We start from the raw sequence: 63,552 nt of genomic DNA, 5'->3' as shown, positions 1-63,552 counted from the left end.
ACCGCAGAGAATAATAATGCCAGAACCAGGCAAAAGCACTGTCAGATTTACTTAAACGCAACGAAACGAAAGCCAATTATCTACGCTGATTTTGAATACTGGAATGTTTGTGTAGAAAGTTCTTCTTTCAAAGACACAAATGCTTCCACTATCGATCAAACAGTACAAGTCGTTGAGCACATCCGATGCCGGTTCGGTTACGTAGCAGTTAGGTTTGATGGACAAAGAGAGCAACGAATCCTGTGTTGTGTCTAGCGGGGAAGCACTCTAAACACAGTTGAGGTGTTTCTTAAATCGATCGAAGTTACAGGAAATGGATTTGACAGCAGCTCTATTCACCAGCAGATATATTTATGACAGATGATAACATTCGTGAGTTCTTCCACTCATTGCTGGATCTACCAGGAAGCTTCTACTTCCATGAGTGCCAAGGTTCATTAGAGTTAATGAATTCATCCTTGGACAAGTTAGTGAGCAATCTAACAGCAGCAAACTTTGCAATCACTCGTCGATACTGTCCTAGGGGCGCTATCGTCTCAAACATGAATTTGTTAACGGGAAAATGTGTGTATCCATGCGAGTACGTGAGCGACTGAGACAAATATGCTGAAACTCACTATCTCGCGAAGGTACTCAGAAAGAAATTAAGCGCACGCAGACACGCTTTTGGTTAGCATTCGAATGTAAAAATCTTGACGATATCACGATATGTATCTGCGCAGTGATGTGTTGTTGCTCGCTGACGTGTTTAAGTAATTTCATGACACTACCATGCACGTGTGCAAGCTTAATCCTGCGCATTACTTCTCTTCACCTGGTATGGATTGCACGCTCTTTTCAAGTACCCCAAATTCATTCTCAAAGTTTACAATGAAAAGTTCATGTGTGCGCGTTAGAAGTAGAACAGCAGCATCAGCAGTAGTATCAGCAGCAGCAACAACAAATTACAAACAATTTAAATCTCTTGCAATAAGGAAAGCCTATTGAAATAACCAATTTTAACTAATTATGATATATTAGCATTCTTCACGTCGTGCATACTGTAATAAATTTATTACAAGCTAAATTAAATTTTCTTTATTAACAGAATTCATGAAAATAACTGCAAAATGTATCAGTTTCGCTCACAATAAATAGCTCTGAGTTAATTTATGAAATAATAATAATAATAATAATAATAATAATAATGACGATGATGATCGGGTGTCAGGCAGTTGTTCTGTAATATTGTTTTATCTGTGGACACCCCACACATATATATCGTGTTTTTTTCTATTGTGTATTGATTTTCTTACACATTAAATACTCCCTATACAAGTAGCAGATTTCTATAAAACAAGTTTGATCTTTTCGTTTGCAAATTTTGAGGTAAAGGACAACTGGAAAGATAAAAAGAAAAAAGAAAAAAAACCCAGAATTTTTGTCTCCTGAGGATAATTCCAGAGAAATTTTGCTTACTGCAGTGATACGTTCTAAGATGCGTTCAGTGTTGCGATCTGATATAAGTTCTGCTTCATTTAGAAAGACTCTCCGATGCTATTTTGTTTTTGTTTTATTTTCCTTTTTGTTTACTTTTGAATTCTTAACTTTTGTTAAAGGTTTTCTTTGAAACTTGTTCCACCCTTTGCTTACTTGTTTTAAGCGGATGAAACTTATACTCTACGAAAATTGTCTAAGACGATCTAGGTTAGAACGCCGAGTTTGTTAAGTGTATGCTGTCAATCAGGAAGAACATTATACCACGATCAGCTGATTTTCAACAGATATACCGGTCGGTAGCTTCGACTTTATACATGTGTACAATACAGTTGGCATTCCTTTGGCTGACATACTTTTCATTATTACCTGGCTAATTTGGGTTGTATAGGTAAGTATTACATATATCATATCAAGAAGACAAAATAACAATTCTTCATAGTTCAAGATGACCTATGTTCGGATGATGCTGTTCAAATAGGCCATTATTTGCTTAACTATAATACTAAAGTTTCGGAGGATAAAATTATGCCAACTTTCCTGCTTGTATGGCAACCAGTAACGTCACTGTGCCCTCCCCCAAACATAACCCGTCTTCTAAAGCAAGTTGTCATGATCAGTAAAACTAACATATTAATCGACTGACCGATTTTCCAAGGCCAAAACTAAAGCCTTCCAATGTGCAAGTGTCACTTTAACATCAGGGCACGTATATCAGTCATATATATATATATATATATATATATATATATATATATATATATATATATATATATATATATATATATATATATATATATATGTCTGCATGTTATACGTATTTACGTATTTATGCATGTTGATATGTATTACTGTATGTATGTGCGTACGAGTGCATGTATGCATTAAAATTTCCAATCTTTTAAATCTTTATAATTTTATACTTAAATATTTTTAGGTGTCACAGTCGTCAGTGCTTACAGTATGATATTATCAGTTTTCTTGGGTACCGCCCCGGTGACCTAGTGGTTCGAGCGTCCACCTTGGATACGGGAGGTCGCGGGTTCGAACCCCGGCCGACACAAACTTCTAAAAATTACCCCTAAGACATGCCCTAGGTCTGAATATCTCTAGATTATGATGCTTGCCTGCCAGTGTTTGCTTTATCTGTTATCACCTTGTTATCAGCAAGTATGAATTTCACTCATGTTAAATATAATTGCTTTTAGACTCCCAGCTAACTGTCCAGTTATAATGCTCATATTTCAGTTCCCTGTGTTTGAAAGCTAGCTTTAAATATGGGATTTCTATATTGTATTGGACATAATAGTTTGTATGTCTATATTTTGTATCAAAATAAGATTAGCTGACTGTTTGAATGTGTTTGATTGACAGGGACTCCAAATACATTGTCTGAATAGTATTGTTCGATTTTACAAGAATACTCAGTTTTATCTTGACGACATTGAATATGTAATATAATCAAGAATACCTAGAGGAAGAAATGGTAATAATTCTATATCATTTGTATTCCACATTTTGTAATATTACTTACTCAGTGTATCACATACATACACCTTCTATTGTGAGCTTCAGTTTGATATATATATATATATATATATATATATATATATATATATATATATATATATATATATATATATATATATATATATATATATATATATATATATATATATGAAATTGTATAAATATAATAGCTTTATACCACAGTAATTTCCAACTGTTTATAGTATCAATGCATCATCAATTCAGTTCAAGTTAAATAACAGTTCAATATCAATAATTTATGTTCAATAACAGAAATCAAGAAACCCAGAGTTCATGTTATTTTAATTCTCATGCAGGTCATTTATTTGTCTAATGGCAGCAAGAAGTACTTAAGGCATGATATTGTCTATGTAGGTATATTGGAAGTGTATCATCATTAGATAGTAGTACTGTATTGCTCAGTGTATATTAGAAGTAACTTAGATACTATGGTAATTATCATACATCTTTGTAAATGGAAGTTTATAAAAGCATTTAATCATACAGTTGATCATAATTGACACCAGCCTTGTGTAAATAGAATTCAGGCAACAAGCTGAAGCAATTGATATAATGGTCATATGTGTTTGTAGTTTATATTTCTGTCCATTTTTCATCGCCTTGATCAGTCATAATTGTTGTCTTTTATCTTCCATTATGTAAAATCTAGTACCAAAAATTCTAACTCTATATTTTAAGCAAACATCTAGTTTGACTGAATTATTGAAGTCAGATACTTAAATAATTTCATTCTTCAACAGATTTCCATCTGTATACCGTCACTGGAGTCTCTATCTTTAAAAAAAATCGAAGATGGAACTGTCATATCCATAGATGATCTTGTAAAGTTCCTTAAATCTAAATATTCAATTCACGACAGGAGAAATATTCTGAAGAAAGAAAATATTTTACAAGAATTACAGAGACATGATACTGGAATAATCATGAGAGAAGAAAAAAAAATGGTTTCGTTGTCGTCTTTCTTTCGATAAATGTTTCATCACTATGATGACTTCTAGGTTTGCAAAGTGGTATGCGATGAACTCTTAGAACAACAAACACAGTCTATATCTTCAAACAAATCGAACAGATCAACATGGAACCTTTATCAACAACTAGCGTCTGTTGAAATTTTAAGTTTGGGTCTGTATGAAGAAACAATTGAAAAGCTACAACTTGAGGGGCTGAAGATTTTATCTTTAAGTATTGATTATAAAACACAGCTCACCAACAGCGAATGGAATAAAATTCAACTGTTCGAGTGGCACTAGATTACCTTTTGTAAAAAAGAAGTGACAGAATATGAGGATAACCAGGAAAGTAAATGGGAATCTTTGGGTTATCTAGGAGTTGCCAGAAACGGGACAAGAACTCAGTCAGTTGTGCCTGAAGGTCTGTCAGTGGAGTGTTGCTCGGAAGTTTGCTGCTGATGCAATAAATGGAATCACTATCCATCGGGAAAGTATCCATTTACCCGAGAAAATAGAAACCGACACCGAAAATGCTCTTAGAGACATTCTTGCTCTTCAGCTTCAAAATAGTATATGTTTTCAGTGCACTAATGTGTGTGCACATAAAGTAGGAATACAGGTTGGTACTGAATTACAGGAAATGCAGCGTGATGTTGAAGCATATGATGATATCTCTCTGATAGTTCGTGCCTCTCTGAAGAAAAGTCGCATTGTATATGTGCCTGTCATACTCTTCTTTCCCAAAGGCTGCCTTCTGAATGGTGAGCGTTTTTTTTGCAAGAAGTAATGTGAAATCTGTAAAACTCCGACCCCAGTACGTGACCCTTTCATCTTGTCTGGATGACCAAGATCTCCAAGACGAATGCAAAAACCTTGAATTCGTTAGCTTTCAATGTTTTAAATTGGAGAAACATTGGCTTGCGGACCCCTTAGATGTGAACCAATTTAACATAATGAGAGAATGGCGCTTGCACGTTCCTTTACAATTCCAGAGTTTATTAGAACAAACACTATTGAACAAAGTCAGCCTCAGGCGTCGATCGTCAGATGATTTCTACACATTAAAACTGTCCTCTTTATATTGTCATTTTGATTATCCCTGAAATACTTAACATAAATTACAGTGGTCTCATACCAGATATTACAATCCTTCAAAGAAATTCTAAACAAAGCGGCCTCGATGGAATATTCGGAATTGCAGCAAGAAAACGTGGATCTAGACGAAAGCTTTTCATTCTTGGCCATTCATGATGTGGAGAAAATGGATACTGTTAGCAATAATGACAGAAATGAAAACATCCCACTAAACATCTCCAGTGAAGATATAGAGGACATTACCTCCATTACAGCAGCTGACGGTAATGGAGATCCGGTATGATCCAAATTTATACTATGCTTTGTTGTCATATATTGATGTCAGTGGTATAGATTAGGAGGATGCACAACCAGTATATGAAGATAAAATGGATGAAATACGAGAAAGAGAATAAGAGGAAGAGGAGGAGGTAGAATATTCAAATATTAGTATAAACGTTGATGCTGATAAAGATATTCTCCAAGATGTTCAAGCCCTCTTTGAAAAAATACAGATACCATTTATGATAAACAAAGACGAGGCTGTGGTTTGCGGTACTGATCGTAGCATTCAGCACACCATACCGACACTATTAGGCCATCATCCTCCACCTTTCAGTGGTAGAGATGACGATATAGTCACATTGAATGTGGTTTTCGATTTTTGATGATGCTTTGGAGAAGGTTGAATCGAGTGAAACAAATGAAAATGTTTTGTTTGCACCTGATTGCAAGATTGCAACAAATCTTTTTAAGCTTATAGATGGGAACAAAAGGTATGCAATATTTCTTTCAGAATTTCCAGTACTGCACTTGAGAACGTCCAAAATCATTAATTTAATATCAGCCTATGAAACAACAGACCTCATTAATAGACTGAAATATATGAGAGATGATGATGTTGAAAAGGATTGCGATTGTCAGCAGCTTTGCATATCTCGGTTCTCGTCACGTTCATCGACTCGCTACCAAATTCATATGCAGATGAGTTGAGAAACAAATTGTGTGATCATAAGTTATCAGTCAGCTTGATTGAAGTGAGATGGGGACAAAAATGTTGAAAAAATTAATTAAGAAAACATCCACTGAGAATAAAAAACATTTCCATGCATACCAATCTAATCAGGCATTGTGACAAAAATGTAGCCATCACCGTTTCTGAAAGACTAGGAGGAAAATATGGATGCAAATTACTTCTGGCCAGGGTGAAGTCTTCACTTCCATTCTCATTCATAAATGGAGCTTCCAGTTATGCTGGATTTTGCACACAGTTTTTGATAGAACATTACATATCAAGTCACGTTAACAGACAAATGAAACATGATATATTCAGAGGATGCTTCAAAGATTAAGCAAGATGAGACAAAAGACGAAGAGATCGTATCCAAATATCAGAAAGGTACATGAGCAAAAAGTCAATGATAATGACTTGAGCCATACTGTAAGTACGATTGGTCTGATACATCGAAGAAAGGGAATGCCATTAAGTTTTGATTCCATTCTAAGAAATGTATATCACGAGGAGAATCCAGAGGTTCAGCAAGGGATGTTAGATTCAACCATGTAAGAGATAGGAAAATTCATGATTCACAGAAATTCAGCAAGAGAGGGTCTATGGGTATGACACTTAGTGATTGTCCTAACATGGAACTGTGTACCCGGATACTAATTGACATCTTTATTAAGTTGTGTCGGAGTTTTACAAATTGTATGATGAATGTATTACTTACAAAGCTCAAGCTCAGAATTTAAATAAGCATCCGCTTATGACAGTGAGGCCAAGGAAAGGGAGTTAGATGATATTTATGATGACTACACCACGAAGATTTACTGGACAACGATGGAGGATTTCAGAACTTTATGAGGCACTGATGATGAATTCTTGGACTTTGTACCAGACGACATTAGACAGTGATATTTATAAGGTAATGTGTGAATAAATTATATGGACTTAACTTCAGGTTTGTACACGTGTAATACAATTTTCCTTTGTCGGGTAAGCGGGTAACCGATCGTTAGAATCGATGGGGTTTCTAAAACTTGAAGAAACAAATTGGTACTCTCCTATGTACTCTCTCTCTCTCTCTGCTTATTCATAGTATCATGGAAAGAATATGCACGTGCACAAAGTCTGACTCAGCACATGTTATCATAGATAGAGAGATAAAACATAGAAAACAGTACAGTAGGCATTTATCCGACATCAGCAAGAGCTGAATATATTCTAAATTGGGAGGAATAAGTATAGAGGCAGACAAGACCTTTATTATTTATTCCAAAGCCATTTTCCTTGGTGTGTTTTGCTGAACATTTTCCCCCCTCCTATCACAAGGTTTGATACTAAATTTGAGCCTTGTCTCAAAGGTATTGCAACACAAATCAAGGCCGTATCAGGCCAGGGTTGAAGGAGTGAGGTGGGTTCCTAAATTTCAAAAGAGTCCTGACATTTCTTGAAAGGGCACCAACGCAAAAGTCCTTTTGTCTATTTACTCAAGGTGTGCATAATATCAAAAGAATAAAACAATGGCCAAATTTAAAGTGACAAGTGTGTGTGTGTGTGTGTGTGTGTGTGTGTTTGTTTACGGGAGTAGACTGTAGTGGCCCTACATACAGTAATATACAGTAAATGTTACATATTATACTGGAAGTTATATATATATATATATATATATATATATATCTGTGTGTGTGTAATGAGTCTAACTGGAGTGTGATTTGGATTTCAATATGTAATAAATTTACTGTTTATGCAAATTTTGACAATTTGTTTAATTTACATATCATCAATAGGAAAATAAAAATCAAGTTTGATAATTGGATTTTTTTAACTTTCAGTTAAGTCTGCAATAGGTGTTAAAGATATTTGGCACAAGAGTGTTCCAGTATAAAAGAGTCATATATAAATATGGCGGCATAGCAAATGTTTTTTTTCCCCCGTAAGTTCATGTGTTTACCATCTTCGAATTTCTAAATTTATTATGTGATTTGTTTTCAATTTTAAAATGCACATTCATTGAAATGAAAAATGCAAGTGCATCATTCTTAGAGGCCGACAAATTACAATGTTTGATGTAACAACATTTGTTCATAAAACCATTTAAAATGTTCATATGTGGCTGGGGGAAAAAATTGAAGTAATAAGGTTGAAATGCATAAAAATGACACTCACAAACAATTGCCTCTCTATTGCCTATTTGGTGGTCGTGTGAACTAAACAATTGCCTCTCTATTGCCTATTTGGTGGTCGTGTGAACTAATAACCATACAGTAGTTCACACCAGCCTGGAAGAACTCGTCAGGCGCACACAGTCATGGGCTTGGGATGTTAATAGCAGAGGGCCATTTAGCTGGGGTGTCATATTACCATGGATAGAAACTTACCAAATTTTTGGGGCCTGTCCTATGAGTAAAATCGTACTAGCAACTGCTTCGCCTGGCGTTCAGCATTAAGAGGCTAGTGTTAGGACTGGTCGGCATGGTGTCAGGATAATGTGACAGGGTGGGATATAATGCTACATATCAGCGGCATGATGCCCTATTGCCAGACATCACTATAAACTGCCACACTGCAGACATCGTATCAATAAGACTGACTTTAAAAAAATCTACGTTAAAAATCCAAATCACACACACACACACACACACACACACACACACACACACACTTTTCTTGCGACCTCTGTGTATGTGAGACAAGCATTTGTAATATCCGTCTTGAAATGGGAAGACACTCTTATAATGTCTCCTCAAACTCTAAATTCGACCGAATTATTAAAAAACCCCAATTTGAGGGCCTACGTGTGCAATCAATTCACCGAGTTAAAGACATAACAACTTACTGACATTCATGCCTGAGGCGCATGGTCTGACCGACTTTAGGTTTGTCACGAATGATCAGCATACAGTGTGTGTTGTGAGCTAGTGACTTAACTATCTGGATACGCCGACGGAGTACGATCAGGTCTATGCAAAAAGTACACTTATTACCTCCGACAAAAGAGGTTATAAAAACTTGCTACCATGCCAGGACCTTTTCACTAGTGATACAACAATTGCCGTGGAAGGAAATCAATGACAGTATTCAGACCCTGGTGGATTATCAACGCTTTTTACGAGAACTGTATCCAATTAATTTGGGCCGTCGTGTGGTGTGTGTCTTAGTGACTTCCTTTCTTGGATTTAGTTTACTAACCTATTCCTTGTGGGCCCTTTACGATCTGTACCTCACAGTTCCACCAAAAACATAAGGGTGGCGTCTTTAAATATACACGAGAGACTCGTTATGTTAAAAGCCTTGCGCTTTCATCTGGATACTTCTCTGCCTCTGAGGGACAAAAGATTCGTCAACTTTAAGTCACTGAGGATGTTTACGAAGATGTTTGCATAGCTTGTGACGTACACCCTCAATGACAAGATGTACGTGACTGGAAAAATATTGGTTTCGAAGCTCGGACAAAAGAAGCGGCAATTTATGCCAAAGATTTGTGAGCACAAATTCAAACGTCCAGTGAAAAAAGTAACTTTTAATCCTGTGTTAGTCACAGTGCCAGAAGAACCCGACACCGAGGAAAACCACTCCATTCAGAACAGGTCTGTAATCGCTAAGGACATACCCGAAAGACCATTGTGGAAGGACACCTGTGAAACTGTGCCAAGTGGTGTAGAGACTCTAAAAACATTATCCTTTGGACACCACACCTTCGTCTCAAACAATGTTGTATAGTGACTTGTTTATATTCCACTTTGATAGTTTTAATGTGTATTTTAACGATGTACTTTACTATTTGGCTTTTATGTATTTTTGTCTTTTCGTGTTCAATTTTAAAAAGTTTTTGAAATAAACGTGTCCTGAAAAAGTATAAAACTCTTGTCTTGTCTCTGTTCCTTAAAAAAGTGACATTCCATTCACTATGGCTACCTCTGCTGCCTCTGCTACCTCTACCTCCACTTTCAAAGTCATCAACCGAAAGTTAGATATGCTAGTTGGGAGGCCTTATATATTCGCCATTCCTTTAACATCTTAACTGCTGGATCGAGCTGTTCAGGCAAAACCGAAATTTTCAAATGTTTGATCGAACATAAAAATCACTTGATCGATCGTCCACCTCAACGTATCGTGTGGTGTTTCAAAGAGTGGCAATCGGCGTACAGTCTCCTGCGAGAAAGTCAAGGCGATTCCATCGTGTTTGTGGAAGGCATTCCTGGCGAAGATGAAGGGATGGTGTCTGACCCCAGTCAAACTCATCTGGTCAACTTTGACGACAAGGTAGGAGAAGACTGAGAAGATATTAAACTGTATTTTACGCGCAAAGGGCATCATCGTAATGTCAGTGTCATTTACATCACCCAAAATTTGTTTCAACAAAGTAAAGCCCATCAACCATTAGTCTTAATGCTCATTACGTGGTCTTGTTTAAAAGCCCTAGAGATAAGTGTTATCCAAACCCACACACCCAATCAACTACTCGAAAAATAACACACCAAACAATAAGATAAAAGGCGTGTGCCATGTCATCGATGTCAGTGTATTTTTTGTGCCCCCCCCCCCCCCAGAAACCATCCCTCTTCTACTCCCAAAGGAAAGAAAAGGAAAGGAATTCCTCCTCGGTTAGCCAAACATTTGGGCGTGTTGTCCATTCTGTCCAAAGCCTCTCCACCCATGCGAAAACAACTAATTCAAACTGACTCCAACAACGTCGTCGACACCGTGTTCGAATGGTGCCTGATGTTCTTGAAAGAGACGATCCCTTTGTCTCAACATCAGAAAGAATGCTTAGCGAAGCGTCGATACGTTCTTCGCCAAATGCACCTAAAGAAAATATCCATCCGTCAAAAGAAAAAGATGCTGATACACTGCCGAGGATTTGTGCACCTGTTGTTAGCACCCTTGCTGAAAGGAACATTGGGAACAATGATTACAGCACTCGTGACGGGAGCTGCTTCACAAATGGGTAAAAGATAAAAAAAGAATCAAGAAGATATAAGGGATTTCTGGTGTCGAAAGATCTCGGACGTGACCTTTGGAATCTGATATAAGAACGAAAATTGACATTTAGTCCCTTACAAACGATGGACGGAGTGCCATCGTTGGCAAGAACAACGGACCCCGCATTTACCTCCCAATCCTTATTCGACCGAGATGTCCCAGTTACAACACAAATTGCTATCGATCGTTGAGGGATGACAGCGATTTGTCAGAAACGGAAAAATCTCAAGGGTACTATCAAGTGTTGCAACGACTTCAACTGTTTCACCAGAAAGCTTTAGCCGAAACAGATCGACCTACTCTGAATGATTTTAAGACCCTTATGAAAAGTCCATCACCACCACCAACACTACCAGTGACCAAGACAGACGCAACCCCACGGATGCCTGAGGAGGAAGAGGCACGAGAAGTCAGCGGCTCACATCACTAGTAGGATTGCAGCATCCTTGCAGACCCCTTCTCCCACACCCCAATGAGAAGAAATCGAAGCTTGGGTTAAAAAGATGATGTCCACTCCTCCTTCGACAGAAGTGATAAAGAAATAAGGGAAACTAGAAGTGAAAAAAGAAAGCAAGGGAAAATCCATCCCATTACCACCACCATCACCACCACTACCCTCAACTTCTACTCCCGTGGCACGTAGGGCACGAAAAGCCGTTTCCAAACCACCACTTCTCCCCGTCCAGAGCAGCATCAGTGAGATTGGGTGACTTATTAAAGAGAGACATTCCTGATAGAGAACTTGTTAGCCATCATTTGCTACAATCCAGCCCATCCTGCGGGATACGAAGGAGTTCAGAAATTGAATCATGCTTGCCAAAATCCGACTCAGAAGTGTCTGTTTACCTCAAATGCAATGATGATTACAAGAACAAACCACGTACACCTTACACAATCGCATTCGACGAAAAGTTTCAAGAAATCGCACCCGAGTGGTGGGCATCGATCACCATTGGTAATCCAATTTAGCTGATGTCAGTCATTTGGCCATCTGCAATCGTGGCTACAAATATTTGTTTTGTGTCATCAACGTCTTTTCCATATTTCCTGGGTCGTGCCAGTTCGTGCGAGCCCTACAACTCGCGTTGAACAAAGTGGTCGTCACCCTCTTCGATGACTATCTGACAAAGGCACCGAATTTCTGAACCAAGCTTTCCAAAAATAATTAAAGAAACGAGACATTCACTTTTTTCACCACTGAGAATTCAGACATCAAAGCCACCATCGTGGAATGTTTTCAACGCACCTTGAAAGAACGCGTGTGGAAATAATTTACGCATCAACACACTCTCAAGTACATCGACGTCACACATCACCTGGTCAAAATGTACAACCAATCTTACCATCGGAACATCGTTTGTGCCCTCCCCTCCCCCCCGAAGTAACTCCTGGAAACGAAATGACCGTGTTTAAGCGCCCGTTTGGTACGTCCCCGACTGTGGCTGTCCCCAAGAAAGGTGGACTGTTGACGATGAGAGATTGGGTGCGTATTGGAAAAACCAAACTCACTTTCGACAAAAGTAACTTACCCAACTGGACCACCCATTTGTTTCGTGTCACTGGACGAGTGCATGGCCGTCATCCTGCCGTCTATAAATTGGAAGACTTGAATGGGGAAGTGTTAAAAGGAACTTTCTCCTTGCCCGAGTTACAACGAGTGACCAAAAAAGAAGACGAAGGATACATCGAAAGCAATCTCCATCAAAGAACCCGAAAAGTGGGAAAACGACATATCAAAGAAGTCAAAGTGCGTTGGAAAGGATATCCTCCCAGTTTTGGTTCTTGGATCGACCCTTCGCAAATCATCGATTATAAAAAGGATTGACCAACACGCTCTTCAACAAAGCCTCAATCACGACAGTGACCACTCCTTCTCCCAGTTCTTCTCTGCAAGATCTACATAAGCAACCCTTGTGGGTGTGGTGTCGACAATGTGTGCCTAAAACGCAAATCGTCTTTGTCGGCCAAATCTTTGTGGTGTATTTTATCATCGGTGCTGCCATTGCCAAACTGAGTTTGAAACAAGGAGGCAAACAATTGTGTACCATTTTACTGAACATTGCATCGGTACCTTTCTCCAATCCTTCTCTGAAATACTCTAACGGTAAAAACGGGAGTCTTGCGACCAACGTCAGTCACCCTCCCCTCATCACCAAAACAACAGTTATCTTTTATGCACTCCTCTGACTTCCAGTGACCCATCGGACAGCAGAACTCTGGAAATATGAATAACCAATGTTACTTAATTTTACCCAGTGACAGTTCCATGTATGTGTTTCCCCACAATAGTTTGTGCTGTTTCATGGCCAGATTACCACAGGCCATCCAACTGAATCACAAAGCCCACTGGGAAGTGGTCTTGGTCGAAATGATTATCCCTTCACAAATAAAAACACCCACTGAAAATCAAAACACTTTTGAAGTCAAAGTTATGAACGATCAAGTGCAACAATACCTGAATGAAAACGAAATTGTAGATGCCTCTATGAAACGACTAGTGTCCCCTATAACTCCAGGGTACATATACATGTTGAACATACCTGCAGGCTATTATTTTAGCGGTCAACATCTGGTGGACACCATTGTTTAAAAATTCAATAAAGTGGCTCGCCGCCTGCTGATGAACATTTCGGATACTATAAAACGTCGTCCATTACATTTTGTCCTGAATTGTTTGACATTTTGAGTGGAGATCTCAAGATGGTCAAGGGTTCACTCATGCCACCCGTCACGAAAAACTTGACTTTAGCGAAGGGTCTTCGTTACCCTATAGAAATTGAACTAAGGATTACACTTGATCTTCGTGTACTCTGATGTGGTGGTACAACATAGTGGGACACACATCCGCACCATTACTGCTAGTCATTTCTTTCAAAGTGGATTCTACCACGACCAATGACGAGAAAGGTGGAAACACCTATCACGTTCACCGCAAAATTGTACATCCTCACTATTTGCCGGTCAGTAAGTCGTATTTTGACACTGTCAACATTGGTATAAAAGGAGATATGGGACAAAATATTCAATTCTCCAAAAGGAAAGTCACAGTGAAACTACATTTTCGAAAACGATTCTCTAACGACTTGTAAGTCATGTATTCTGTGTACCGAGGAGTCGCTCCACATCGAGAACATGGTTCAAGAGATATGTCGAAATTGCCGTTTCGTTCGGTGGCCCCCGGTTTGAAACTGACGGTGACACGAGGATTGCACGCCTTGAAAAATGCCGCGTTGAGGCAAGGCAGACAGTTTCTTCAAAATGTCATCATCCTCAAACAAATCCCAAAGAAGCCTTCTTGAGAGCAAGCAAATATGTCTTGTTTCAAACTGGAACAGACATTTTGGGTCGACGATAAACTAGAAATGCACTAGACGCTGCCTAGTCAGACATTCCTGGTTCCCTGAAACCACAGCAAGGCAGAAGGAGACGATGAAGACACCCCTCCAGTGTACTTCACACACACACACACACACACACACACACACACACACACACACACACACACACACACACACACACACAGAGCTATAAAGATCAAGAAAAGAAGAACCGTCAGAGAATAAGACGTTTTTGGTTATTAAATAGCAGAGAAACAAATGATATACCGAGAGTTTTGCGAATGTTCCAAGTCGTAACTAGATATGTTTGCCATGCCACCTACCATGATGACGATGAAAGAATCCAAATGGGTAGAATTTCATCCCATCTCCTCTTTGACAACCTTAGCCCCGATCCAATTTGAAATCAAAGGACAGCCCGAAGATTATATCGATCTGAATAGCAGTTACTTGTACCTGAACGTCAAAGTGATCAAAACGGACGACACCGCTCCGGGAGGCGATGCTAGAGTAGCTCCCATCAACAGTTTCACACATTCCTTATTCAGCGAAATGGATTTGTAGTTTAATAACAAAACTGGCCAGTAGCAGCATGGACACTTACCCTTACCGAGCTTACCTTTAAAATTTCTTGACGTACGGAAAAGATGCCAAGAACGCTTATCTGTATGCTTGCATAGTATGGAAACCTGACACAGCAGACGAAGAAAAGTTTAACGACACAGTCCTAACAGCAGCTGACGATCCTCACAATATGGGCTTTAAAGACCGTCGAAGGAAAATCCTGTAGGGACGTATTTCGTATTTTAGAACTGATGGATTGTTTGCATTTGAACATGTGGTTGCATGAAAAGTATTTGCTGAACGGGGTGGGTATCCGTATGAGACTGAATTGTAGAATTACCGTTTACCATTTGATGGCTAATGCCAGAGAGTACAAAACCATTATCCAAGAAGCCAGAGTCTATGTGCGACGCATGACGTATTACTTAAAGCTGGAAACAACGTCAGTCACACTATGAGCAGAAGAACGGCCAAGTATCCGATATGACGCGAAGAAGTGAAAACCATCACCATTGCCGCTTGAATCCGATCCAAGATCGAATATAATCTATTCCAAGGACAGTTACCCAAACGTTTACTCATTGGTATTGTCAGGAACGAAGACCTCAACGGAGCTGTCACTGCCAATTCGTTCGAGTTTAAGCACTACAGAGTGTCCACGATCGAAGTCAGCCGTGATGGCAAAACCTTGTGTACCAGACCCTTCGAACCTAAGTTTGCCAAGAAGAATTACGTGATATTGTACAAAGCCACAGAACAGTTAGGGACCACCAGCAGCAACGGTATTTAGTACGACGATTATGCAGGAGGTTACGCTTTGTGGTATACCGCTCCGGTGGCTTAATGGTTAGAGCGTCCGCGGGGTCGTGGGTTCAATCCCCGGCCGAGTCATACCAAAGACTTACAAAAATGGTACTAACAGCTACCTCGCTTGGCGCTCAGCATTAAGAGGTTAGTGTTAGGACTGGTTGGCCTGGTGTCAGGATAATGTGAATGGGTGAGACATCATGCTACATGTCTGCGGCATGATGCCCCAGTGCTAGACATCACTATAAACTGTCACACTGCAGACATCGTAGTGATATGACTGAAAAACTGTTCAAGTGGCGTTAAAAATCCAAATCACACACACACACGCTTTGTGGGCCTTTGATTTCACTCCAGAACATGACAGCCACGAGGGACATTTCCACCCTATATAATCTGGTCAATTGCGTGTGGAACTTCAGTTTGCAAAAGCTCTACCCAACACTGTGAACGTCATCTTGTATGCCTGACTTAAAAAAAATTACAGGTTGGACCAAGAAACATTGCTATGGATGTCAAAACGATCATCCCAAATTCAACACGATCACTGCCTAATGATGAGTCAAGAGGAAGAATTGGATGAGTATCTGGATGAAGTTTGAGGTCTGATCTCAGAAGAGGTAGTGTTGCATCAGTGGTATAAAGACTTGCGTGATCATTCCTCCCTTCCACTAACTGCTCTGCCATGTCAAAAATGCGTTATTTAAAAAAATGTGGTTATGTTATATTATTGTTTGTGGTTTGTTTTAAATAAGTTTATCAATATCTATGCTCTTTGACTTATCTCTGTCCCTCACAATAAGACGAGCTATAGCGTTTCTACCAAAAAAACGTAGGGATATTTTCTATCGCGTCCACGCTTGAGAAATATAAAGCGGGGCGGTCTCCAGTCTGACCATCCATTGTTGACTCCTCAACTTGTAAAGATGTCTTCAAAATTAGCAAAACTGAACGAAGCCAAGGTCTATTTGCATCGTGTCAGGCAAAACCTGATGCCAAAACCTGAAAAGATTAAAGTTGTCAGGAAGTTGAAATTGGCACAATATCTGATAGAAGAGCTTCGCAGAGAAGAAATAAAAAAAACGAGCAAGAAGAATGGACTGAGAAGTACAGACTTCAGAAGTATCAGCAGCAACAGCAACAGCAGCAAAAACAACAACAGCAGGAGCCCGACAGAGGCTATGTCAATTGACGTATGGACACTAAGTAGTTCTCTTTCTCCTTCCACAGAAGCAGGCCGTATCCGGCGGTAAAGACTGCAAACAGACTGGGCGCAATCCCAGGCGTCTAGAGAGATTGCCTACAAACTCTTAACCAACAAAACAGCCCTTTTGATGGCTCCCCAACAATCTAGAAACAAGATACGAGTCAAATTGCCAAACATTTCTGTATTTGTGTTTGTCTGTATGTAAAAAATAGAAGTGTGCCTATCATCACTTCGTTTTCCTAACTTGGAAGATAGTGTGTGTGTATTTTTGTTTGTTTGCGTGCGTGTACGTGTGTAGTACGTGTGTGTGTATTTTTGTTTGTGTGCATATTTTTGTTTGTGTGCGTGCGTGTACGTGTGTGTATTTTTGTTTGTCTGCGTGCGTGTACGTGTGTGTCTTTCCTTAGCAAACCCCTTTTCCCTACACTCATGAGTGTTTCTTTTGTGTGAATGTGAAGTAGTGTGACTATAAACACTAACTCCTTTGCTGGATGCCTGAAGAATCATAATTTACGGTCTAGAGGTCAAACAGTTTGAGGAATAGAAGAAAACTTGTGAGATGCCCTCTGTGTTAAGTGAATGGTGTTAACATACACACACAAAAGGCCATTTTAAGGGTTCCTCACCTGTCTAGAAGAGATTCTTATTCTCTCTTTGCCATATTGATGTATTTGGTTGTTTGTATATATATATATATATATATATATATATATATATATATATATATATATATATATATATATATATATATATATATATATATATATATATATATATATATATGTTAAATTCCTATTGTCCCTAGACAGTCCGAATTCATTGTTGCTATGTTCAATTTCCCTTGTCTCTAGACAGCCCCACCCCTGTTAGAATACTTTTTGTCTTTATAGTGCCTGAATGTTCGGGGATATTTTGTCTCTGTTACATTCTGGGACAATTTTGTAATTTTAGCGTTACTTTTAGTCACATTCATTTTGTTGTTGGTCTTTTCCTTGATTATAGCTATTTATAGCATCATTACAATAATGCAAATTTATGAACACCGCCAACATAATTTTAGGTCTAGGTTATACTTTATATATAAATCTCGGGATTGTATTTGTATATGTCTGTCTCTATCTGTTGCATTTGTCCCTACCTAGAGTAGCGCGTATTCAGGTCAGCCACTTGCAACACTGTTCCGCCCGATTGAGGACAGCCACTTACAACATTGTTGCCATTGTTTTCCCAGTGTAAAGTATCACGACTTACCCATGCAAAATTCCCTTTGTCGCTTGACAGACCCAATACATTGTCGCTATACATCCATATGTTAAATTCCCCTTGCCGCTGTAAAAGTAACCATGTTAAAATTCCTATGTTAAATTCTCCTTGTCGCTCTATAGGCCTACTCTTGTTAAAATTCCCTATGTCGCTCTATTGGCCCAGCCATGTTAAATTCCTCTTGTCGCCAGGGTACAACCCCCCTATTTTGACAGAGAAGTCCCTTTCTCGCTAAAGTGCCCCCCCCCCTTTACTACTTCCGTCTCTCCATCCGTGCACCTGTGCCTTCGTGCTACTGACCGTCCTCCTTGTCAGTATGTAACACTTCACCTACTGACATCAAACATGCATACTTGTTTAATTTGTGTCTGGAACCTAATTACAATATCATTATTTCTGTTACAACAAATCTTGTTTTAGAGAGTGCTTTCAATCAAATAGGCATGTATCGGGCATACAAAATAGGCCTCTGTGGCCTACTTTTCAGAATATTCAAGTGACGTAAATATGGTGTCCATTCTGTGCATATCATAATTGTGATACTACTTCATAAATTGCCGCTCCGGTAGCCTGGTGGTTAGAGCGTCCGTCTCGGATCACGGAGGTCGTGAATTCGAACCCCAGCAGAGTCATACCAAAGACTTATGGAAATGGTACTAACAGCAGCTTCGCTAGGCGCTTAGTATTAAGAGGCTAGTGTTAGGACTGGTCGGCCTGGTGTCAGGATAATGTGACTGGATGGGACATCATGCTACATGTCTGCGGCATGATGCCCCAGTGCTAGACATCACTTCAAACTGCCACACTGCAGATATCGTAGCGATATGACTGGAAAATTGTTAAAGCTACTTTAAAATTCTAAATCACACAAACACACACTTCATAAATTCACTTAAACTGTTTACCTATATGTGCATTATGGAATAAACATTTGACACTAAGTCGACTGTGATAATCGCTTGACACTAAAAACGAGTCGACACTTGATTATGATACCGACTCGTGTCACATAATATGAGATATCTTTTCAGCTCCGGCTCGTTGACAACTCAAGTATTAAAATGGTCGTTCAAGTTTCTTTCAAATTTAGTGTACCGTATAGAACATAACATTTTTAGGTTCAGAAAGGTTTCTGTATTTTCTCCGTTTATTTCTACTCTAAAAACCAATAATGCAGCCAGCCGTCTTTGCCATCGAGGGTGTTTATAACAGTTTAAAGAGGTGTTTGCGCTGGAAGCGAAATAGATACAGTACAAAAAGATACAAGAAAGTTTGTTTTTTTTAATAATAAAGATAATAGTAATAAACTGAAACAATTTATTTCTGAAAAAAGAAAACATTTAACTAAGTACAAAACATTACATTCATTAACCTAAAATATTTTATTAGTATATTGCCTAGAAAAGTGTAAAATAAAAAATCTGAAAGCGTATATATAATATGGTATTCAAAAAGCGCATCCTTTATGTCACAATCTGCAAGAATGATATTTGGCCATCTACAAAATACTTTTATTACCCTATGTACTTGCTTACAGATCGAGTCCAACTGCAGACTGCATCGACCCAGATTTGCTGTCGCATAATGTGCAAAAAGATCTGGATTGATTTAGCTTTTTAGGAATAGTCAGTGGAACAAACAACGTTGACTCCACTAGACCGGCGTATTATGCAACGGCAAATCAGGGTCTATACTGGTCGTAGTTGGCACCATCTAATAAGCGAGTACAGACGGTACCCCTTTTAGTTCACGCCCTTAAGTTTCATTCACATGAAAATTGCGATTCATATAAAGATTTCGACAAATGTAAAGTTCGAGCATTGAGATCATGTAATATTCTATGACAGAACCTTCCAAATAATGCAGAAAGGAAAAAACACTAGTAACGTCGGAAAACAATTCAACGAACAGTAGTCGATGAGTTGACGTATAAATGAATATGCTTATGAAATTTTAGAATTAAAATTTAATCAAACAGAACATGATAAAGAAATATCATTATATGAATTTATCCAAATTATCACTGGAAATTTCATGTGACAATGTGCTGACTGGTTGATAATACAGGTATCGAGCATCAGACCTGAATGCTCCGACAAGCTTTTAGTGCAAATTAGACTGCATGATGACTGAGACCCAGCCAGCGACTGCACTGATCGCTAGCCTATCGTATCGATCAGCAGTCTATTGCATTGTTCTCGTTAACAAAGGAGAAAGGTTCGACCACTAATTGGCATGTATGTTGCCTCAAAGAGGCTATTTTTTTCCCTATACCTTTACTAATAGACAGGAAACACTTTAAGCATGTCGCGAAAATTGAACAAAGCTTCGACACGAGATGCTTTAATGTTATCTAGAAAAATCATCTGGGGTGACTGATATTTTTAACGCGCACATATCACGCGCACATAACACACAGACACACACCAGCGACGTCATTTCAACTTTTTTTTGGGGGGGGGGGGACGTGATGGGTGGGGGAACTTGATTGGGGGGACAAAACTTGACGGACTTGTTAATTTTGGTATGTAGGCAACAGCAATTTTAGATTTTACAGCACATGCATGGGGGGGAGGAATGCCCCCTGCACCCCCATGACGTCCCTGACACACACAATAATAAACAAGCTTTAAGAATAACAAAAATAGTTAATAATCAAAAGATGACGTAGGGTACATTTTTTCTTAAAATCGTCACTTCTAGAATTCACTTTGACTAAATGTTTTTCTAGGTGACTGACTTAGCTCCAGTCCAGCAGCTTGACTGACCCAATCGCCTTTGGTCCAAATGCGAGTAGATTAATATTCACGTCTAGCTGGGAGATCAGGGTTGGTCAGTGGGTCATATGTCTGCCAATGAATTAATTTGCAGTACATGTTGGCAGTCGGCTATCCATTAGTTAATTTACAAATATCTCGCAGAAGAGGAGAAAAAGAATGCAGTGTATTTTATTAATATGTTCGAATGAACAAGCGTTAGTGAACTGCTTTAAGATATGTAAGTAACGTAAAACAAAAACAACATGTACAGTGGTAACCGAGTATTGCTGTGATTATTTCACCAAACGAAGCAGGTGGATGATATTGTATGCACTGCAAATGAGAACGAGAAGATTATCACAACAGCACGTCATGTATCTTATTATGTTAATGTTGTCTTGGCAAGCTCGATCCTGATGAGGTATGCGAAAGCATCTGGAAAAGATGGTCATTGAATCGCTGATCGCGACAATTATCAAAATGGGTTGAGTGTTAAAAATATGTTATGGTCCCTTCATACGTAAAATGATTTTTGAAAAGAATTATCCGCATGTTCGTGTTCTTAGGTTCATGTGACAGAGTTATCGGGATTGCGACACTGAAGTGTCAAGTTGAAATATGCAATTCTGAAATTTCAGAAAAGAAAGCAGAGAAGATGTGGATCATTTGAGAATTGTTCCGTTTAATTTCTTCGGAGTGGAACTTTGCTCCTGTTGTAATATATGCTCTCAGTGGCGTATCCACAGGGATTTAGGTAATTTAGCGACTCCAACCTTGTGTGTTCGCCATAAAGAGTTTGTTTCAGTAAAAACAGCTAACGTTTAGTTATTACGCAAAAATTAAATCCTGGAATCAGACCCCTGTAAAAATGAATCTGACACAGTAGTGAAATAAATAATGGATCTGACAACGTACTCTGTTAAATAACCGATCTGATACCGTACTATATTAAATAATGGTTCCGACACCGTACTTAAATAAATAATGGATCTGACACCGTACTCTAATAAATATATAAACTTGAAATATTCAAGATATATGTAAAACACGAATAAGTTGTGTTAATGTATTTAAAATAACAGGAACTCGAAGATTTGATATATTTCATCTTTTCTAAAGATATGCTCATAATATCATTGTCAGCTTAAATCCTACAAATGCTAGAAGTATCAACTGTTTGGATTATATATTGTTCTCTATGTTTAAAATTGCAATTTATTTATATATATTTTTATTTCATTACATGCTGTGGGTAATGAAACATTGTATCTAGTGGCTGACCTTGTCCCAGATCGGTGACAGTTTTGGTATATATAAAAATTCTCATTGAGGATCTTACATTACAATTTTTTGTATAGCCATATTTGACAACTGGATTTCCGTCACGTGTCTTATGGTAACAAACTTCCTGTTCCTTATAGAACAATGAACTTTTTATCCTCACCCGGGTGTTTGATCTGCGTCTTAGTTTTTCATATAAATGATATTTTTATTTCTTCTGAAAGTCTGTCACTCTTGCTTGAAGCAGTTTCAGAATCAGTTTGTATTATTATTGTGTCCAGAAGTTCATTTGAGCTGGAATTTATTTCTTCAAATTGTTTCAGTAATTTTTTCTCTGCAAATACAGCGTTCCTACAAAATTGTATTGTTGGATAGATACATTCACTGGGATTTATAGTGAATTCAAACCTGGAACTGTTACTGTGTTTAAATTCGGACTTCCACTAACGTTTATTTAAAACTTTATTAGGACTTGTATCTGTAATTCTAGGATGCTTTGGATTTAATCCGCAATACCGTAATCTCTGTGTTTGTTTTTAAATTTTGATATTGTATTCAAGATAAATAATTTTTTTGTTAAATTTTGCAAAGCTTGTTGACTTTTACTCTTTTCTGTGACTTATTTTAAGAGCACAGACTAATATATATATATATATATATATATATATATATATATATATATATATATATATATATATATATATATCCAATTTAGATCAATTTAGTTAAAGCAGATCGATAGTGCATAGTTGAAATCCCCGTTAAAACTGATGCGTACACATTTCAAATCGTCATTTTGATTGAGCTCAGTGATCTAATCTTAAAATGGTTTCTTTGCTAGAATTACATCGTAATAGTTGAAGCCTTCGATACGTCTCATTTTGGTGTTTTTGAATCCGTGTTTCATAAGTATCTTTCGGTACTCAAGTATTGTTCTTTCTCGTCCTTCCGTTATCATGCTGAGAACAAGACTGTTGGTTATTGGAATATCGGGGGCCGTTTTGTCGTCTGACATCACCTTCTCGAGGACAAGCAAACTTCCACCTGAAATTACGATTAAAACATTTATTGACCAATATTCGGCATTTACCATAACATAAACCAAGATAACTAACAGCATAGAACAAGTTCTCCTGCAGTATAAAAAACCAAGCGATCTGGGGCTTTGTTATCTGCTTGAAATCATAAGCAACAAACAGCATAGACCCGACATGTTGTAACAAGATAACCGGATTGGAGTTCGGATTAATAACAGAACAATTTTGATGGTGATACAAATACATTGTTTAATAATGAATGATTTGAATGAGAAAAGAATTATGATTAATACGTGCGTGTATAGGATCCAAACACTGAACAAATTAACATAATCCACATTAACATAATAATGCAAGAAATGAAAATTCAAATAAATGACCTTACAAAGTACAAGGACAAAGGTGAATGATTCACAGTATTCTCAAACGACGAAAAGAATGATGTGTTTTGCTCAAATAGTGAAAATGAATTCACTCAAATAGTAACAAATGAAGTATTTTACTCAAATAGTAAAATGATAAAAACAATGGGACATATATAATACGAAATATCTTTACAATCCCAAAACACTGGGTATTACGAACCCCAAAATCAGCCCACGGCTAAAAGATTACATATATGGAGTTACACACTTCGTCACCAGCACACTTGGCTACTAGTCACACTAGTCAATGGAGCAGTCATTATTCCAGGTAGCCACCGACCACCATTCAATTCCTTGGGCAATCAAGCAATCAGCGCCCACCAATCTTGGTCAGCAACGTCCGTTCACCTCCTATTCGACCAGCAACACTGTTTACTCAGCTTTACAGCTGCTAAGGTCAACTTCTATCATTAGCTCTATAGCTGGTACCCCGTCGACTCCGATCAGCTGAAAATACATCTAACACAATGTACCAGTGAACCCACCCGTGCCCGTTAAGAATCATACGGTACTAAACGTTTCTTAAAAATGCAACTTTATATTGCTAATATAAATCTCTTGCTAAGTCACAAACAAGAATAGAAAATATTTGCATTATACTACGTAAGCCGAATCTACATAGAAAATATATACACATAAACGTGGTAGTACAATAGTTATAACGTATACAAAAGAAATTATTAAGTAACTTACATACCTGAAGATTTGGAAGTTGTTAAGTAGACGGCTCACTGACAAGACGTTCCGTAATGTGTAGATTTAGTCTTACGGTGAGGCATTCATACACAGACGATGCAGCCATACATCATCTGTGCGCTGAATGTAATCGGTTTTTCCCATCAAAAGCACTTCGCACGTGCGGCATAGGATGAACCGAACTCACTGTTTCGAAATATTGTACAATATACACAAATCGTCTCGGGTATCGTTGTGCACAAAAAGAAAAAAGAAAAAAAAAACGAAACCCGAGTTTATGTATTTAATAACTAAAGGGATTTATACAATTCCGTGACAATACCTCCCCTCCCTTAAAAAAGTGGTAACACTTTTAGGAGAAGCACGGATTGTGAACATAACCAATTATTAAAACATTCAATTTTGAATACTGAACGAAAATGATCTGCTAATTACACACTACTTAATAAACCGACAATCACATATTCCAATCCTCGAATGACCTCGATTCGGAAAATATACGGTTGCAAATTCAACGCTTAACGCATCAATCTTGCGTTGGCGACCTTTGCCTTGTTCAAGTATAAGGGCGGCTGATGTTCCGTTTGTAAGGTAAACTCCCTCCCGAAAAGATATTATGGAGTTTTCCTATCTCCCATACTGAGGATAGGCACTCCTTCTCAATCCCGGAGTAGTTTTGCTCGCTAGAGAGCAATTTCCTACTTGCATAATCAATGGGTAATTTCATCCCCTCTTGCTCCTGTAGCAAAACAGCCCCAAGTTCCTTATAGGACGCGTTAGTCCTCAGCACAAAAAGTTGTATTCAATTCTGGCAATTTTAAGATTGGTGCACTTACCAATGCTTTTTCCTGGCACACAACCCAGGGAACTTTATTCGTTTGCCCTTTCCTATTAAAGTCTGCTAATGGGCTGGCAATGTTTCATAGTTTCTGGTCTAGGTGTATCTCTGATTGCTCCTATTTTGTCTGGATGAGGTTTCAACTGGCCTAGTCCACTTACAAGATGGCCCAAACATTCTAGGTTAAAATATCCTATACTACATTTGGTGGGCCTAGCTGTAAGACTGGCAGTGTGATGTCTATCGAACAAATCCTTAATACCTTAACATATTCATCCCAGTCATATGTATAAACAAACATATTATCTACAAAACTGTCGACGTTTTCCATACCGTTTAAAAGTTTACGCATGAGACGAACGCACGAGGCACCGGCGTTGACTAAACCGAAAGGCTTGACTTTAAATTGATAAAGACATTTGGGAGTCGCGAATGCCGTTAACTCGCGAGCATTATCAGCGATTGGTACCTGCCAAAATCCTTTGGTAAGGTCTAACTTGGAAATGTATTTATGACCTGCCAAATTTGAAAACAAGCTTGCTATGTCTGGTATTGGTTCTGCGTAGAACACAGTAATTGATTTTGTTAAGTTGCCGAAAGTCAATGCAAAAACGGGTTGTCCCGTATTTCTTTCTGACTAATACAACGGGGAACGAGTACGGGGAACTGGAAGGCTCGACCACTTCCTGGGCTAACATTTTCCCCCCTTCTTCGTTGGTTTGTCTCCCGCACATTAAATGATATTGGACATACTTTAATCCTGATCGGCTCTGAGGTATTCAACTTGATATCGTGTTGAATCAATCCAGTAAGGCCTGGTTTGTCCGTAAAAACGTCCGGGTAGTATTGGGACAAAACCTCCAAGATCTACGTATGCTGACCGTAGGATAAATCCGGGCATAAATTGATCTGATCTATACCTTCTTTCGCTACATAAATGGGTTATTAAACGCTACTCTAGTTAGTCTTTCCTTAGAGACCGTCTTCTGGCAAACATCGCACGAGCGACAAAACCGTGTTACATCGCTACTGACACCAGGCCAATAGAATTCTTGTAATACCCTATCAGTTCTTTTCTTCACACCTAAATGACCCACCATACTCGATTCGTGCGCAACCTTGAGTACCGGTACATGCGACCTGAAGTTCTGGGAAACCACTAGTTGCAAGAACTTTCTATCAATTGTAGAGTATTCCCTGTAAATTAAATCTTTTTGAAGTTGAAATTTAGAGGAACCCCGTTCTTACATTTCCTTAAGATACCCGATAACGCTTTCAAGCGGTTGCGCGTAAAGACGTGTCATGTTCTTGCTCATTCGAATCTTCTTCGCGAGAGATATCAGCAATGGCTTCCGGTACTTTAATTTACGTAGAGGTTTGATATCCTCTTTAACCTGAGCTCTGGTTTGCACTGCTTGGATGTTCGGAAATCGGAAGTAAGACATAGTCGGGAGTCTAGATCTCTGTACCTTGACAATCGTAAGTTCATACATCGGGTTGGCTATACACAGTGCTTCCACGGTTCCGGCAGAAAAGGTGTTTCGATAACTATCCTTGCGACAGGAAAGTGGTCGATTGTTTGGTACAGTAGCATAAAAGACGATTTAAACCCAAGCTCCGTTTCACGACTACACTAGTGCACTATGTGTCCCCTAAAACGTCCACTTCTTGTCCGTTGAGAGTGCCATTCGACATTGGTACCCTTGCCTCGGGGAAAATACACGTGCCGTTCAATTTGATAATATCGCGACCGATCTCTGCACGCATCACTGACTAATACACTGCTTCCCGCTTATCCTGCTGTGAAACATATGAATTTTCCATCTACCAACCGTCTTCCTTCAATGGCCATCGCGAGTCTCTGGACTGATCCCTTCCGCTCAGGACAATTGGAGAAGATATGATCCTACTCCTTGCAAGTGAAACATTGCTTTTCCTTATGACTTCCCTGGTTCTCCCTAACAGCTTGTCCAGGTTCCCTGGGAATTTGGTCCTTGACCCGATTCCCAGCTTTGCTGTCTCGCGAGATGACATTCTGTGAACCTCCCCGAGCTTCAGCGAATAAATCCGTCTGTGTGGCCATGTCATATATATTCGTGAAGGACCTTTCCCCTCAAGAACAAATATAACTCCTTGCCACAAGTTGTCAGTAGTTGGTCTCGAAGCAAGAAATCCATAAGACCCTCAAATGTCTTAACGACTTTACCACATTTCACCCATCGCTGCAAGTAATTGATGTCCTACTGACGAACTGGGTGAATGTCTCGCCTCTCTCGGATTTGCTATATTTCAACTCCTTGCAAAACCCTTGCTCGGTTACCTGGTATTTCTGCAGCAGTGCTTCTTTCAACGCGAGGAAATTCAGCGAATCGTCCGCGGAATATGTGAATACATGTATAATGATTTACCCTTCAACAACGTGTCAAGATGAAGAGACGAATCTTCTTTTTTCCCCATTTTTGTACAGTGGCGTACTTTTCGAATCTGTTTAGATAACTATCTATATTAGCTTTGTCGTCTTCAAATGGGGGCAATTTTGGACCTCACAGTTTAGAATCATGTCCTCCTCCCTCATGGTTTTCAATAGCTCAGAATTTCTTTGATACTCCCTCTCCCTGTTTGTATCTTCTATCTCCAAAGCTGCTAATCTCACTTGTTTTTCCCTTTCTAACTCCTACCTTCTACTTCTTTTTCTAACTCTATCTTCACCATCTCTAATTCTATCTTCTCCCTCTCTGCTTCCCTTTCCCATTCTATCCTTTCCTTTTTGGCTTGCTTTCTAATTCTATCTTCTCCTTCTTAAAAGCCATTTTTCTTTCTTCGGCTTCCCTTTCTATATCTAGTTTCTCCCTTTAGGTCTTCTTTTCTAATTCTATCAACTCCCTCTTGTCTTCCCTTTCTATTTCTCTCTGATCCCAAAATTTCTAACTACTCCCCCTCGTAGCCAAACTGTTTCCCCAGTTCCACAAATTCTTTCATTGAAGACATTTCAAAAATCGGATATGACCAACCTAAAGTGCACTATTATGCCAAAAGGCGTAATTACTATAATTTCAAACGAACCTTATTTCCCCTCTCGGAAGGCAACAAAAACATGAAATGTGTAGAACAAATAAAGTAATGTTATATGTGTACTTAACCTCAATGTCATGTCAAGAAACACACAAAAGATCATACAAGAATAATGAAAGAATAATTTCACTACTCAGCTAAATCGGAAATGATCCCACTTCTGACACCATTTTTGCAACAATATAACCAGGATGGATGTCGGATTTATAACAGAACACTTTTGATGGTGATACAAATACAATGCTTAATGATGAATCATTTGAATGAGAAAAGAATTATGATTAATACGTGCGTGTATAGGATCCAAATAATGAACAAATTAACATAATCCGCATTAACATAATAATGCAAGAAATGAAAATTTAAGACAAGTTCCGTTTCTAACTGACACACTGGTCTGTGGACCTTGTCAAGGAGTGCACGTTCTCCATTTGTGTTCTCCAGCCATAGGGGTAAGTGTTACATCTTTATTTTATTTGATATGTAATCGTATTCAGTTTTTAACGTCGTATCGTGAAATGATGCCTATATTACTACGCAGATTTGAAACGTTGTGAACTTTTGAATTACAAGTTGCTATTAGAGTTTAATTTAGTAGCATGTATCTATAGATTTTAATTCTGAACCTATTAGTATGACCAGTTTGGTTTTATCGAAGCTGTTTAGGGCTGTCTGAAGCTGTCTAAGGCTGTCTGTAGCTGTCTGTACGTATGTTTATACGTATGTCTGTGCGCATGGTGGATCCATGAAGGGTGGGCGTGGCTAAGACAAGTGTGCCAACCCAATTTAGGAGAACTGTGTGCTGTCGGTGCGTTTATGTGTGCGGGTATCTCAGGCTATATGTCTGGCAGTCTGTGTGTCGATATAGAAGATGATGTAACCATCAAGGTCACACGAAGATGAAACCGCTAGTTTGTAAACTTGTGCGCATGGTGGATTCATGAACGGTGTGTACGGCCAATACAAGTGAGGGCCAACCCAAGAATTCGGGAGAGCTGTGTAGTTTGTCAGTAGACACATTTGCAAGTTTTACAAATATTTATGAATCATACGGCTGTACAAATGACTGAGTCATGTTTGTTTCAATTGGTTGTTGTTTCAATTGAGTAAAATTTGAGTCATTTTGATTACATAAGATTATCTGAATCTTTATTTTCAGTCCAGGAGATTATTTGAATCTCATTTTCATTACATGAGGTTACATAAAATTATTTCAATCTTAGTCATACATGAGAATACATGAAACATTTTTAGTTTACCAATTTGCAAATGTTTGGATAGAGTATTTGAATGAGACGTATTTTTGGAGCGTAAAAGAAAATCACTGCATTTGTAATATATATATATATATATATATATATATATATATATATATATATATATATATATATATATATATATATATATATATATATATATATATATATATATATATATATATATATATAGTTAATTCATTTTATAAAGTTTCATCTTTCATCACATTGTGTGGTGTTGTCAGGTCTATCCTGACACAATAACCAAAGGATAAATCATCGATCTTTCTGAGAAACGGTAAATAATAGAAACTACAAATTTGGATGAAAAAGTCTTGATAATATCCACTGACAGTGTACATGGAATTGTTTCCAAATTCTCAGCTAATCATGAAATTTTATCTTGATTCCTTGTGTAACTGATTTCGTGATGATAAGATCCAGATTTTCAACTCTGCAATGTGCTCTCCTTACCCGCCCCCCCCAAAAAAAATACAACAAAAGAACAAAACAATAAAAACAAATATTTCTCCAAATACTGAACTAAGAGAGTCATCGTTTTCTGATACTGCACGTGGCCCACGTATCCATAACAAATGTCCTCGTTGTACCAGTATAGTGATAACGACTCGGGCATATTTTCGCAATATGACGTACTTGGAAGCTTAAAGTTCGATTACTGTCAAGGGAATTACTTTTCTAAGTAACGTGCAAATCGTAGTTTACAGTAAGATACTTTACCATTGTTGAAAGCTCTTAAACACGTTGCTCACAATACACATACTTGACTTGAATCAAACAGTATTCGTTGTTATATGACTAAAACAGTACTCATTGTTATCACAAAAGAGTATTCATTGCTATATGACTAAAACATAATTCATTGTTATATGACTAAAACAGCATTCATTGTTATATGACTAAAACAGCATTCATTGTTATATGAGTAAAACAGTACTCATTGTTATATGACTAAAACAGTACTCATTGTTATCACAAAAGAGTATTCATTGCTATATGACTAAAACATAATTCATTGTTATATGACTAAAACAGTACTCATTGTTATCACAAAAGAGTATTCATTGCTATATGACTAAAACATAATTCATTGTTACCTCTTGGAAGTTTGTCGAAAATTTTCTTCAGTATTATGTTGATATTTGCCTTACTGAAGCCATGAAGAACGTGTCCAAGTATGTACAGGTCTCCTTTTGGTAAGCTGTCCACTAGCATGTCTCCTAAAATATTTAAATCTGCAGTATTTTGTACATGTTTCCTTCCTTATTAGTGTACTATATACTTGGTAAAAGAATGTTTGATACACTTTTGAAGTTTTTGAACATTGCCAAGACCAATGTTCAGCACACGGCTAAATGCTGTCTTATTGTTATAAGCAATTAATCTTTCTAATAACGGAAAGAAAAATAATCCCAAAAGGACAACCGTTGTGCAGTGTAATGTATATATAGCACAGTCTTTCAGTGTGTGTGTGTGTGTGTGTTCTAATTCTAGTAAACTCCCCAACAGAACCGAAGTCTACTTTCTATGTTTTAAACTTTTTCCCCTTTTTAACAGTAAAAGTTAAACATTATTTACTAACACTATCCAAGGAAGCACAATTATGGAATTAGCTTTCTTCAATTTCCTCTTCCTTAATTGCATTTACTACTACTTTCACCAATACTACCACAACCAATAATAATAACAATAATAATATTAATAATGATATTTCACAGACCTTCTACAAATGAGATCCTATCATTCCTGTGATGTTGGAAATGTTTCTGTGCCGCCTGAACTACAGGTGGCAGATCCAAGACGATGACCTCCATTTCTGGAAATGTGTTTGTGAACTCGTTAGCTATCCTTCCAGAGCCGCCTACATGAAGATGACAATCTTTCAACGAATTGTACACAGACTCCATTGTGATATTAAGATGGGTTTATCAACAAAATATATAAATATGACGCATGCAAGAGAAAAGACACAGAGACATATATATTTACATGAACTACATGACACATTTTTCACGGAGACACAAAGTTGCAGCATACAATCTTAAGTCCATGCGCAAATTGATATACACAATGAACTCCTAATAAAAAAATCCTCGGCTTATCAAAGTGTGGTTTTTGTGTGTGTAGGACACCTGGATTGGGCGGCGATAACTCTCTTGGTTCGATCCCGTAACGTATTATGAATGGTGGTAGCCAACCCCAGCTTTCCGGTTTTCTCTGGGTTCTCGATTTATTGTGTCAATGGGATGAGTTTACAAACATTCGATAAACCTCACACATCCTAAACAGAGTCGAGTTGTTCTTGTGTGTTTAACGTAATGTTTTAGCACATGATAGGCTATACATGGCGACCAGTATGCTTGGTGGAGGAAGAACGTGAGAAGGCCTCGAAAAGAACTACCCACATTGGGTGAGCCGGAGACTCGATCACAGGTGGACAAAGGTAATTTGGCAGTGATCGGTATGGCGAACGATTTAAACCAATCGGCCACCATGGGCCCCCAGGGCTAAGCTAACGCCTACCACAAGTTAAGATCATGCTGGCACACCTGGTCCCTGTGGTGATACAAAGTATATCTGTCAATACATGATTGAGACCAACAAAATTTCTACCACAGTGATGGATGAAACTTACAAGACATACGGCATAAAATTAAAGTGCGAAACAGAGAATGTAATGTATTTCATGTCATATAGAACGTTCGGCCTTCATTACGACGGTGAAACCGAACAAACACACAACCAGATTAATCTTCACATATCTGATTTGATGAGAAAAAATCTGGACAGAAATCCAGTTGCAGAACACTTTAACCCCTGACCAGTGATATTATACAAACTGCAATTATCCGCAAATGCAGTTAAGAAACCAGGAAGAAAAGAAATCTTACTGGATACGCCGACTATAAATACAGAAATCAAGCTGCTTAAACCAAGAAAATAAGAACTGGGCACCCTCATGCTAATAAAATCAGTATTTGCTTGGAGTCCATACTTCTTCAAATTAAATAATTTGTTATTTTCATTCATTACTCATTTACTTCAATATTTACTAATCTTTTTGTAGTTGTTTTTGGTTATATTTTTATTATTGCTATTGTTATTACAAAAAAAAAATGGATATAATCTACAGTTACACAATTTTACGTTTTTAAAACAATAGACGGGGGCATGCTTTTGAAAGGCCAAAATGCCAACTAAATGAGCATGCTATCAGTGAAGTTCAAGCTAATGAATCGCAATAATTGCAAACAATAAACCTATTATACCTAAACTCATGAAATCATGTAAAGTTACCTAAGTTCAACCATATTTTTGGTATGTTTATTGCTAGTCTTATTTGTTTTTGTCTTATAACTGCCTTAGACAAAGACTCGTTGTGAGTCGAACGCGCTTTGGCTATTTAAAACCTGATGTTGTAGTCATCGTTGTCAGTTCTTTTTACAGTTATTGTAAGGTAGCAAATTTCTGTCGATCTATGAAGAGCACATTAACTTGGGCCAGAGAAAAATAATTTAGATTTATGGGGACAAGTGCTTGTTAATTCGCCATACTGCAATGATTTCTAATATCTGTGTCGGGAGAGGAAGTGATTCTTAATTAAGCCTTCGTTTATTGAACCGTCCAGACAAACTGGAAGGAAGAGGTTAACTTCGATCTTTGTATCAAAAATGTCAGATTTGAAATTGACCAGAATCAGTTGTTTGGAAATCTAGAAGTCAGACTGACCACAATTTTGGCGCCTTATTATACGAGGCGGTAGATATATTTAATCCTGATTGGTTACGCTAAAAAAGGGGCGTGTTTCCCCACACGAAATTTCCTAGCTTTAAAATTGCCCTTATCGAGAAATCTAGCCAGTCTGCATTTTTCCTGCAAGAGCAAAAATATAAGGGACTCCGAGATGAATTTGGAAGAAATTCTCTCGTAAAACATTTGTCAAAGGGACCGGATGTCGGGAAAGTCAACGGACACAATTCTGGCGGTAGAAGCGAACAAAGCTTGAAACCACAAGGTATTTGCGTCAATCTCATGTAATTCGTTGATACCAATATAATGATTTGCTTGAATTTAATTGTCTATATTTGCATGAATTTATTTGTTTAAATTCATAGATCAATTCTCTTGATATATTTGAGTTCATCTATCTAAATTCGTCAATGATTTTCTTTATATACGTTTGGCGAATTGTTTGAATTTGTCGTCTCGATTGTTAGAGAAATCTAAGAATTTCATGCATTAATTTAGTTGATACGAGTCGCGAGAATTCACCGATTTTAGATGATTTCATGTATGATAAAGACTCGAATGTGTGTATTCGCTTGTGTAGTTCAGACGAGAACGGAAATGTTATGTCTCGTGTAATGTTAATGAGAGTCAGGATGGAATAGCCGTTAGCAAGTACGTTAATCTTATGAAACTAGGTCTGTTTATGGTCTGCCATGTTTAGCTTGACCAGATAGCCTTTGGTGTCTGTTACAATTCAGATAGAACGATATCTGACATAACTGACAGAAGATTTAGGTTGTTTCTCTGTTTATTTTGAAAGGGGAAATAGCTCCACTGATGTATCCACTGACGTATCCATGTACCTTCTAATCCAGGTATCTACGTATCTACGTACTTTCGTATCCACCTACCCACACAAAGTTTGAGGGCCGAAAATAGGCGACACAGGGGGGAGGTTAGAGAAGGAAAAAAGCGAAAGAACCGAGGACAGCCACAGTGAAGTTGGAGTGAACAGGAAATAAGCAGGTTATGAAGATGTACAAGGGAATGATTTCGACTGTTCACTCGATTCTATGATAAACTAATCCTATCATTTAAAACAGATCGGCTATTTATATAAATATATTTGTGTTTGAAAATTCGGTGAATGATTTATTTCAAAGAGAAGTGTATCTTCCTAATTTATTGTATTAACACAGTTGTTTATGCAGTTGATTAAATAGTTGGTTTTTATGTACGGGGCTCATGTCATTCTGTTCTATATATCTGCTCAGATCTCTATTTATTCCATCTATAAGTTTCACACTTTATTTTAATATTTACTCCATCCGGGCATTAACACCGAGGGCGATCATCTCCTAAATAACGAGAACCGAATAAAACGAACACCTTGTAAGAATGTACAATCCGCCAAGCAAAACCACCCACACACCGCTACAGTTATTTTCATCAATCTCAGACGATATACTGGCTGGATCCATTGTGTTTGAAAGAACTGCTGTTCGCAGTATGATTTGTATATGTATTTTTTACATCAACTTTTAATTCAGGTGCGCCTGACCCTTCCCTCTGGTTAATCGAAGTACTCGAATACAATTTAGTAATACTATGGATGTAAATAATACAGCTTGAATTCCTATTTTGCAGAACTGTAAAATATTTGTAGGTCCGCTTTTTATGCTTTAAAAATATTTACTTGAGTACAACTGAGCAAAAGACAGAAAGAAAGTGCAGAGGCCAAGAACACTGAAAAGCTTAGGCCGATTAAGTGATCAGCTGTGTCGTACCGCCAAGATCTACGGCTGTCCGGTGCGAGAATAAATCAAAGGCTTGGGCGATGGCCGAGGCACATGTTGCGGCGATACCGTCCATAGATAACATGAATTGCATCTGGAGGTCCACCAGTTGACCTGCCTTGTAGTGGGGTGATGATAGTGTCGGAAAGGCGTTAATATCTTTAGTTTCGTTCTCTTTGCTGGCTTTGACGTCATTCTTTTCGGTGTTTTTGCTGTATTTTCCCATGGGATTAATGATTTGTGCAGGGGCGTTGTGGAAGACAACTCCAGTTTGTTGATGGGAAGCGGCCATGGGTTTTACGTTCATAATATTCATCACACGTTTCCCTGTTTGGATAAACAGATATGATAAAAAGAGCAAAAGTAATCTATCCATCCATCCGTCCATCCATTCACACACACACACACACACACACACACACACATAAATACATACATACTCATGAACTCACGCACGCACGCACGCACCACCTTCACCCTCCACATACATACATACATACATACATACATACATACATACATACATACATACATACATAGTGGAGACATAAATGCATCATACGCACCTAGATATTTAATGGTGTGTATCCTATCGATCTATACATTATCTCATCGTTTAAATCTGAAATCTGCGATCACACTTGCACAATCATGCGCAACTAGAAGAAATAAGATGATTTTATTGCTTATTGCAGTGCTGTCCAACCTTTTTCACACCATGGGCCACTGAAAAATGTTTTTCTTAAAGCCGAGGGCCGCAGCAGAAAACTGAAAAGCAACGACTATATAGCTGCTCGACCTCTGGCGGGCCATTGAAAATCAACCCACGGGCCGCGGGTTGGACAGCATTGGCTTATTGAAACAGAAACAGATAGTAAAATAATATATATTACAAAACGATGTAGCCAATATCAGTATGGATATACCCGATTTCAAAATCTCTGGAAGCTTTTCCAATGTACGGAACACCATCGTTTCTTCCAGAAAAGCTAAACTGAGCAAGGTCGGCAGCTTGGATTTGGTCAAATATTTTCTTGTGCTACTTGTGTTTCTGTATTCGTAATACCCTGTAAATATAAATGGCTTAGCAACAACAGGCACAACACTACTACTACTACTACTACTACTACTACTACTACTACTAATTGTTATTATTATTATTATTATTTCTATTATTATTATTATTATAACTTCAACAACATGGACAAAAAAAAAATATAAAAATTCTTAAAATGAGGTACTCTTTGGAATAGGAAGACTAATACTTTTGTTAAGGTCCGTAATATCAAAGGCTAAAGGAAGTCGCTTGCTTTTACCGATATAAAAGAAATATAGGTATATAAAAAAAAGCCAAGAATTCCAACAATTCTGGCACGGTGGAATAAATTAATTAAAAAAAATAAAACTGTTTTCGACCATAGTTATCACATAATGAATACTATATCAAAACATCATTCGAATAACTTGCACCGCTTAGAGCCGAAACTCAAACACTCTGTATGGGGTTGAGACTTCCTTCATGGATCACAAAATAGTAAATTTAGTATTTTGCATCATTAGGAGATATCCAAATGCAAGCATCAATAATTGAGGTGGGTATGTATCCTATAATTCCACACATATTCACTCCTCGGTCCAAAATTGATGTTCTAGAAAGACTGTCCAGTAATGTTCATCTAGTATAAAATTCATTTTCTTTTCATTGTTATGTTCTGCATACAGCAAATTTTCGCGCAGGCCTGTTTTAAGGCTTGTGCCATGTAAACCACGCCAAAAATTTTCCACAATTTCCCATCATGAAAAATGTTATTTTAAGTGCACATCTATTTATCACAATGTTTGACAAAATTGCAATTTCAAAATTTACTTTGTAGCTTTTCTCTGAATCTATGACATATTTTTGCGTGAAATGGAGAATTATTGAGTAAGTCGGCTCAGGACGTTCTAATATACTCGAAACATAGGATAACTGTTAAGATCATGCGGGAGTCATTCAGAAATTGGTAATTTGGTTAGGAAAAGATAACCGTATTTGCCGGCATATAAGTCGATGAGGAGTAGAAGTCGAACCAGCAAATTTGGCAATCATTCCACCCTTCATCTTTATATAAGTCGATGCTGAGTATAAGACGAGGCCACATCAAGACCTCGGATTGGGTTTTTCACTTGGTTCCACACAGCATCGCAAATTTTATCCTACCTGTAACTCGGTAGCCTTTCCAGTCAGGATCATTAAATGCGACTAAAAGTACCTAAGTTGTTTCACAAGAAGTATTTTAAATGTATTATGTACTTTTAGCTACATATAATGACGCTGGCTCGAAAATTTATTGAGTTACAGATAGGATAAAACTAGCGATGCTGTGAGGAATTAAATTATAACAACGTCCGGTTTCATAAATATTAAGAGTATCACTATATGTTATTTCAGATTACCAACAATTGGGAAATTGCATTATTAATACTAAAATACATTTTCGGGGGTGGGGGCGGTGTTGAGGTGGAGGGGAAGAGAGATACAGAGAGAAGGATGCATATGTATTCCATTGCATTTTTCTTTTTTGCACATCGTGGCCAAAATAAAATATGGTCCGATATATGAGAGAGAGAGAGAGAGAGAGAGAGAGAGAGAGAGAGAGAGAGAGACAGTGTGTGTGTGTGAGAGAGAGAGAGAGAGAGTCAGAGACAGAAAGTTAAGCTCTGCGTGGATTTTTCTTGTTCTTTATTTAAGCTTATTGCCTTCATGTTGCTGAAGCTTTTGTCAAAGAAAGAAAACATTAATAAATGAAACGGAAAACTATGAAAATACTTACCATACTTCTTCAGGGTTTAAATATTCACAATATTTATATCCATATAGTCTCCATTAGGTTAAATCCCAAGAATGAACATTTTGTATCCTGTCTATTTTTCATATTCTAACATGTACATTCTAACGCACATATATCAGATTTAAACAACGTACATTACTGGTGCATATTGCTTTATTGCAATTAATCTGATCTCTGTTAATTTTTAATAAATGTAATTGTTTAAAATACTCAATGTGTGATATTGTTCTGTTCCACAAAATGAAATATTTTTACACATTATTTTTCGTACTCTTGGAGAATTATTTTCCGTATGAAAAATATGATAAAGCGACTTGGGTGACATAATCCATATAAAAGTCGATTCGGAGTATAAGACGAAGCTAAGATTTTCCGGTCAAAAAATATCGTCTTATAGGCCGGCAAATACGGTATTTAAGTCTCTCTTTTGAATCATACTTTAAACCCAAAAATAAACTTAATAAAAAAGAGTAGTTTCCATAATTAAAAATTATTTTCGTAAAATGTTATATTTAATAGGGCTTTTTTTACATTAAAACTTGGAATAAAGCTGACCAATCATAAGATCTTTGTGGTCACTCTGACGTGTAACAGTTTTGATCTTTAGCCATTGCTCCGACATTTGGGCCACCTTGTTCATGCCAGGGTGACGTCATTGTTCCAACCAACGTGTAACAACGGGTGTTTCCCGTCGGTTTGATAGAATCAAGAGGGGTAACATTGGGGACCATCAAACTGAGTCACAGTACATGATCAAATGACGATGGAGGATATGAGGTCGCCATCTTTATTCATAATTGTATATTTCTTCCCCTGAACAAGAACATGTTTCTGTTGGCCAAATTCTTTCTCAGAGCAGACAGAGCAAAAACAAACAAATAAACAAAACAACAACAAAAAAAAAAAACTCACCAACACCACCCAAAAAGATAAACAACAAAAAGACACCCCCACCCCCCGACTAGACATGTTTTTAAAACCTACCTTTGGAACTGATCTCCTTTTCTAGAAGTCCACTACAAGACAGGGCATCAAATAGTCTTTCCGTAATATCAACGTCATAGCCGTGCTTGCTTGCAAACGAATGTGGCGTGACGAATCCTTCTTCTGTTTCTAGAGTATCAAAAAGGCCCATTTCAATGGCTTCCATCATCACCTATGTATAGGATATTAATTTCAGTCAATAAATACTTATCGATCCATAAATCTGAAGTTTATTTATGCAGTGTTTGCCTCTCTGAATTTAGTCCACAGGCTGAAGGTCGAGGAAGCGTATGAACTGCCTTGCGTCCGTTGTGATTAGTGGAAAATTTGTCTATGATTATTTATTTGCGGACAAAAAAAAATTATGAACATATTTTTATGAAATGTTAGTGTACAATTTCTCGAATCAGTTCCATAATTAGTAAACTTTGCTCTTACAAGCAGGTGCCAGTAATAGTTTATGTCTGGATGATCTTGTCGACATAAGCAAAATGAAATCTGCATCTTGATTTGGTACTGACAACATCTCGGATGAGTTTGATGATCTGCGAAATCAGCGATTATTGACGGGTTTATATAGGCCCTTAATAACTGGGCTGGGCATTGTCCAAGTTCCATGAACGTTATTTCTGAGTTAATTGGCTAATCGCCTAACTCTACAATCTGATGTGGGTGAATTGTAACCTTGAACTTGACCGTTAGAGAAACAAATACTTCTGTATGGTTTTCAACACATAACACGTTAAAATTGTTTTGATTTGAGTATGTTTCATCCGTTTGTCGTGCAATTATTACCATAAACCCACTAGGTAACGCATTATAGTTGCTAACAATAAAATTATACGGTGAGTACTCGGGCGGATCCAGAAGCGTGAAACAATCGGAACTTTTCATACAGTAAGTTTTCTTTACAGTTAGATGGTTAAGATTATCCCCGGAAGTGCCTAGCAAGCAGAGGCTTATTGGGATTTACCGCCTGGGTCACCACATCGGGTTCAGTTTACGTCTCCCCCACCCCCTAATTAAAAACAACAACAGAGGGAAGAAAACAAAACAAAACAAAAACAAAAAACTCAGATATTCATTTGCGGATCTGCAGCTGATCCTAATATATTTGGTAGTTATATTCTCTATGATATTTTGTTCGTTTTGAAATATATATATAATCTCGAAGGAGAGTTAAACGTTTTGAAACGCAGAACAAAAGTGCATTTTTTTTCAAGAATGGGATAGAAAGTACACAAAAAAAGAAAAAATATATTAGCAACTGGGAAAAAATAAATACCGCCCATGAAACTTCTGTTGGAGCACTGCGTCTTAAACGTTTAGGGGAAAATAAACGGGCGATAGGTTTCATGCAAACACACATACAAATTCAAAAATACGTCTCGTCTAATTTTATTATGCTGAGGATCAAGACTATTTCATAAGCAACAGTGAAGACACTTGATACATCTGTTAAGAGAAATGGCACAAGAATGATAACAACATCAAATAAAAGTAACTACTTACCAGGGCACCCGTACAATTATTTTCGTGGTAGGGCAAACATGTAGTGGTTAGCTGTTAAGTTTTACGGATGTGGGCCAAAATATATTTAGAGATGAAATGGGAGGTGGGGGTGGCAAGAACTCCAGCCCTTACCCCTATGAGCGGGCGCCCATGCTAGTTATGAAAGGAGTACGAGACATGGCACAGAGAAAAGAATAAAGATGAAAGGGCAATTCCCAATGGAGTGTCTAGGATGTGAAAAGAAAGTGACGGTGTAGAAAATGGAGGATACTGAGCAGAAAGAAAAGAATAAACAAAAAAAGACGATACTCCGTCTTAAAAAAATTTAAACCAAGAAGTCAGCAAGACATTGTCAGAGACCCGGGGATAGAGCATCAGAAAAATCCAACCCTTAAATGAACTTTTGTGAAATAATGTTTCAATCGTGTTGTTATCCCTTATCAACCGGAACATAGCCAAGATCAGAATGCAGTGGCTATGCTTTGTTAAAAAATTCTCCCTTCCTGCTATATTGAATCCAATCGGTGTGTATATATTTATATTTTATTAAAGGATGGAAATTTTATTTCATAAACACTTATACATACATACACCCCTATATTGGTTAGTTTGGTGTTTTATTTTGTCAGTCAATTATTATTATCTCTTCAATTCTGTATGGTTTGTGCTGAAAAAAGGCCGGCTGGAAATCATAGATTTTCTATTATAATTAGAAACTGTCTCAATCCTTTCTCTTGTCTAACTGCCACTGGCATTGTCGTCACAGTTGTTGTTGTTGTGTTTGCTGTGGGTAATGCTGATGGTTTGGAATTTTTAGGAGGTGTAGGTGTTTCCCTCTTGGCTTCTCTCAGTGCAAAGTATAAACATCAATGTAGATGTCTTAAACAAAACGTGTATTATTGAGCTGGTCTAGCATATTTGCTCTCTCTCTCTCTCTCTCTCTCTCTCTCTCTCTCTCTCTCTCTCTCTCTATATATATATATATATATATATATATATATATATATATATATATATATATATATATATTCATTACATGGAGTCACAACCTCTATATATGACGCATAAAGTTGCATGTCAGTTGTCTTTTTGTTTCCTAAACATAAGGGACACACTTGGCATGTTTTACATACCCAGCAAACATGATCATCATAGATATGACGTATCCTATAGTATTTGTTACTACTCACTGTATGATTATGTTAAACAAGAAAGAAAAAAAAAAACGTTTCAATTCGTAAAGCTTTGACATACAAAGGACATAAATGACATGTGGCTTTGTGAAGCGCGTTGGACCACCATCTCCAGTATAATGTTCGATCCAAGGTACCTTGAATACGTTAAGGCAAACTTGACCGTCTAAAAGAGAATCGAAACGACCGTATTTCTGAGATACATTTACAGCGTGATTATATACTGTATATAGTTACGTGTCTAGGCTCTAATAAGCAGTAACAAATAAAGAGTGAACGCGACAAGCTTTGAAAATTTAAGAAATAATTTATTTCCATGGAAAAGCAATGTAAAAATGAAAAACATTTTAAAAAACGTAAGGTTTTAAAAATCACATCCAAAAATAATCCAAGAATAATCCACGAATTAAATTTTAGAAGTCCTAGTAATGAAATGTTCTAATGCATTCAAGTTAGAGTCCCTACGAAAATTCAAAAATGGAAGGTGATGACGTATACTGTAGCTAGTATTGTGCTGTTGTGTCTACAGTTCTTTGTTGTTTCACAAACAATTTTCCGGTGTTTGAATTTCCGAATACAATTTCAAGAAATATCTTTATCCAAGAATTTTGTATGAGACCTCAACTATTTCCAGGAAAAAGAATTGATCTCTTAGAATCCAAATAATATGAATATAAATTTAAATGTAACTCCAAACTGGTCACAAACAAACACTCTCTAGTGTAAAGCCCCACTCACTAAATTCTCTGTAGACAAAGGTTATACAGTCAAATAAGGCGCAAAATAGATATCAGTATGAGGGTCACGTGATCACATTCCAAAACAGTTTAGAAGATATTTACATGTCTAAGGTCACGTATTCCAGTACAGCCTCGATGTCACTCTATGTATCCAACAATAAAAAAAAAAGAACTTGTTTTCTTGATTCTCAATCAAGGCCAGGAACTAGGTCAGTAAAAAGATACAAAGTTCTATTTTTAGGTGTTTTCGGCTAAACAGTCAGGTCAAACTAATTTCTGGAAAGTATCAAATTCCAGTAAACAAAATTACATTACTTAACAAGTAATGAAATTAAAAATTGTTTTTGAAAAACTTACAAACAATTAAATTAAATTAAATATAAATTAAATAAAATATATATAACATTATAAAGAGTTTCGGAGTATGGGCCACTGATCTGCAAATGTCTACGTCTGTTTGAAGGTGTGTCAAATGTGTTTACTAGCTCTGTTAACGCGCACTATATAACCTAACAACCATTTCATAGGGTCCCATATGGTTATCTATTATGATAAACTTTCCATAAAGCTCAATAGTGTCATCCATTTTGTTCAGTTTTCATAGGGTCTCATAGTGTCATCAACCTAAACTTTCCATAAAGCCTCACAGTGTCATCCATTATATTAAATTTCCGTGCCAAACCCTCCAAAAATGTATGTTAAATTCCCACAAACCCCATACCAACCCAAACGCTAAAGATAATTTCAACAAGATCCCATACCGTACAAAACGCTAATGTTAAATCCCCCTCCTTTACCACATTATCATGTGTAAAGTTAACTTTCAATAGTCCCCTATAATGTCATCTTTATTGATTAAATTCCATTATCACCAAATGGTGACGTCCGTAATGTTAATTTCCATTTGCCTTCACACAGAATCAAATATATTGCTAAATTTCTATAACCTTCGCTTCAACTACTCTCAATGTGTCCAGGAAAAGATATTTAGCTCCGATTTCCTCAAACTGATATGGCCAATAGTGTGTTGAAAATGCCTTTAATAAATAAACCATCCGACCCTCATTGTCCATTTGGTGAAACTTGCTATGTGTGGGCCATATCCTTAAGATAAAGTGTGAAGCTATACTTCAATGTGTTCGATCTTGCTGATAAGATATCTTGTTTTGTTAATGATACATTTCAAACTAAATCTTTAATTTGTAAAAATTTACGTTTATTTGTTAGACTTCCTATTTTGATATATAGACTAGGTAGTCGAATGATATAAACGGTAAAACTCAGTATGAATTAAGTGTTTGGCATTACTTGTTGTCACGACTCGATGCTCTTAAACCAAGGAACAGAAAAGAGCGAAAACTAACAAGTTTTGTAAAATTTAAGAAATAATGTATTTCCCTTGAATACAAAGTGAAAATTTAAAAAGAACTTTCAGTATTGTGAATTAGAACCTACATAAAATAATCGTTCTATCACAAGCCGAAAAGTATAGAGTATTATCAATGAATTCCAATGGTGTTCCGAATGAATTCCTGTCTTGAACTTGCTGATGTGCCAATGATCTGGAATAGTGCTGATGTGCTAACTGTCTTCATACATTACAGTGGTATAATCGAAAATGTTTCTACATGTATTCACAATAAATATAGTGTTTCAGTCCGAAACTATTAATGCGCACTTTGTAATTCCGATAAATATTTTAAATAAATAAATCCTGTAAAATTAAAACTAAACTCAACTAAAGATTGATTCTACCTAAGACTTTAAGATAGAAATGAGATATTCCAATGTAAGCAACCGTAGTATAAACACCTGAAACACAATAAGAGGACCAGGATAAGAGTCAAAAGTTTAGTTCCAGAACATTTTAAGTTATAAACAAGATCAGGTCTATTACTAAAAAAGTATACTCTAGTTATGACTGTATATCACCGTGTACTGAGCTGTTTGCGGTTGTGTGCTTTAATATATCTATGTCTGTCTCTCTGTCTCTGTCTTTCTCTCTCCATCGGCAAGTGTCAGACTGGCTGCATCACATACTACATTCAGCCGTAGGTAGAAAATACTACATTCAGCATAGGTAGAAAATTTACAATAACCACTCTTACAAAACCGTAGAGTGATTGGTCAACATGCGCATTTTCAGATAATAACCACAACACCAGTACCTGATTGGTACGCACAAAAATTAGTCGAAAAGGGCAATCACTCTGACGAAAATAACGAGATAACTGTCGTTGGTCATTAAATGCCTGATAACAAATAATGTGAAGACATATCAGAAGCGTTTCTGTGGTGAGCTCAAATTAACCGGAACATTTCTAAATGCAAATTTTCTTTGCAGTTCGATGGCAAAAAGTTTACCATGGAAATTCTTGAAATGCCAGAGCTTCGGAAGGCTTCGCCCCCTAGGCCTTTAACAGAGGTTTCGTCCCTTAGACTCCTAGTCTACATTCTTTAGCAGACACCCTCTTCCCAGCTATTCTTCTGGATGCGCACTGCCGACTGCCCGCTCTATTCAAATATCCCGAATTACTTCCAAGTTGTCAATGAAACGTTCATACTGCTACTGCTTCTGCTACTATTAATATCAAGTTAATGATATACATATATATATATATATATATATATATATATATATATATATATATATATATATATATATATATATATATATATATATATATATATATATATATATATATATTTCCTATGCGCCTAACCGGATTTTTATTCAACAAACTTTACCTATCATTTGCAGATTTCTTCCCCAAAAAAGAAAGAAAGTAAAAAAGAAATAAAGAACAATGTAATTTATTTTCCTGATGATAATTTTAATTGATTGTAAGAAAAACTTTGCTTACCTTATATCTTGTCGCCGCATTGATGATTTCTATAATGCGATCAGCGTCCGGATCTGATCTTAGTTCTGTTTCATTTCCGAAGAGTCTTTCCGATGCCATGTTCCGTTTTCTTTCCTTTTTACTTGTTTAAATGTGGGTTTTTTAAAATTCTGATTAAACCTTCTTTCTGCGCAGTAAGTCTAAGACGATCCAGGTTAGAACGCCGAGTTTGTTAAGCGTACGCTGTCAATCAGAACGAACACTATACCACGATCAGCTGATTTGCAGCTGATTTGCCGGCCGGTAGCTTTGACTTTATACATGTGTATACAATACAGACGTCATTCCATTGGCTGACAGATTTTTTATTATTACCTGGCTAATTCGGGTTGTTTACGTAAGTATTACATACAACAAATCAAGAACACAAAATTACACTCCTATTTTCTGAAAATGTCTTACAGGACGAGAGATAATACAAGTTTCTGGTCAGTTTATCCCAAATTCTTCATAGTTCAAGATAACTATGGATGATAATGTACGAGTGGCTGTTATTCACTTAACCATATTGGTAAAGTCTCCTTGGACAAAGGCGGCATACAACCCAGCTTATATGGCTGCAAGTCACGTGATCGGCTCGCCCGCGGCGCTCCCCCCCCCCCCCCACTCCTAACCCGTCTTCTGGAAACTAGTCGTCACGATCAGTAAAACTACCTGATTAACCGAATGACCGATTTTCCAAGGCCAAAGGCAAGAACTTCCAATAAAAAATAAGTACTTACACTTTAAACATCCGTACACTTATTTCAGCCGATGTATATTTGTCTGTCTGTCTGTTTGCTGGTATGTATGTTTGTATGAATTCATGAATGTGTGTGTACGAGTGCATGCATGCATGAAAATTTCCAAAAATACCTCAATATTGAAAGTCGTTTTCATGGTCTAAGCCAGTGGTAATTGACTCTTAAATTTTTAACAAGTAATGCTCTGTCTGTCTGTCTGCCTGTCTGTCTCTGTCTGTCTGTCTGTCTGTCTCTCTCTCTCTCTCTCTCTCTGTACATTAAAAGTAATGATTTCTGTTTGGATTTTGCATCGATTATAACGACACCGTTCCTTCAATTATCTACGAGTTTATTTACACCTCCAGTGAACACTTTCGTCTAACTACGAAAGTCTTTAGACTGAACATTGAGATTTAACGCAAGTACACAAAGAATGAGAAAATAGACACTTGGATATTATACAAAAGATTCATTATAAGCATCGATATGTGTAAGATGACATTGTGGAGATTTTGGTAATTTCTTTTAAAGAAGTAATTACGAAAGCATATGACCACGTATGAAAATTACTTATTCCAAATTAAAACGGCGTATTTAACTTTCAGAAAAGGTATTGTGTAGTGGAGATCATTTGTCAATTTAAACAGTTATCGACATTTTTTTTTCTCTTTCACTCTTCATTATATTATATGTAAAGATTTTGCAGTCATAGTCGTCAGTGACTTTCCATACATACACTCAATCAGCTTTTATTGCACTTCATAAATATGTGCAACTAAAACGCTAAATAAATATATATAAAGTGAACAATATAATTAAACTTCGTTACAGTATGGTATTTTAAGTTTCTCTTAATACATCTATTCCTGCATTCAGGAAAAGCTATTGTAATGTTTGGTTGCAGTTGTAAATGGAAACGCACTCTAATAAGGTCTCCTTGAACTCTAAATACGGTCAACTGTACAAACGCTTCGACCGAATTATTAAGACACAGACACTATTCAGGGCACACGCGTTCAAGCAGTTCACCGATTAACCGATATAACAACTAACGGGTACGGGTACGGGGGACTCCGTACACACACACACACACACATATATATATTAAAGAAGGTGATTTTCGCAATTTTAATTTGAGACAACATCTGACCGAGTTCAAGTTTTGCAAATGCTTGGTCAGCATACAATATTGAGTGGTAATGATCACAGGGGAACGCATTTGCTGTTTGTTTCCTGTCATCCTCTGCGCATGTACGCCTTCCCACGTGTCCATTTTAATTTCTATATTTCTCCCTAACTGTAAGTCTACATTCTTTTCTGTATATCTGTCTGTCTGTCTGTACGCATGCATGCATGTATGCATGTATGTACGTATGTATGTATGTATGTATGTATGTATGTATGTATGTATGTATGTATGTATGTATCTATTGTTGCATGTATCTATTGTTGTATGTACCGGTATGTATGTATGTATGTATGTATGTATGTATGCATGCATGCACGTATGTATGTATGTGCGTATGTATTTATTTATGTATGTGTCTATCTATCTATGTATTGTTGTATGTATGTATGTATGTATGTCTGTCTGTCTGTCTGTCTGTATGTATGTATGTATGTATGTATGTATGCGTGTATGTGTGTGTATGTACGCAACCTATATTTTGCTGTTCCCCTATCAAATGTGACCGCCGCTTCATTTAAGAAAATAAATTAAAACTTTAAGAACAATGCGCTAAAAATTAATGACTTCATTTTTTCCGAAAGTATTCTAATCTTTGCGACTATTAAATATACTTATTGATGTCCGGCAGTCGTCCAGAGTGGCTAATAAAGAGAAATTAATTTAAAAAAGTTTTAGCAAACCATTCGGCAGAATTTGACCAAATGAAAGTTGAGATTATTCTGTCGGCGAAACCGTTTAATTTGTATAAATGATGCCGACACGCCCTAAGGTATAATCGCCGTTAATACAATCAGAAAAGAAACAAAACAATTTTAAACGATTTATTACCTTAATGACAAAGTGGAATGTTATCTAGGTTTTTTTTAATAATGACCTAGTGTCAATGTGTTTTAATCTTGTGTAAATGAGACTTGTCTGTCATGAAGTGTGGCATTCTTAGGACTCTTGTTGCTGAAGTATGTTTTTGTCCACCAAAATGATAAACCTTTTCAAGCCATACAACTGTATATGCAGCATTTAAGGTGGATATCGCAATATTTTCCAAATGGGAAAAATAGATAATATCTCTGGAATAAGGAAATACCCCAACCCCTCCAAATGGGTCAGTGTTATTACGTATCAAATGTTTTCATGCCATGCAATTTAGTAACTAACTATATATGTCATAAAAAGGAAACAAAGTAAACGGGTAAAATGTTTTGAATTACATTATTATGCTCTATATGTGCATACGTGTCCGCCAGATATTGTCCAACAGCACTAAATGGCTTGATTTCTGTAACTACCAATGTTTGCCCTGAACTGTTTGTGACACACTTTACAAGAGATGCCATATCTGCACTGCCTCTGCAATTCTCTTTCTTTCCATGTTTGTAGCTGATATATGGCTTTGGCAGGTTATGAGATTCTGTTTGCGATCGTCCTAGGACCGAAGGTTAATGTTGAAATGTTTCAGGAATGACTTGAAGGAATCTTTGAAGCATTTGTTTTGACCTCCATGAGATCGCTTTCCATTTTTCAGCTCGCCGTAGAAGATCTTCTTTGGTAGTCGCTCTTCTGCCTCTCTGGTACGATGGCTTGCCCATCTCAACTGAGTGTGGATGCTCGTAATGCCTGCCTGTGTGAGAATCTCAGTGACCCTGAACTGCCGCCATATTAACCTCATCAGCCCATTTGAACATGATTCAGTTTCTTGGCATGGCGTCTGTGCACCGTCCAGGTTTCGCATATACACATTGGCGTCGGCAACATAATGGCTTTGTCGACCTAAGTTTTGTTTGGAGACTGATTCTTCTGCGCTCCCACACATTTGCACGCAGTCCGCCAAAGGCTACACTTGCTTTAGTTATTCTGGAGATGGGTTTTGTCGTCGATGTGGACTGCACATTACATTGTTCTGCCGAGATAGCTGAACGTACATAATTATAACTCGGATGTATGTCGACACAGAAATTTACAGAAAAATCATACATTTTGTCGCCAGAAATTACTCGCATAAACAGCAACCCAGTGTATTCGGATTAACTGGTTATTTCTACAATTGGATTGACCGTAGGATTAACCGAGAGGCTACGAATTATTGTTTTGTTGATCATTTGCAACATCTCGGTTAATATTTGTTTCGTTTATAACCAAGGTAGTCCGAGTGGAAGCTATCGACAGGTATTCGAGGTTTGGTCCGTATAATTGACCTCGATGTTGCGAATAAGACATAGATGTGCGCTTGTTCTTTTTTACCATTGGTATTTATTTATAGAGTTATATGGTAAGAATCTCGAATATTCATGTTATATACTGCGGCGTGATTGAAATTCCGAATGTGTTGTCAAAATCAAGTTTCTAGATATAAACGTGATGAAGTTTTGTGACAGTCCACACGTACGTACAGCCGTATTGTAATGTCCTTGAGAGCAAGGGCAAGGAAAAAAATCCCAATCACGACAAGATATTAGGCAAGATATTGTTACCAGTTAAATGGAAACTTAAAGTACACCAAAACCAAGATATATATATATATATATATATATATATATATATATATATATATATATATATATATACGTACTTAAAATACATCCTCTTGCGCAGGGACGTCATTTCAATTTTTCGGGGGTGGGGAACTTAATTGGGGTGGGGCAAAACTTGATTGGGGGGGGGGGCATAACTTGATTTATGCAAATATCAACGCGCTGGCTCAGGCTGAGTAACAGATTAGGACACACGGTTCTAATGGTATGGAAAAATGGGAACCAGCCTTGAAATGGGTGAACATAAAATGGAGCATATATGGGTTAGGCTGACCAGGACTGGTTAATAATATAAGTTATGTTGTAGAAAAATGAATATTTCGAGAGCTTATCCTAGTTGTAAGTGAGAGAAAAAAAAATAGAGACATTGTTTTATTCTTGGAATTTCAGTCCTTTAACAGTCTTGAATTTGGAACACTCGTTACTAAAATTAGCACCTGGCTCTTTGGTGCGAATTGAAACCACATGTTTCAAACACATGCAGGTCCAGAAAATGCCGCGGGTCATATCCTTTCCTCTACACAGAAGCTGACATCCAGGTTTATAGGTTAGATCATGAGCACTCAACAATTTTAATTATTACATTTTTAATATCATGGTGTTTGCATATGTTTACTATGGGAACTGAGTTAGTACCGTGAGTCCATTAGAGAGATAGTAATAGCAGGGACGTCATTTCAATTATTTTCGGGGGGGGGGGGGACTTGACGGGCTTGTTAATTTTCGTATATAGGCTACAGCAATTTTGCAAAGCCGGGGGTAGGTGTGTGCAAAGGCCACTCTGCCTCCCCCCCCCCCCGCTAATGACGTCCCTGCTCCTGCGCACACTGAAGTGGAAAAAATGGTTCTTGTTTTTTCATTTCTAACTTTTTTTCTTTAATGCCGAGCTAGAAGCGAGGCACCTGCTATACCATTTTTGTAAAAGTCTTTGGTATGACTCGTCGGGGTTCGAACCCTTGACCTCCGCATCTGAGGCGCACGCTCTAACTACTAATTTCTTGTATCTATAATACAAGAATAACAACGAACACCAAGATTCCATGTGCATGTCTGATTAAAGCACCCATCTCTTTGTTCATTGTCAACACGAACACATAACAGAAAGAGGTTCCCGGTGTTTATCGTTGATTTTAATTTTTTTTCCTTCTTTTTCTTTTTTTTGTTTCAGCTGCTAAATATCAAGTTCCTTTCTCTCGTAAGTCATTGAAAATAGATAGAAAATAAACATTACTAACATGTCACATCAGACTGATTAAAAATATATAACGTAGTGTCTCTTTCCTGTATTTTTGTCCTTCTTTTCTCCCTTTCCCTCTCGATACCCTCGCCCTTTTAGCCCTGTCTCGAGGCTGTATGATCATAAAACTAACGTGAAACCGTGTCATATTCCTAATATAACACTGCCATGTTTCTAATATATAACACGATGCCATAATTCTAATATAAAACTGTCATATTTCTAATACAACACTTATATTTACAAATTACATGTGCATTTAATTATATCACTGCAGCTGGTGATTCTCTGTAAACGGTTTAAGAAGTGTTAAACGATATCACGCACGTACGGACATACAGTGTCAAAATATGCCCCCAGTAGTTTGCAAGCGTTTGGCATCTTCCACTGTAAATTTGATCATAGACTGAAAGAAAATCTGGCACATAACTCTAGCAGATAGGAAATAATTAAGTTATCAGTCTTTGGAAACAACACATGGTGAATTAAATGACTTCAAGGACATCCGATAAAACGCTTTTTGGCAATACATATTTTCTGCTGCTGCTATTCTCGCTAAGTAAACGAGCCATATGTATCGTCCCTGACCCCAGCTGACATATTTCGTGGGAGTGTTAGAAAATTGTAACGTCACGTGTACCTAGCATGATCAGCTGTTTTGTAAATGGAACAGCTGACTGAGGTCTACACTGCACTCTTCGCTCTTTAAATGTTACATAACTACTTATTAGCCTTATATGATCATAGATAAAACCCGTCGTTAACGATTGACAACAACAAACTTTGAGAGACCTATTGAACAATACTTTTTTCTCGCCTGTCATACTAACAGACAATTAATCATTGGCATGATGTTTTAAATTTTTTTGATTATCGTTCAAGTACTCATATTTACATAATACGCGTTATTTTTTTTATTTTTTTTTTTTGATGTACGAATGCACGCGTGCATGTATATTTGTATGTTTTGTTGGTTGGTCAGTCAATTGGTTAGTTAGCTGGCTGGTTGGCTGGCTGGCGGGTTATCTGGCTGGTTGGTTGAATGAACTGTTGGATTGATAAAGGTACGAATGAAAAGAACGATGGATGAATGGATGAATGACGGGTGGTAGTGGTGGTGAACGTAAACGGCGAAATGGCGTACCATATCTTCGGCGCCCCCCCCCCCCCTTGAAAAAATACTGCAAACTTCATCAAATGCTATACCCCGTCGGTGGGTGTGGGGGAGGTCAATCGTAACGTTGGGGGCACTTACGACAGCCCCGATGATATGTAACGTTGGGGGCACTTACGACAGCCCCGATGATATGTAACGTTGGGGGCACTTACGACAGCCCCGATGATATGCCTTACTTGCAACCTGCCTACGTATGCTATCTTCCTTCAGATCGACACACGTACTGCTGATCATAAATAACAATAATGGGATTTTTGAGATAATAATGATATAGAAAGAAAAAAAAAGGACATAGAAATGTAAAATATATAATTTTACATTTCTTTAAGGACATGGTGGTTTAGAGAGGTTAGTATGGGTTTCTGGTACTAAATAAAGGCTCTGGGTAAAAATCCAGAGGGGCCAAGGACCTGAATCCTAGCTACCACTATTAGAATTATAATACAGTGTAAAGAGTGGCGTACTAAGGGTAAGTGGCGCCCGGGACAACAATAATGGCTACCCAACTATTTTCCTGCACGTTAATTTTTATCAGCTGTTTTGGCGCCCCGAGACATCTTGCACCAGGGGCAACCTCTCAGTTGGTCCCAACACCACCCCGTTAGTACGCTACTGATTATAAAGTTGCAATATCGTTTTGAGAGAGAGAGAGAGAGAGAGAGAAATTTGATAGGTTAATCAACGTGACTAAATTGATACAAAGGTACACAACCGATTAAATTAGCACCGCTGACGAATTGTAATTGGATATGGGATCCATTAACACAGATTTAATTGTCGTAATCATAGCAGCAAGTGGGGATTCAGTGTAGAAGTCACTTTATTCATTCACATATTTACTGGGAACAAAAGACGCCATATTAAAACACACTCTAAACATGACTCGACGAATATTTAGTCCTGTGTTACATATGGATGAACAACAGCGTTGTGTAACTGATCAGACTCGAGGTCGGGTCATTGAAGATTATACCGTGATTGTCAGAGTACATACTAGCACAGGTGCTCGACGCTAGCTTGATGTTGAGAAAAAAAAATAATCTGATGGAGAAAAAATCATACAGAGTGACAAAAATACCTTAGATTACCCCCATGACCGTTCTGATATAGGACCCTCTCTGTCATACTATCTAAGAGAAAAGGTACGTAACTTCCAAATACTTGGTTCCACCCTTGACCCTCGATTTCCTTTTGCTATTTCCGTCTTTAAATGCACACGACCATACTCTATGGCTTGTTTTCCTCCTGAGATAATTGCATATAAATCAAGCCATCATTGATTTTTCTGCGCTGTACCAAGCTGAAGTTATGGGCTCCAAAACGTGCGAATTTTGACTGTTGAGTCAAGTCCGAGCTCATGTGACAACCGGTGAAAAGAGCTACATGTACCATGTTTGCGACTCTACGACACATCCCTTCTTTACTAAAGAACAGTGGTAGATGCAAAAGTAAGTTTTTACTAACCATTAACTCTATTCAACTTTAGGAATCCTGTTTCATGGAAGATTTATACATTGTCTTCTCCACTGCACACATCGTAAACAAGAGACTCTATTTTCAAAACAGGTAACCTATGGGGTACACACATCAGGGCCGAAATATGATTGGCTCAAAAGGTTATACTTAAACAACATTAATGCATCAGAGAACCATTTCACGATGTAGACTTTTTGTACCCAGGCAAAAATAGGTAATAACACAATCACATCATGTTAGGGATCATTTGAATGTGTTAAATTAATGAGAGTCTACATTAAAGTATAACCTTTGAATCGAGTTAATGGTAAGTAAAAACTTACTTTTGCATCTACCACTCTTCTGCAGTTAAAGACGGGATGTATCGTAGAGTTGCAAACATGGTACATGTAGCTCTTTTCACCGGTTCTCACATGAGCTCGGACTTGTCTCAGCAGTCAAAAATCGCACGTTTTGAAGCCCGTAACTTCAGTTTGGTACAACGCAGAAAAGTCAATGATGGCTTGAATATAAACAATATCTCAGGAGTGAAACAAGCTAAAGAGTATGGACGTGTGCTTTTAATGACAGAAATGGCAGAAGGAAATCGAGGGTCATGGGTGGTACCAAGCATTTGGAAGTTACGTACCTTCCCTCTTTTTTCTCTTATATAGTACGATAGGGAGGGTCATATGTCAGAACGGGTCATGGGGGTAATCTAAGGTATATTGGTCACTCGGTATGACTTTTTTCCTTCAGATTATTGTTTTTCTTTTCTTCTTCTCAACATCAAGCTCGCGTCGAGTACCTGTGCAGAATAGTTTGTTTTGGGTTTAATGCCATTTTTCAGCGCATGATTGTCTCTACATGGCGGCCAGAACAACTGATAAAAGAATAACTAGGGGGAAAAGCCTGGTGAGAATCATTAACCCACTGTTGGGCGGGGGGGGAGGGGGAAGCTACTGGCAAGCTTTCTGACATAGCGACATTGGCCGAGCATGAGACTCGACCCACGCGGTCAGAAGTGAGATGGCATTGATCGGTGAACGAGAGCACTTTAGACCACTCAGCCGCCCGGGGCCTCACAAAAGAAGTTGAAAGAATGCATGGGATAAGTAGCTTATCTTTGGCAGACTTTACTGTTATATTCTCATTTATAGCTGATGGCGTTTCAAATGAAAAGGACGAACCCAATCATGTAGGTACGGAAGGTACATTCCAAAATCACTTTGGGAATGACGAAGAAAATGACTCGGCTGTAACTAGTGTACAAGTCACTGATGTAACAGCAGATGAAGAAAACTTTTTTCCTACATCTGATGTCGAAAAATAGGTATTTTGTCCAAACTTGAATGATGATGATGATGATGATGATGATAACAGTCGTAATACTAATTAAATTTTGCCCTGGTTAATTCACTTTCTTGGAATGTCAATGGTATCTTTCTTGAACTGGACTGTCGATAGTCTCAATAATAAATTTGTGGATATATTATTTGGTCTAATAATCATAATAAATTTGAGTAATATACCCATCAATCTGAAGATTTGGTCTAATAATCATAATAAATTTGAGTAATATACCCGTCAATCTGAAGAACTGGTCTAATAATCATAATAAATTTGAGTAATATACCCATCAATCTGAAGAACTGGTCTAATAATCATAATAAATTTGAGTAATATACCCATCAATCTGAAGATTTGGTCTAATAATCATAATAAATTTGAGTAATATACCCATCAATCTGAAGAACTGGTCTAATAATCATAATAAATTTGAGTAATATACCCATCAATCTGAAGATTTGGTCTAATAATCATAATAAATTTGAGTAATATACCCATCAATCTGAAGAACTGGTCTAATAATCATAATAAATTTGAGTAATATACCCATCAATCTGAAGATTTGGTCTAATAATCATAATAAATTTGAGTAATATACCCATCAATCTGAAGAACTGGTCTAATAATCATAATAAATTTGAGTAATATACCCATCAATCTGAAGAACTGGTCTAATAATCATAATAAATTTGAGTAATATACCCATCAATCTGAAGAACTGGTCTAATAATCATAATAAATTTGAGTAATATACCCATCAATCTGAAGAACTGGTCTAATAATCATAATAAATTTGAGTAATATACCCATCAATCTGAAGATTTGGTCTAATAATCATAATAAATTTGAGTAATATACCCATCAATCTGAAGAACTGGTCTAATAATCATAATAAATTTGAGTAATATACCCATCAATCTGAAGATTTGGTCTAATAATCATAATAAATTTGAGTAATATACCCATCAATCTGAAGAATTGGTCTAATAATCATAATAAATTTGAGTAATATACCCATCAATCTGAAGATTTGGTCTAATAATCATAATAATTACGGGTAATAAACAAGTGAAATCTGATAACTATGATAAAATCATTGTGTCAGTAATTAAAATGCCAATAATAAAATCATTGAATCTGATATTTAAATATTAATAACAACGATAAAATCATTGAATCTGAAATCATAATAAATTCGAGTAACGTACCCATCAATATGATGAAATTGTTTTGATAATCTGATTTAATTAGGGTAATATACCCATCAATTTAATTAAATTAATTTTTTTATTTTGAATCAGATTATAATATTTAGTTTTATTCGGATAATAATATTTTGTCAGAATCAGATTATAATATTTTGTAAATGAGATCAAATTCAATGCAATAATGTGCATACTTCAGAACATGATCTCTACCTCACATAATCGTAATAATATGTTCTCGCTGTGCATCTCATTTAACTGTTCCTGAACTAAAAATAAATTTTTTTAACGCCGTATTCATCAATGATTAGATTAACACTAAATTGTTCTGCATTGACTTTGCCAAGGGTGGATAGTGTCAATATTGTTCTGACGGCACTTTCAAGTATCACTTTGTTGTATACAAAAACTCTCACGTGTTGTTACATTATATTATACCCCTTGATTTAAGGAAGAATTGTTTGTAACGTTTGTTAAACGCCAACCTCGACTCAAAAACAGATTTTATAAATTCCTCTACGATCTCACGTACAAATTTATACTCAAAGCTACCTGTCGCAAGTCAAGCAAGTGCCCGGTCTGGTAGTAAGCTTGATATGTATCCGTGACAATAGCGGATGATGACATCACAATTAAACTGGATTAACGGGTTCGAATACAATCAAATATCCATGGGGCGCTTGAGGGGCAAACGTATATAAAAATATATCCCTGCTGGGCCTGACTGCAGTTTTCAAGATCTACTTGGTAACTTCCATCAATTACATCACATACAAGACTGGCTCCGATTGTTGATGTTATATTAACAACACCTGGTGAAATATGAGGACCTCTACCGCATGGATCATTATTGTGTTGGAGAATATTCGGAGGAGGCGATATTTTTCTCCATGCGGCAACGTTTTGTGTGAAATATCAAGATGTCCGTAAAATCTGAATTTTGGTAAATCAGTTTCAGATACTGACATTTTCTTTAAAAACTCTTGTTTGAGCGTTTGATACCATCAATTTTATAATCATTGGTAAATGTATATGTTAAATTAATGACAGACTGTACAAATTGGCTGTTAAAAATTTAAGATCATCGACGATTTTATTTGTGTGTTTTATCTGCAAAATATTTTCCTCACAAAGCTTCTCATTTGGATACGTTAATACGCACTTGGCAAATTTATGGCTTAGCTCATCTATGCTCGCATTATAATTGACAACATTATCATAAAATACACCTTTGATAGTGTTAGAACTGAAAAACCATATATTCTAATGATGTTCTAAATTCCCAGTAGATACATGTGGTCGTATCTTTATTAAAATCAGCACCCAAGATAGGCATCCGCCACCCCCCTTACATACTTCAACAGTCCGCCATATCTCAGAGCTTACTCCAAAATATTTTTTTTCGTCTGAAGTAGAGTCACCGTGTTGTGATTCTGACAGCGCTTGGTAAACATGTGCTATCTCTGGCCATCCAAGAACGGTTCGGATCAACGACTGATATTTATATCGACGCTGTAGTTAGGCGTTGATATTTCTAACGAGGCCGATAACGTTGGTTCGTGAACAATGATAGCTATTTTGGATTCTAAATTTGCTTCTGCGCTGGAACTCATCATCTACCTATTCGATTTGATAATTACCCGTGGGTATACTCACAACTTGCCAATCTGGGGTTCCATCTTGTTTATTTTTATACGAAAATACCCGTGAATTGTTTGATTGTACTCCACCAAAAGATTTTGATATAATATTTGGACAACTATGATACACTCGCAGTTTTATATTTTAGGCTGGTATCGCAGTTGGAAAGCTAACGCTTAAATCAAGATTGGTTGAGCTTGTAGATATCATGTGGTTTTTGACGGAGCTGGATTAGCGACGATCTGTTGTAGTAATTCGTTCGACGTTGACATTACTATTATTTGTTAAATCCTGATTCTAAATCCAAGTTTTCTAAACAGGGGTTCTAATATCGTTACTGTTTCAGCGATGAGCGCAGATGCAGAGTATACTATTATATCAATAACAACGACACGTCTTCTGTATTTTTTGTTTTACTGTATACTCATCGATAATATTTTTCATTTGTTTATGCCACGAACACACTTGCTCGTATGTGAAATGTTGAACGTCGATTGGGTGTTGAGTCATTATATTTTAAGCAGGTGGTAGCTTAGCGACTAATTCAAGACACCAATAACACAACACAGTGATGCTTTTTTCTTCGGGTTCCATTCCAAATGTTACCTCATCGTTTTGATCTAGACTAATAACGATACAGAATATCGAGTTAGTGGATAACGCAATGAAATTGTAGGAGATATCGTAAATCTAAGTACTAAGAGACCTGTATCTACCGGTAACCTCAGCGCAATGTTTGATGGATTTATTGAGTGGTGTCCGTAATGATGGTTCAGACGCAACTGTATATACTACACTGTCGGTAATTTTTGTTTTATTACAGAGAGCCTAATATCAACGACTGCTGGATTCTCAAAAAAATTCACGAATGATTATAAATTGTCTTTCTACGAAAATTTGTAAATGCTTGTACGTGAGTAAACAATTCAGATCTAAATGTGGTCAATCCATCATTTATTGTCATTAATGATGTCATCATCAGGATGTTGCTATTGTCGACATATTTCTTTGTTACAGCGTCGACATTTGATTCTGGTTCTCTAAGACCAGTATTCTTATTATTAGCCAGATTAAGAGAACCAGTCATTGTATCACCAGCGGTTACTAAACGATCATCAATCTCAGTTCTGATCGTGTTGTTGTTGCTATCTACGTATCATTTTTTTGCCACATCATCATCTGATTTTGGTTCTCTCACATTAATAATTATATCTGTACTCATGCTGTGATTGCTATACATGATCCCTCCAGTTCTTCTGATGCGTCAAGTAATTTCTCCCATGAGTGTTAAAACAGATTGCTCTGATTTTTTTTAATTTTACCGTTTTTAGCAAACGCCACTAAGTTATCTTCTGTTGCATCTGGAACCCGCAGAATAACATATGTCAACGGGGTATTGCTCTTATTTAATCGTCCGTGTTTTTCCTGAAAAACAACGATTTTTCTGTAAAACAACGACTTCATTTTGGTCCACATTTGCGAGTTCATTCTTGACCTTGTTAAGAGTTGGATATTTAGATAAGTCGCCTTGCTGAGTTTTACTCAGGAGAGAAGACCTTCAATAAATATCCACCATTGTTAATTGACTAAGATCTGTTTAAAATGTTGGAAAACGTGGAATACTCGTGCTCGACTTTAAGAGGTGGTGTCAGCGATCTTGACACTGCGTCGTGTACAGCGAGTACTTCACGGCCACATATTTGCGGATCGGTTATTGTCTGTGTTGGTAATGATAAATGCCAGACGTGAGTTTGAAACACGCCGATATATTTTAAAAATTTCCTTCGGTGGCGCCAACCCATACGAATCAAAATAAACAATTCCACGCTGACCAATCGCGTATGCAACCCAATGAGTTCCTGGACAAGAACTTCCATCGAGATTAACGATACCAATTTCAATATTATTTGGTTGTTTTGATAATTGATCACACAGAAAATACCTCTGAAATTTGTAACATTTAATCTCCTAGCAGCATAAAGTGAATCGAAATTGGAGATAAGAAGAATCAACGAAATCTTAGACCTTTTCCATACCACGAACGAGATGTTCCTGGCAGTCTTCGACCTTTCCCTTTTTTTTGTTAAAGTTTTTATTCCGTGGCCTGTTGTTTTCTTTAATACCATTGCAGCAGCAATTCCAACAGCACCAAGTGCAGCTGCTTTTGCAGCAGCTTTGGCTGTAACGGCTATTAACGCTGGTATACCACCCATCTTAGCGATGTCTCTGATGGCTCCCGCAGTAAGATTAAGTGATACGCCGTTATTGGATCGTTTGGCTTCATTTAAGTGCCTGAGTTGACGTTCTGACAATGACAGTTTATACGGACCACCTGCGATCTGTTCTTTTTATAATATTTTTATTCCACAATTCATTTTTAATACTGATTGTAGATTTTTAATCTGACAAGGAGTCAGAGGCACAATAACATGATGATATGATATTATAATATCATAAGTGATTTAATTACATATTTTTTTGCTGGGGCATCAATAATTCTCATTTGTCCACCAACACCTTTAAGTAGCAATAACATTATCTTGTCTGAAAGTATGACAGCGATTGTTCTATAACTACCAGCGGGCAGTCGAGTTACACGAGCTCAAAAATGTATATCAATGACTGATTGCTTGAATAAATCAAAATGTTCTAGTGAAAAATAATAGATTGTATATAATTTTGTGAAATCCCGCTGAGATATCTGCAAACCAGAATCCACATTCTGATCACGCCCCATGAATATCATCAACCGATGATAATCACGTGCAACATGCTTTTGCTCAAAACGTAGCAAAACTTCGTCAGACGGTTCTTGATATCCATTTATCCTCAAACAAATTGTGTCAAATGCCATTGGATTTCGTTCCTACGATTCTACTCTGGCATTTTCCTGAAATGCGGTGAATATATGTCGTGGTGCTGACAATCCCTGCTATGATGCTATCTGACATGTGAATAAAACAGCAGCATTACTTTGAATAATATATGTGATCATTGTCAAATATGACAACGCTGATTTACCACCTTCGTCCATGAAAGAGAGCAACCGTCGTTCTTCATTCAGCGAGGGGGTCATTACTGGCATCAACGGCGAACGTTTTGTTAGTATAACTTTACTTGCATCAACGGCAGTAGCATGTCATATTGCATCATTATCAGTGGTTTTTCTAACAAGTACCATGGTGTGTTTAGCACCAAATATAACTTTTCTAACACTACTGCAGAATTCAAATATATGTGAAGTTGGAATCACACATGAGATTTATTTTTATCCATGTAATAGTGATCGACGTGATGCGAATACCAAGTTTAAATTTTCATTCATTGGTGCAACTTCAGTTTCTGTTATGTTTCTGCTGTCAGAATGATCAGCTGTATCCTTTGAAAACATCATCGCTGTATCGTGCAAGGCCAAGTATTGTCGTAGCAACATCAACATTTTCTAGACATGATTTAATATTCTTTCTGTCGATGATGTATGTGGCACTGTTAAATAACGGCATGACGCCATTATTAACGAAACGAACTCGATCACTAATTCCGTACACTATATCATATGCTTTCAAAAGTATATATTCGATCTCAACGAATGCCTCAGCAGGAAGAAATATCAATTTGTATCCTGAACTTGCAACTCAGTTCTTCCTCTTGCGTTAGGTACACGTGCGTTATAAGAATAATATTGATAATCACGTACCGATTCATCCTTGAGAACTGGTGCGTCCATGTCGAATGCTTGATCAGATACACGTTTGAACATTTTATTATAATTGTCATCGTCTAATACGAAGACGACTTCTTGCTATCAGACTAGCAGTTATATTTTTTCTTTTTCTGACATGGGTACGCCAGCCAACTCTGCTAGTTTTTGATTTGCAGCTTGATTTATTATTTTACTATCACATGCAGGCATAACTTAAGTGCTGGGTAATTTTACTGATTGCGGGTTTTGTCTTATTAATCGTGCTAGTCTGTTCTTGATTGCAAAGAATGCTTTACTAGCAACATCACCATTACGCTTATGATAAACAACACCAATAACTTTCATTCCCAGTTGTTTTGCAATATAGATATTGCTTTTGGGGCTATCCTTCTAAATAGACGCTGAACATCACAGAGTCCATCACCGTAGATCGCTTTTTATGTTGGTAATCGCGAACTTATCACCCTGACCATGATCGGTTCACGCTGAGCATCATGTATGATCATCTTGTTTTCTTTTCACTGATCTAATTGCATATTTCAATCGCTGTGATAATCATCAATGATTTTGTCAATGAGGGACCGATAAACATTAATGTCCATGATACCGCCTGTAAACAATCTTTGACAAATATCAGCTGCTTCAATAACGATTTCTGGGGAATTACGGCCAGCTCGTTTTCCACCAATGAGGATTTCTAGTCTATCCAAATCTGCAAGGACGTTATTGGGGCGTGGAGTAATAAGACCACTTTCTCGAGTAACAAGACCACTTCCAGTTGTTTCTTCTGCTTCTTTCTTACTTGGTGAATGTAATTCCCTCTTTCGTCTAATTTCTTCAAATTCTGAATCTTCTTTTTGTTTCCTTGCTCGTTCAACCTCTTTAAGTTTCGACTTTATTTCTTTTTCCTTTCCTAACCGTTCCGGTGGCCTAGTGGTTAGAGCGTCCACCTCGGATTCTGGAGGTCGTGGGTTCAATCCCTGGCCGAGTCATAGCAAAGAGTTACAAAAATGATACTAACAGATGCCTCGCTTGGCGCTCAGCATTAAGAGGTTATTGTTTGGACTAGTCGGCTGGTGTCAGGATAATGTGACTGGGTGGGACATCATGCTACATGTATGTGGCATAATGCCCCAGTGCTAGACATCACTATAAACTGCCACACCGAAGACATCGTAGCGATATGACTGAAAAATTGTTAAAGCTATGTTAAAAATCCAAATCACACACACATACACACACACACACATTTTCCTTTCGTTTCCTTGATTGTTTAGATTCTTCAAATTTCGACTTTATTTCTTTTTATGTGTCTCTATTCCTGCCTTGTTTGTCTAATATACTCTTCTACTGCCTGTTTAAAAATATTAAACTGATTAACATCTTTATCAGATCTGATTTGCGGAATATCAGTAGCAATGCGATATACATCCCTGACCCAATCGGCAGCTTTTTGAGTTTTAACATATTCGGGTTTTATTACATACTTATCTCTTTCATAATACCCAAACGCGGCAACATCAGTTACTTGGTTTTGGTCCTTGAGAGCGTGAATTTATCTGTAAAGTTAATGATAACTCTTGGCAGAGGTAGTGGTTGAGGAGGTTGCTGCGCTTGGTTGAGCTGCTTGAAGACGACCAACAATATCAGCATATAATGTCACAAGAGCTTTTTGAGCCGCCTCAGTCGCCGTAACAATTTTCTTTGCTGGTTCGACAATTGGTTTAAATATCTGTTCTGTACCTTCTGTAAATTCCACATGAGATTCCTAACCAGTTTGTAGTTGTTCCTTGACAGAATCACGAACGGGGAGATATTTCTTAATTGCCTTCAGTAGCTGTCGAGCTAGATTAGCTGTGTGAGATTCCATTATTGATATAACAATGATTTAATTACACCTCACTGGAGCAGCAGGGAGGTTGACGACAAAAATTGAGTGTCCGTGTGAGTGAACGAACACGCATACACATTTGAAAAACACAAGCGTCAAAAATAAAATGACAAAATGAGCTAACCCAATTAGAGAAATCTTAGTCGGTATGAGGCTTCGCTTTGG

General features: G+C 37.3%; 1 protein-coding gene and 1 long non-coding RNA gene across 4 annotated transcripts; one reads left to right on the top strand and one right to left on the bottom strand.

Moving 5' to 3' along the window:
• Positions 1–19,519: 19,519 nt before the first annotated feature.
• On the bottom strand, positions 19,520–45,817 carry LOC149800792 (acetylserotonin O-methyltransferase-like). 3 transcript variants are annotated; one of them, XM_089954781.1, is made up of 8 exons: positions 45,251–45,816; positions 38,942–39,113; positions 36,053–36,193; positions 35,118–35,453; positions 31,322–31,462; positions 30,699–30,821; positions 23,104–23,300; positions 19,520–21,308 (listed from the first exon to the last, which is right to left on the bottom strand). In XM_089954781.1, exons 1-8 carry the CDS (start codon positions 45,347–45,349, stop codon positions 21,192–21,194), a joined length of 1,326 nt encoding a protein of 441 aa, XP_089810907.1. In that variant the 5' UTR covers positions 45,350–45,816; the 3' UTR covers positions 19,520–21,191. The 3 variants fall into 3 exon arrangements, with proteins under 3 accessions (XP_089810907.1, XP_089810909.1, XP_089810908.1); XM_089954783.1 differs by lacking the exon at positions 31,322–31,462 and having other exon boundaries at positions 45,251–45,817; XM_089954782.1 differs by having other exon boundaries at positions 19,520–23,300; positions 45,251–45,814.
• Positions 31,470–34,563, top strand: LOC149800793 (uncharacterized). Its single transcript, XR_016420564.1, has 2 exons — positions 31,470–33,616; positions 34,151–34,563. It is a non-coding gene; the product is annotated as an uncharacterized LOC149800793 (long non-coding RNA).
• Positions 45,818–63,552: the final 17,735 nt, after the last annotated feature.

This window comes from Sinohyriopsis cumingii, chromosome 4 (assembly GCF_028554795.1).
Source record: "Sinohyriopsis cumingii isolate HCF-2022 chromosome 4, ASM2855479v2, whole genome shotgun sequence".
NCBI classification, from domain to species: Eukaryota; Metazoa; Mollusca; class Bivalvia; order Unionida; family Unionidae; genus Sinohyriopsis; species Sinohyriopsis cumingii.
The sequence above is the reverse complement of the archived record's forward strand: the minus strand, read 5'-3'. Positions and strand labels throughout refer to the sequence as shown.

Excerpts from the sequence above, each read along its gene's own strand:
- LOC149800792 (XM_089954781.1), bottom strand. The coding sequence starts at position 45,349 with ATGGCATCGGAAAGACTCTTCGGAAATGAAACAGAACTAAGATCAGAT. Across the intron at positions 39,114-45,250 it reads ATGCGGCGACAAGATATAAG|GTGATGATGGAAGCCATTGA; the intron begins GTAAGCAAAGTT and ends TCCTATACATAG. Across the intron at positions 30,822-31,321 it reads TAGGATCTCATTTGTAGAAG|GAGACATGCTAGTGGACAGC; the intron begins GTCTGTGAAATA and ends TAAATATTTTAG.